General features: G+C 46.9%; 2 protein-coding genes across 2 annotated transcripts; one reads left to right on the forward strand and one right to left on the reverse strand.

Annotated features, from left to right (window-relative positions):
* Nucleotides 1–30,510: 30,510 nt before the first annotated feature.
* Nucleotides 30,511–36,055, forward strand: LOC136476535 (protein NAR1-like). The gene is made up of 11 exons (XM_066474414.1): nucleotides 30,511–31,004; nucleotides 31,936–32,018; nucleotides 32,116–32,269; nucleotides 32,433–32,619; nucleotides 32,801–32,927; nucleotides 33,460–33,610; nucleotides 33,702–33,751; nucleotides 34,018–34,189; nucleotides 34,291–34,417; nucleotides 34,521–34,612; nucleotides 35,408–36,055. Exons 1-11 carry the CDS (start codon nucleotides 30,885–30,887, stop codon nucleotides 35,558–35,560), a joined length of 1,416 nt encoding a protein of 471 aa, XP_066330511.1. The 5' UTR covers nucleotides 30,511–30,884; the 3' UTR covers nucleotides 35,561–36,055.
* A 4,147-nt stretch (nucleotides 36,056–40,202) lies between these two features.
* On the reverse strand, nucleotides 40,203–46,312 carry LOC136464905 (uncharacterized). Its single transcript, XM_066463878.1, has 6 exons — nucleotides 45,892–46,312; nucleotides 44,681–45,595; nucleotides 43,108–43,155; nucleotides 42,582–43,018; nucleotides 40,898–41,141; nucleotides 40,203–40,508 (listed from the first exon to the last, which is right to left on the reverse strand). The coding sequence occupies exons 1-6, from the start codon at nucleotides 46,168–46,170 to the stop codon at nucleotides 40,311–40,313; spliced, it is 2,121 nt and encodes a 706-aa protein (XP_066319975.1). The 5' UTR covers nucleotides 46,171–46,312; the 3' UTR covers nucleotides 40,203–40,310.
* Nucleotides 46,313–63,767: the final 17,455 nt, after the last annotated feature.

Genomic DNA, 63,767 nt, shown 5'->3' on the forward strand with positions numbered 1-63,767 from the left:
TTTTGTAGGTGTCCAAAAATAATGAAACTAGTTTTGTTGAGATCATAAAATCATGATCTACCTGTTAGTATATTTTGTTCACATAGTTTGATAATATTCTTGGAAGCTATATAATTAATTTAAGGTACTTAATATTGTAAGAATATAAACTTGTAGAAATTGTTGTGATAAATTGGTAATATGGTTGAATTTAAAATTTGTACAGTAGGCTCCGAGCAGTATTAGGTACTCACTGTAATTTTTGTAGCTCTAGAATAATTAGTTTGCTAGATAGATAATAATGCCCTATTTCGAATAATGATTAAATTTATAGAATAGAATAAAGAAACAACTTGGGTTGTATAACTAAAATATTTGTTGTGAAATAACACCTTATTCGACAACATGGATACGTAGGTAAGTACGGTTGTCGTTAGAACTAGCTCGTTAATTTGAGAGGCGTAAAACATATTTTATGAATTAGATTGCAGTTGATTAATTACTTCTTGCATTGCATCGCATTGCATACATATAGGTACGATGATGGATCAACAGATCAATTGAAGGATGATTGAGAATCCAAAGATGGTGTAATGGTATTCTCTCTAGGAGATAATGCAATGGGCTTTCTATCTAGTTGATGGTGGATGATCTGAAGATGCAAATACTAACTTTTAATATATATCTTATCCGGACAAGCCTCGGTGCATAACCCCTACTTTTCTGCAGTTTAAATTATATTTGTGCATTAAGTTTTAAGGATTTGAATAAAACCCACTTGCATATATATATATATATATATATATATATATATATATATATATATATATATATATATATATCTTTATCCTATGAGTCTTACTAATATGATAGGATCGTGTAGATTGCTATGCTACAGGACTCCGGTAGAAGTCGAGTAATGTCTATCACTCGCGAGAGATAGGAAATATATTTTGGATTATTATCAGTTGGAATATATAAAAATGGTGGAAAGGAAAAATGGTGACCGGATAGGGATATAGTTTGGGTATTGGTGGGTGTAAGAGGTTGTGTCACCGTGGACGCGGGGCATAGCTTGGTTACACTGCTTTCTCTGTCTGGTCGGTTAAGGACCGGCCATTGCAATGGACACGAGGCAAGTCATAGATCTATTGTCCTAAGCACATACTTGGGTATGGGCGCTTGGAAGACTTGTTGCTCTCTTGTTGTGGATCCGGTTCTTTCTGGACCGACTGTCTTGGTGGTTTTTGGGTTAGGAGGTCCTTGCACTGCACTGAGTCTAGGACTCAGGGACGGGGGCTTGGAGTCCTAGTTTGGATGGGGACCTAGACACCTAGGACAGGAGTGTGATGAGTTGGTCCTACTTATGCCTGGGGTACAAGCGGGGCATGTGTTTTCAGGGCACCCAGCTGGGCACATTGGTTCGCGAATCGCCGCCGAGTCGGTATGACTTGCCTTAACTCTAGCACCGTAGTAAGAACTGAAAGATGAAAGATGGAATGAAAAGGAAATCTGATTGCTTACCACCTGCTTGAAAGTAGCACATGTGCTTACATAGAATGGTTAGTTAATGAACCAATGCGGCTATTAATAAAAATTGAATATAAGGACGCATGCTTAGTAATGCTTCATGCAAATGCAATAAACCCACAAGCCAGATAGCCTTGCATATCCTTAGAGTCTTTTCTTTCCTCCTATCGGGCAAGTCTTGCTGAGTACAGTTGAGTACTTAGGGTTTTATTCCCCCTGTTGCAGGTGACAGGTGGATGCTAGAGCCGACCCTTGTGTCTGGATACCTCCTGGTGGGCTCAGCGATGATTCCTTTACGCTGCGATCATAGTTCTTATTTATAACTCTCACCAAATATTTTTATAAATGAAAGTTTCATAATCTATTATCGTAGTTTATATATCAATACTTCATCATGTCATGATTAGATATTTATTTCCGCTATAATTCTGATCACATGTTTATATTCCGTTGTTCCATTAAACTATTTATAACTCTGATAATATGATTACATTTCACTGTTATAATAATAAATATCATACTCTAATGTTGTATTAAAAGTGATATAAGAAATGGTTAAGAATGATGTAAGCTTTATTCTCTCATTTGTGATCCTAATGGAAAAATATGGATTTTTTGGATCTCCCCTAGGGTGTGCTCGATGGAACCGAGTAATTTAGTGTTCTCCCTTGGGTGCTTAGTGTCTAATAGAAGACGAGCACTCCTAGAAGGCATTAGATTAGGTGGTTCTGCCACAAAAGGGCAAGGAGGTAGCGGCCAAAAAAGGAGGCACGACGAGAAAGGATGGGGATGACTTTCCTGATCCTGAGGAATGCCTCATGATCTTTGGGGGGTCTGATGCCATCTACTCCAAGCGCCAGCACAAAGTGTGCTACAGAGAGGCATGCGTCGCCAAAATGGCCATCTCCTCCTTCCTTAGTTGATCGGAATCTCCGATCACTTTTGATCAGAGGGACCATTCCTCCCACGTCGCCAGACCGAGTCGCTACCCGTTCATCGTTGACCCCATTGTCCGCAAGATAAAAGTGCAGAATAATAGAGGTTATGCACCAAGGCTTGCCTAGGTTAGATATAACCAAAAGTTAGCATTCCATCATGGTGACACGATCATCAAGGCACCATCTTTTCCGCTACCTTGGTTGACTCTGTGATCCATCGTTGTTCCTATTATGATATACATGGATGCAACGTAGAGATGTAAATAATCAACGACAATTACAACTCTAAATACGATTATGCTCCACAAGCTAACGAGCTAGCTTTAATGACTAACATACTAGCCTACGTATCCATGTCGCCAAGTAGGGCGTTGTTTCCCAGAAAATGTTCTAGTTTTAAAATCCCAAGGTGTTTCGGCATTTTATTGCTTAAACATATATTTTCAAACTAGGGCTCATTTAGTTACCTTAGCAAACTAATTATTATGGAGCTACAAAAATTACAGTGAACACCTAATAATATTAGGAATTTACTATAATAGTTTCAGAGCCAACACTATCACCAATTTACCATAACAATTCCTACAAGTTTATATTTGGACAATATTATGTATCTCAATTTAATTATATAACTCCTAAGAATATTATAAAACTATGTGAAGAAAATATACTAGAAGATAGATCATGATTTTATGAACTTAACAAAATTAGTTTCACAATTTTTGGTTAACTACATAATTTTATACTGAATTTACAAGTTTACCTTAGAAACTAAATTAGAAAATGCATAGAAAAGGAAAAGGGCTAGTGGCGACCATTTTGGCCCGTAGCCCAACACGGTGCAGCTACGTGCGTGGCGCGGTGCCCCAACAACGGCCCAAGGCCAGGGGCGCCTGCGCACGCTCGTGTTTTGTAAAATAGGGCTCGGTCTTTTGGATAATCACGTAGAGCAGCGGAACACTATTATTACAAACTCACGCTTTGCATTAAAGACCCTAGAATGTGTCGCCTTTGTAACAGGGCGGTCTTCGGCGTACCCGCGCGTGTTGGTGTGGCACTCCAGCGACAACGACAGTTACACCAGCCAACCTAGGCTGACTATGACATCATTAAGGGGCCGACCACCATCGACAGCTAAATGCGTAAGGATAGGTGGCGGTTATGGACTCGGAGGTGCACTGTCACGGATTGCAGCGGTGAGCGGCTTTTCATGGTGGCGGTGCGACTGTTCTGGTGAGCCTACGCCCTCACGGCAAAGGAGAGATGGCGGAGAAGCATTCGTAGCTCACCGTGGTGCATGCCCTACTGGCGGTTGAAGCTGGGAAGCACTGTGGCAGTCTGGCCACGTGCAACCGAGCGAAGCAGCGATGCTCTGCAATGGACACCGTGAAAGCTCTAGTTTTGTTTTGGTGAATTGATGAAACTCTAAGTGCTAACCTAGTTTATCAAAGTGATCATAAGAAAGGTAGCACATTCTAAGTGGTGAAGAAAATGAAGATCATGACATGATGATGGTGATGCCATGGTGATGATCAAGTGCTTGGACTTAAAAAAGAAGAAAGATAAAAACAAAAGGCTCAAGGTAAAGGTATAAGTGGTAGAAGCCATTTTGTTTTAGTGATCAAGACACTTAGCGAGTGTGATCATGTTTAGGTTTGATAGCCGTACTATTAAGAGGGGTGAAACTTGTATCAAAATATGGTTATCAAAGTGCCACTAGATGCTCTAACTCATTGCATATGTATTTAGGATCTAGTGGAGTGCTAACACCCTTGAAAATATTTGTAAAAATATGCTAACACACATGCACAAAGGTGATACACATTGTGTTTAGCACTTGAGAACAAGGGTTCAAAATTTCACTGACAGAGTGTCCATCCGTAGAGTGCGGACAGTCTAACAGTGCCACCGACGCCCTATACAGAAATGATAGGGTTTCATAGAGTGCACCGGACGATGGTCACTCAGTGACCGGACACTGGGGTCCTATGTCTGGTCAGTGGCGTGTAGTGTAGGTCATCCTCGGTCTCTTGACCAGACATAGGCGACCAGACTCTAGCTGAACTCTATTCAACGCCTGGTCCTACTGATGTGGCGGCGCACAAAGAATTGATAGAGTGATCGAACGCTGGGCGAATCCGGTCAAGGATGACCGAACGTGTCCGGTCGCGAAAAATCATCTCTGGATGCTTACTAGATGTGACCAGACACTGGGCTCCTACGTCGAGTCATGATCAAACTGACACGTCCGGTCGTGAATGGAACCTCTCTAGAAACGACCAGACTCGGCAAAGGTGCGTCCAGTGTTGGCACTGTGGTGCGTCTGGTCGTGACTTAACCATTGAGATTGGGCGCTCAGTATTTGATGCTAAGGATGATGTGGTAGCCATCCATTGACCAGATGCTAGTAGGGTGCGTCCGGTCAAACTGACTGACACGTCTGGTCACCCTAACTTTTCAGGGTACAGAGAGCCAATGGCTCTATTCATGGGGGCTCTTTATTTAAGCCCCATTGCAAGCTCTAGCTCACACCTTTGGCCATTTACATTAACATAGCAACCTTGTGAGCTTAGCCAAAGCCCTCCCACTCATCTCCATCATTGATTCATCATCTTTGTGAGATTGGGAGAGAATCCAAGTACATTGCTTGAGTGTTTGCATCTAGAGGCACTTGGTGTTCATGTTTCGTTGCAGGATTCGCTTGTTACTCTTGGTGATTGCCGCCACCTAGATGGCTTGGAGCAACGAGGATCATCGAGCGGAGGTTGGTGATTGTATCTGGCTCCGATCGTGGTGACTGTGAGGGGTTCTTGACCTTCCCCCGATGGAGAGCCAAAAGATACTCTAGTAAATTGCTCGTGGCTTGTGTGATCCTCTTCTTATGTTGGTTGTGTGGCACCCTATTAAGGGCCTGATATGTGATGCCAATTAGCGCGTGAACCTCCAAATGAGTGAATTGCCACAACAAGGACTAGCTTGTCGGTAAGCAAGTGAACCTCGGTAAAAAATTATTGTGTCATCATTTGATTTCGAGGTGATTGGTATTCATTGTTATTCATTCTTGTGTTTGATTGGTTCATTCCTCGACTCGGTGGTATATTCATCTTGCTCTCTCTTTTTATATTACCACAAACTAGTTGTCAAGCTCTTTAGTATAGCTAGTCGTGAGAGCTTGTTAGTTTGGTTAGTGTGGCTCTTTAGTTAGCCTTTGAGAGCACACTAACTTATTGTAGTGACATAGCCATTGTGTGGATAGAGACTATATAAACTAGAATTATGGTAGGTGGCTTGCATTTTTAGTGAGCTAGCACAACACTCGCTTTGCCTCATATCCGTCTAACTAGTTTGCTAAGTGTTGTTGTAGAAAATTTTTAATAGGCTATTAACCCCCCTATAGCCATTTGGACCTTTCACACCGGCGCATCACCACGTCATCGATGAGTTCCTTGGCCAAAATAGTGCAAGCATCGGACAGAGGGAGTCAATGCGAATGCAGGGTTGCGAGCAATCGAACTGCTACCACTCCAACTTGCCTTACCTGCCAACCTACTGATTCGGCGGCGCCCATAGCCAGTGGCAAGCAAAACACCAAATTTCCTGTTGGAAGTGATCGGTCGGGCTTGAGGAGAACAAGGCACGTAGCTGACTACCCATGCCACCCGCTGGCGCGGGGAATTACACTGCGAAGCCTGAGCTAGTGAATTTGAAAGGAAGGAATGGTGTGTTGCCACTGCTATGTTGTGGACAGCGGCCTCGACTTAACGTGGACTGGCCAAGACACGACAAGGATGATAGCATGAGGACACAACCTCACAAGCGACAGTAGGGGTTGCATGTTTAATGCTTGGGTGGAGCCTTTAGGAGTGCCCATGCGATCATGTGTACGTGGCAGTGCGGTGTCGCGATGCGGTAGGGGGCAGTATGAGCCAGAGCAGGGTAGGTGAGGTGGCGGCTATGAACGCACGCTACAGGGCGATGCAAGGTGATAGAGAAGGTAGAGTGTAGTCCTATGCGTGACTTGGTAGTATGTGAACACGACGCGGAGTAGTGGTGGCCAAGCCTGGCCTAGCGCACAGCCGATGGCCACGCACTGGCTGCCGACATGACCCGCGCGCCACAGTGCCATAAATGGCAAGGTGACAGCGACATGGCCTCATGCGCGTGGCATCAAAGTGGGCAACCAAAACAGCATGGTGTAGCGGCAGCGGCGTCAAAGCGGCATGGGCGTAGAGGCAGCAGCAGCACCAGCGGCATGACCCCTAAGGCCATGGCATGGTAGCACAACAATGCATGAGGGAGGGAGGGAGAGAGAGAGGGAGATAGAGTAGCATTGTAGCACCATAGTGGCAACAACGGCAACGGCATAGAGCGTTGCAACGTGGCAGCGGCGGCGGCGGTCAGCCGGACCAGAGCTGACCAACGCCATGGCGCGAGCGACTAGGCTGGCCAAGCATGGCAGCGTGTGTGCGCACATAGAGCACGACAACACCGCTACGACATGCCCCCATGGCCTGGTGACCGCGCCCAGCCTAGAGGGCTAGCCCAAGAACATGTTGTGCACGAATTTTAAAGCAGCGACTACCACTAAAGCATTGCCTCTAAACCGAAACTGACTTCACCACGATCAAACTGATATATGAGGCTGCTCAGCCGAGCTAAAATACCGCATCACCCTCTAACCCAATCTCTCTAAATAAATTGCTAAACTTGGCAATGTCCAGCTATACACAAGCTTGAAATTTTCTAAGTTTTTTAAGTTGAACTCTATTTCAAATTATATTTCTAAGCTAATGAAAATATTACTAAGCAATATTATTTTTCAACAGCAAGTATTTCATTGTCATCTACAAAGTTTGCACTTCCAACTTTATTTAAGTATCACACACATGTTCTATAGTATTTTTGCTTAATAAAAATTGGTTTTAAACCCTACTTGATATACATGAGCTATTTCATCAACATTGATTTAATATTTTTATTGACTATTTTAGGCTACAAGAAATTTATCAACACCTTCTATCACATGCATTATTACACAAACATGATGTTCGTGACATGATTTATTAGTTGGTTTAGGGCGTAACACCGAGGGTGTTACAGTTGCCTCCACTCAGCCCTATTGCAGTATTTATCAATGTGATTAGCATATTGATACATACCATAGATAAGATCGCTGTCATCATCGTTAAGAAGCATTTTGAAGATATCCTCATCACTATCTCCATTATAATTGTCCTCGTCCCTCGCTGCATTAGCATCCTGACACATAAATGCATAACAATCTTAGTTATATATGGCAGTACAAAAAATTGATCATGCATGACAAGCTCACATCATAGTCATAGTGCAAATGACATGAATTGTTCAACTGACATAGTTCAAATAACATGAATTGTCTAATAGTCACAGTTCAACTAACATAGTTCAAGTACAACAACAGACATAGTTCAAGTATAATAATAGACATAAATTGTTCAAATGATAGACATAGATAAGAAAAGAGGATCTAATTGTTGACCCCATAGTTCTCAATGAAGCCCAGCCTTCCATGAGGTGTAGATGTTCCAATGAAGAACTCCATGTTGTCATCATCTTTGGTGATCTAGAATACCTTATACCACAACTGCTTGTTTCCTTCATCTACACCACACTCTCTAGCCAACTGCTGCATATACCTAATCTTTTCTACTTTGGCAGCCTCTTTTTGCTGGGCAAGTTGATAGGCAATCTGCTGTTTGTTTTCCAAATGCCTCTAAAACATCACATTCCTCTCTGCTTGAATCCTGGCATTCTCAAGCATGAACCTATCCATGCTCCTAACTGTTGGCCTCTTGGACTTCTTGCTAGGACTAGAGCCAGTGGTGCTTGTGCTACTTGCTCTCTTGTTGCTAGTGATGCTAACTAGGGTCTACACATCAAGGTCCTCAGGTGGCTCCTCCTCCTCTTCCTCATCCATAGTGACACTTTCTCTAGGAACAAATGAGGTGGAGCCATCAACAGTTACACCATGAAACATTTGGTCTAGTCCATTGTTGTAACCTAGCCACCCATTCTTGCATTTCTTCCTGTCTGGGTGGCCCTATAGAGCTTATTTTAGTGAGCAAGGAAAGAGATTTCTAGACATAAATAGGAAACAGGATATTAGCAATCACTTTAGTGTTGTCTTCCCATCATTTTCAGTGGCATCAACAGTTCCATCATATCTATGGCCTAAGCCAGTGTCATTGCACAGTCTTTGTATAAATTGCCAATATCCCTTCAATTGCCTAATCCTATTACCAATTTGGGTTCTATCATGAACCAAATTTATTGCAACATAGTACCTTGCTATGACCTCCTGAAAGGATCAAGATGCCCAAGAGGGGGGGTGAATTGGGCTAATTCTAAATTTCTTTGCAATAATTAAGTCCTATGGTTAGCCCAATTAACCCCTTGTGCCTAGAAAGTGTTTCTATTTATCTACAACACAAAAGTTTAGCCCAATGGATCTAAGGGTTTTTTAGGAGCTACCTAGTGCTAGATTTAATAAGTGTGCACCACACCTAACTTACTAGACTCACTTAGGTCAAGCTACCCATCCATACCCCCCTTAATAGTATGACCAAAGGAAAAACAAAGTCCTAAACTACTCTAAGTGTCTCTTCCACTCCAATTGACATTTAGAACTAGTCCATCCTTAACCATGTCATTCATCCTTTGAAAATCAAAACAATTTCCATCGTAGGAGCATGACCATAATGATAGCCCAATCGATCTCCATTACCATGACCTAACTTAATTACCTCTGCAAAACACACGTTAGTCATAGTAATCACGTATTGTCATTAATTACCAAAACCCAACTAGAGGCCTAGATGCTTTCAATCTCCCCCTTTTTGGTGATTGATAACAATACCACTTCGAGTATGTGAAAGAGTTGAGGTTTTTAACATGCTTGGTTCATATAAGTTTTTGACAATAAGAACAAAGGAGTTAGGCAAGCTTATATGACCCAAGCCAACATGATGTACTCGAAAAATATGAGATAAGCATGAGTATAAGTAATAAAGCTCATTTGCATCGGAGTAAAACATGGAAGCAACGCAAATGAGCATAACACTAGTGATACGACATATAAAAGATTCAAAGTAGAGAGCACACATGTCAAATATCATGATCACATAGATATCACTATCACATAAATATAGTTTGATGCATGAAGTAAACACACACGAATGCATAATAGTGTATCCCACATAAAAACCAAATATAATAGAATACTAAGCTCCCCCTAAGTCACTACCCCTTAGTCTAACATACTCGATCCCTCTTCCCATTTGGCGTCAAACACCAAAACCTAAGGGTCGGTCGGTGGGGCTGCAGTGGACGAGTCGGGCGCTGAGGTATGAGGAGCGAGCTAGAACTATGTGCTATCATCATCTGACCCTAAGCTCCAAGCTATTTGACCCTATGTAGCTAGAAGCGATGCTGAAGCGATCTGGGTCAGATCAGGGACTAGAGCGGTCGTAGACTGTGTAGGTATCACTGAAGCAGACGGCTCTAATGATGTAACAGAAGAAGGAAGTGTCTCTGTAGTCCTAGTAATAGGTGCAACTATAGAAGGACCTAGGACATGTAAATATGGTGGAGTAGGCTGCCCTATCAACTCATTAAAAGTCGCTCCAAGACTCCTAGAGACTGAGGTATCTGCACTAGCAGCGAAGAAGTCTTAGCCATTGTGAAGCCCGTCTAAAAAGGTGTGAACTACAGGGCTAGCATTGGTGAGGCAAACTACTGGGACACCTGCTCTATAGGTGAAGCAAACTGTGCTGGTGGCTATCCCTGACTCTAAAGCCCACTAGGCTATAATGCTAGAGTCATAGAAGTGGTGGCAGGCTGACCAAGCTAGGGTGAAGGCTGTGGCGGTGGAGCTCCAATAGCTATCACAACATGCTGCATAAACCCCAGTAGCTGCTGTTGCATGAGAAGCTGCTATTGATGCATGGCCTGCTGCTACTACTGTATAGCCTACTACTACTGCTGGATCACCTGCTGCTGTCACTGAAACTCATCCTGCCTAGTCTGAAACTATGCAAAAGTGGTAGCTGTCTCCTGATCCTAGTGAGCCTGATCCTGCCTCATCTGCTCAAGTATGTCAAGTAGAGCGAGGTCTGTCTGTGGTGCAGGTAAAGCTAAACTAGAGCTACCAGCCTTATGGTCATGTCGTCGTGGAGGCATCTGAGGAATATGCTGGTGGTCATCATCTGAGCTGTCACTAGGGTCGCTCACAACAATCCCCTCCTACTAAGCATCAAGCTGCTCCTCCTCTATAGCTGCTATGCCCCTGATGGTCTCATCCTGCTGAGCTACAGTCTCTCACACCTCTGGATGTCGGCTCGGCTGGCTAGGTGTCCTCACTACATTATGATGGATCATCTAAGTCATATTGTATGTAGGGAAGTAGCACCACTATATGCTGCCATCATCTCTGGTGGCCTCACAATAACTACCCTATGGATCAGGAATGTAATCCACTAAGTATATGGCAGCTGCCTGTGACCCTTGAACCCCTCTACAATAGTATCCTCCATCTCTAATAGAAGGAGATCCCAAATGTCAAACACTGTCTATTGCATCAGAGAGTTCAGTAACCATAACTATATGCGAGTCAAGCCCTCACAATACCCCATCCTCAGAAGCAGTGTCCTCCTCATAATAGCATCTAGCACTATAGTTGTAGGAGTGAGATCACTAGGTGTCCTGCTCGACCCCTCGCCGAATGGCTCTGTAAAGCAATGGCGTACTAGATCTGTAGGGGGCACAAGACCGCCGTGAGGGCATTTGGGAGGAGTTGTCTATCCATAGCAAACCTCATGTAACTGGATGGGCTACTCCTAAAGTCTGAGTATCTCTCTGACCCTAGTGCTCATCAGCCTGTAATCTCTGTCTCTAAAAGCAAAGTGAATGAATCTGTGTTGCGGGTCAATCCAAAGTGTAGCATAGAACTAACGGACCCAAGATGGAACATATAAGTCTATCCATCTAAGTAAATCTGTCAGCCCTGGTAGGTAAGATAGGTAAGGGCGAATATGCTCTCTAGCTGCTGCTACAATGGTCTCAATGTTGCACACTCTCTGAAATCTAAATACTGCCCCGCTATTAAGATATGCATTATAAAAATCTTCCTACAGAGGTGTATAGAAACCCTCTGAAGCATGCTCATCCCACCTTGGCGGGAACCACTGCTCAAAGTCTACAAATCTAAGCTACTAAACTTGCTTGGTCATGGCGGCCCTCAAATCCAAGTGAGTCACTAGAGGTGGACCCTGTGGTTTAGCAGTGTACGTGAACCCCTCCGTTGTGTCTCTGACCTCGGTGTGATAGGAGCACGGGTACGACTAGAGTGGTGAAGCTATAGCTGAGGTGCTTTCTCTGTCTCCTTGGCCTGCTCTCCCTCCTAAGTCTACTCTACTAGCTATGGCTGCTGCTGAGGCTCCCCCTGAGACTGACTCTCGTCAATAGCGACATGCCGTCCTTCAACCATGAGAGTCCCAGCTGGACCACCATGACAGTGCTCAACCTGCTCAAGTGCAGCCCTCGTAGATGGAGAAAGTTGATCTACAATAACAACACCACTCTGAGCACCTCCTCTCTCTACGTGCTCTATGGCTGCTCTTGTTGTATCTGCATCAGGGTACTTGCGCTTCCTCATTGCTAGCTTTTTCATTATCTTGCCTTTTGCATCTGTAGGCTGGCGAGGTGGGGCCTTGGATCCTCATCGCTGGGACCACCTTTGACATTCTTAACATGAGCCATATGACAAAGCTGAGAAGAACAACTGCTGCAGATAAGGATCAACTGTCACTTCTGAGGCTTGGCCTCGATCCGTACTCGCGAGCTTGGCCCCGAGTTAACTGACAACTACTAATGGGACCACAATGGCACCGACTCGCTGCATGATAGAATAGATAAGATATATAAATAAATACAATATATCTAGAGATACGAAACCCTAAGAAAGCAAGCAATGGATACGAATTTTGGAAACGAGGGCTTGCTATCATATGAACCAACGAATCGAGGAGAAGAGGAACGAATCAGGGAACCACCAGGTCTGCAATGCGAGGCTAGGGTTAGGGTTGCTATGAAGTTTGGCGGCCAAGCAATGCAATGAGGGCACTGGATGTGATGCTAAAGTAGGGCAGGGCCAAGGCAGTGCTAAGGCATGGCGTGGGCGGCGACGCAGGAGCACGACATGGGAGTAGAGAGCATGGTGGTAGCGCTGGTGCACGAGGAGGCATGACACTAGAGCTTACGGCACGATGGCACGAGAGGAGCGGTGGCGCATGGGCATGGGAAGAAGTGGTGCTGCTATGACGGCGTGGAGCTAGGGCGCAGGCAGGAGTGGCTATGCAGCGGGCGCTCGGTGCGAGCAGGGTGTGGGCGTCGATGGTGCCAGCACGATGGTGTAGAGGCGCGACGGCGTAGATGTGGTGGCGCGCGGCGAGCGGGTGGCGGCATAGCTAGGGCACATGGCATGGTAGCTCGGGTACAGCGAAGTCAGCGCGGCGGAATAGGTTGAACACGGCACGGTGCTGCGGTTATATGGGGTCCCCTGACGGAATAGATAAGGAAACAGAGAAGAAACTAGATCCTATATGATTTCTACTGGCCGAACGCTCCGGTGGCAGCGACTGGACGCTACCACCCAGCGTTCGGTCAATTCTAGAGAGGTCCAAAATCCCTTGAATCATGACCGGACACGTCCGATCACCACTAACCGGACGCATCCAAAGTCCGGTCGATCCAAACTTCGTCTTCTTCGCTTGATCGGACGCTAGATCACCATCTGACCAAACGCTAGGAAAGCACTGTTTTAGCGTCCGATCACTCCTTCTCCGTAGTAGTTCACCTTCTGTGAACTGACCGAACGCTAGACTTCAAAGTCCGATGCAGCGTCCGATCACTCCTTTTCCAGCAAATCTTCGAAGTCCTTCGTGCTACCTGTTCCCAATCAAGTCCCACCTTCAATAAGATCCAAATAAACACCAATTGGGACTAATATGAGTGACCTCTCTCAAACCCTCAATTTTTTTAAAATATTTTGCCTTAGGCTATAATTCTTTTTAAGAAAATAGGCAATAAGAGGGCAATTTAAGATAAACAACAAAGCAACATTCATGCACATGCAATGCAATACTTGAAAGTAAATCTAGTTGCTGGTCAAGTTTGATCCAAGGTTAAGCTTCTTCACTCGTTTTACGGTGGTTATCTTAACCATGTTAGACAAGTCCTATATGCATTACCAAAGATTAAACATGTTGTATATTACAATGCAATGCAAGGGACAACACAAGCTTATTTTTTAGTGAAATAACTAAGATCAAGAACATTGAGCTCATTCTACAATCGACAAAAAGCGCCCCATCTAGCGGTTTAGTGAAGATATCTGCCAATTGATCCCCGGTCCTTACACCTTCTAATGAAATATCATTCTTTGCAACATGATCTCTAAGAAAGTGATGACGGATATCTATGTGCTTGGTGTGAGAGTGTTGAACCAGATTATTTGTAAGTTTTACTGCACTTTCATTATCGCACAAAAGAGGTACTTTTTCTAGAACTACACCATAGTCTAGCAAAGTTTGTTTCATATAAAGTATTTGTGCACAACAAGCACCCGCGGCAATGTATTCCACTTCGGCGGTGGACAAAGCCACACTATTTTATTTCTTGGAGGACCAAGACATAAGTGATCTACCAAGCAAATGGCACCCCCTAAATGTGCTTTTTCTATCCACTTTGCAACTGGCATAATCTAAATTGGAATAGCTAACTAATTCAAATATAGCTCCTTTGGGATACCAAATGCCAATGCTTGGTGTGTGCTTAAGATACCTAAGGATTCTTTTAATGGCAATCAAATGAGTTTCCTTAGGATTAGCTTGAAATCTAGCACACATACACACACTAAATATGATGTTGGGCCTAGATGCGGTTAAATATAACAAGCTACCGATCATGGAGCGGTAGAGAGTTTGATCAACCATGTTACCTCCCTCATCTAGGTCAAGATGTCTATTAGTTGGCATTGGTGTCTTGATTGGCTTACATTCATCCATCTTGAATCTCTTGAGAAGATCATTTGTAATTTCTCTTGAGAGATGAAAATCCCTTCTCTCATTTGCTTGACTTGAAAACCAAGAAAGAATGTAAGCTCTCCAATCATTGACATCTCAAACTCTTTCGACATCAATTCACCAAACTCTTTGCAAGAATCTTCATTTGATGATCCAAAGATGATATCATCAACATACACTTGACAAATGAAGATATGTCCATCAAGCTTCTTGGTGAATAGTGTGGTATCGACATTTTCAATGGTGAAGCCCTTCTCAATGAGGAAGTCCCAAAGGCGCTCATACCAAGCTCTTGGGGCTTGCTTAAGCCCATATAACACCTTAGACAACCTATAAACATGATTAGGATACCTAGGGTCTTCAAACCTGGGAGGTTAATCAATATAGACTAGTTCATTAATAAAGCCATTTAAAAATGCACTTTTCATATCCATTTGATATAGTTTTATGTCATGATGTGATGCATATGCAAGGAGGATACAAATAGCTTCTAGTCTTGCAACCGATGCAAAGGTCTCTCCAAAATCCAAACCTTCAACTTGAGAGAACCCCTTTGCAACTAGTCTTGCCTTGTTCCTCACAACTACGCCTTGATCATCTTGCTTGTTGCGGAACACCCACTTTGTTCTAATGACTCTTGCACCTTTTGGCCGCTCTTCCAGAGTCCAAACTTCATTACGGGTGAAGTTGTTCAACTCTTCATGCATGACATTTATCCAATCCAGATCTTGAAGAGCTTCTTCTACCTTAGTAGGCTCAAACCAAGAGACAAACGAGTGATGTGCAATAAATGAAGCAAGTTTTTGTGAGTGAGTCATTACACCCTTTGATGGACTCCCTATGATGAGATCTTGTGGATGATCTTGTAGTAGAGGTGTGTTTCTTCTATTGACCACTTGAGGAGGCAGTTGTGGAGCATCAACATCTTGTGCATGTACCACCATTTGATCATGGGAAACATGAGTGTCTTCATTTTCTACTCTCCCATCTTTATCACCATCTTATGGCACATTTGATAAAGAAGGTGGATCAATCACTTGTACATCATCTTCATCATCTTTAGGCTTGATGTCTCCAACTGGAATGTTCTTTATAGCCTCCCTCAATGGTTCATCACCTACATCATCAAGATTCTCATGTGCTCCTTGGGAGCCGTTAGATTCATCAAATTCCATATCATATATTTCTTCAACCAAGCCAGTGGCATGAAAAAAACTCTATATACTTTGGACTTTAATGAGTAACCAACAAGAAAACCAATATCACAACGTCTTTGAAACTTACTTAGGTGTTGCCGCTTCTTGTAGATGTAGCATTTGCAACCAAACACCCTAAAGAAGGAGATGTTTGGCTTCTTCTCATTGAGTAACTCATAAGGTGTCTTGCCAAGAAACTTTTGAAGGAATAGGCGGTTTGATGCATAGCATGCGGTGTTGATAGCTTCCGCCCATAGAGCTTCGAGGGTGTTGTACTCATCTAGTATTGTTCTTACAAGTGTGATCAATGTCCAGTTCTTTCTCTCAACTACACCATTTTGTTGAGGAGTATATGTTGCGGAGACCTCATGCTTGATCCCAACTTCATCACAATAGGCTTCTATGTTTGTGTTGTCAAATTCCTTCCCATTGTCACTTCTTATCTTCTTGAGCTTCACTTCAAATTCATTTTGTGCTCTCTTGGCAAACTTCTTGAAACAAGATGCAACTTCAGATTTGTCATGAAGGAAGAATACCCATGTGTATCTTGAATAGTCATCAACAATCATAAGACAATAAAGATTTCCTCCCAAACTCTTATATGTTGTTGGTTCAAATAAGTCCATGTGAAGGAGTTCTAGCACTCTTGTGGTTAACATGAAAGCTTTTGTTGGATGAGTATTTGTAACTTGCTTGCCGGCTTGACATGCACTACAAAGCTTGTCCTTCTCAAACTTCACATCCTTCAACCCTCTCACCAAATCATTCTTCATTAACTTCTTGAGTGAGCTCATCCCAACATGAGAAAGTCTTCTGTGTCATAGCCATCTAAGTGTTGTTTTGGTGAATAAGCATATCTTCAAGTTGGCATCTTCAGAGGTGAAGTTCATTAGATATAGGTTGTTGTATCTAAATCCTTTGAATATCACTTGATCATCATCCTTCTTAGATACAATAACTTCCTTCTCGGTAAACAAGCATTGGAAGCCAAGATCACATAATTGTCCAATGGATAGCAAGTTGAAGCTCAATGAAGCAACATAGAGCATATTCGAGATAGAATGATCATTTGATATTGCCACTTTGCCTAATCCTTTAACCTTGCCCATTGAATTATCTCCAAATGTGATTTTTTCTTGTCCATCTACTTCTTCATCTAGTGAGGTGAACATACAAGGATCACCGATCATATGTTGTGTGCAACCACTATCAATAACCCAACGACTTCCACCGGTCTTGTAGTTCACCTACACACAAAAGATCAAGCTTTAGGAACCCAAACTTGTTGAGGGCCCTTCACCTTCACAACATGTGACTTTGCAACCCAAATTTTCTTAGGCCTATTCTTGTTTGGAGGTCCTAAGAACATGACTTTCATCTTTCCACTAGAATCCTTTCTAAGCATCTAATGAGCATTGAAGGCAAAAGGTCTAGCATGCTTGGGCAAGGGTTGTGGTGGTGGAGTTTGGCACTCATGGACAAAGTGGCCTTCTTGTCCACACTCAAAATATCTGTTTGGTTTTGGCTTTGACTTGTGTTGTTGTTGAGCTTGAGCCTTCTTCTCTTGGTTTGCCAAATATCCAATGCCACTTCTATTCATCTTCATGATGGTGTTCATTAGTAGCTCACTTTGAAGATGCTTGCCTCTTGTGAACTTGCTCAATCCAATCTTGAGATGCTCTTTCTCCAACTTGAGCTTCTTATTTTCTTCCTTGAGAGCATCCTTATTTTTCTCATCCTTGAGCTTCTTGTTCTCTTCTTTGAGCTTCTCATTCTCAAGAGTCAAATCACTATCATGATCAAGAGTTTCTAGCATAATAGTGTTGTGGCTTTTGATCTCTTCAAAATCTTTCTTGAGCTTTTTATTATCATTCTTGAGCTTGACAAACTCATCATAATCATCGGCCTCAACCACTTGCTTGCCCTTGCTACTAGAACTTTGCTCAATGCTCGCAATGATCAAATCATCACATGATGTAGCTATATCAATCTTAACAACATTGTTAGTAGCATCATGTGGCTCATTGGATAGAAATTCTTGAGCAATGACAAGATTATTATGATTAATCTTAAGAGTAGTATATTATTCTTTTAGCTTGTTATGGCTAGTGATGATCTCATTATGTATCCTCTCAAGTTTATCATGTTTATCTTTAAGTTCTTTCTGAGAAGATTTGAGCTCCTTGAGTTTGGATGATATAGCATCATTTGCTTCTCTAAGCTCAACACTAGCCTTTTTGGCTACATCACATTTAGCTAAAAGAGAATCATTCTTAGCTTCTAGTTTTTCATTTTTAGCTCTACTCTTTCTAATGATCTTAGTGTATTGATTTAGCAATTTAACAAGATCATCATAAGAAGGTGATTCATATTCATCATCATCACTATCGCTATCATCATTGCTAGCATGTTCATCACCACTACTATCATCATTTGATACCTTGTGATCATTGTTGGCCATAAGGCATAGGTGTGTAGAGGATGATGGTAGTCGTGGCGGTGAAGATGATAAAGAGTCAATAACAATGGTAGCCACCTTCTCATTATCACTATCATCATTGGACGAGCCACTAGATGAATCAATGTCTATGAGCCAATCACCGACGATGTATGCCTTTCCACTTTTCTTCTTCTTGTGGAAGTCCTTCTTCTTGCCATCTCTCTTCTTGTATGGCTTGTTTTTCTTCTTCTCATCTTCTTCTTCATTGCTTAAGTCATCTTTCTTGCCCTTGTACTTGTTCTTGTACTTGTGTTTCTTGGGCTTTGAGCATTGATATGCTAGATGACCAAGTTCTCTACAATTATAGCAATCCATCTCCAAGATTGGCTTTCTTCTAGAGCTTGTGAAGAACTTCTTCTTCTTGCCATCGAACTTGATGCCACTCTTGTTGAGCTTCTTTAGCATCTTGGTGGTTCTTTTCATCATGAGAGCAAGGCTTGCATCATCAACTTCATCATCACTTGAGCTCTCATACTCAAGCCTTGCTTTGCCCTTCTCTTGGCTAGCTTTGAATGCTAAGTCCTTTTCTTTCTTCTTAGTGAAGGATGAGCCATCTTGTGGTGTGATGTACATGTACATCTCATAAGCATTGATCTTTCCCAAGATTTATGTCGGTATAGCGGTGGAAAGATCACCTTGATAAAGCACGGTCACAATATGCCCATATTTGTCTATGGGGAGGACACTCAAGATCTTTCTTACAACATCGGATGGTTGCATTTGACTGAGTCCAAGCCCAATGACTTCCTCTATAAGAACATTCAAGTGTGAGTATATTTCATTAGCACATTCTTTAGAAGCATCTCAAAAGAGTTAAGCTTTTTCATGACAAGATGATAGTGTTCCTCACGCTCACTCTTTGTTCCCTCATGAAGCACACAAACATCCGACCATAGTGCATGGGTGTCTTTGTGGTTCCTCACCCGATTGAACACATCTTTGCAAATGCCTCTAAAGATGGTGTTTCGAGCCTTTGCATTCCATTTTTCGTAGTTCACCTCATCGCCTTGTAGGTGTGTAGCATCCTGAGGTTTTGGGAAGCCTTGTGAGGCGGCTTTAAGTATTCTAATATCTAGAGCTTCTAGATACGCCTCCATTCGGATTTTCTAATATGGAAAATCATCCTCCTCAAAGATAGGAGGAGGTCTATCCCCGTGAGACATCTTTCTCTAGGCGGTTAAGCCTAAATACGTGAGTACGAGGCTCTGATACCAATTGAAAGGATCAAGATGCCCAAGAGGGGGGTGAATTGGGCTAATTCTAATTTTTTTTGCAATAATTAAGTCATATGGTTAGCCCAATTAACCCCTTGTGCCTAGAAAGTGTTTCTATTGATCTACCACACAAAAGTTTAGCAACCTATATTCTAATCCTACTCTAGCATGGCAGTTCTATGAATGTAAATGATAAGAATTGAATTGCTCAAAGTAAATGCTCAAAGTAAAGAGAGAAGGAGGAATGCAGTGATGTTTTGCTGAGATATTGGAGAGTCGCCACTCTCCACTAGTCCTCGTTGGAGCACCTGCGCAAGGGTGTAGCTCCCCCTTGATCTGTGCAAGGATCAAGTGCTCTCTATGGGTTGATTCTTTGACACTCCATCGTAGTGAATCACCCATAACCACTCACAACTTGAGTTGGGTCATCCACAAGCTCCACCGGATGATCACCAAGCTCCCAATCACCACCAAGCCATCTAAGTGATGGCGATCACCAAAAGTAACAAGTACGAACTCTCACTTGACCATGACAAGCCTAATGAGAAGGGTGGATGCACACTTTGCTACTCTTGCTTTCACTAATGAGGGCCCTCTTTGGGATTCTCAAATCTCAATCACCTCACTAGGATCTTGCTCTTCTTAGCACTCTCAAAGGTATTTCTTAGCTGTTGGAATGAGCAAAAGTGCCCCACACATGAATGGAGGAAGTATTTATAACTATGGCTGAAAAATGAACCGTTATGTGCCTCTGTGGGGTGACCGGATGCTCCGGTCATGTTGATCGGATGCTCCGGTCAATTCTCCCCAAACTTCAGTGTTTAAGATGTGACCGGACACTGGACAGTGTCCAATCGACACTAACCGGACATATCTGGTCATGATTTTCCCTCTCTGGAACCTTACTGGAGTCGACCGAACACTAGGACTCAGCATCCGATCACTTCACCTCTCAGCGTCTAGTTGCACCAGATGATTTCACCTTGATCAAATGAACTAACTAGACTCTGCGCCAGCATCTGGTCACCCCGAAGTTAGCGTCCGGTCAGTATTTGACCCTCCATTCACTTCTAACTCTCGATCATATGTTAATGAAGTTTGCTCCAATGGATCTAAGAGCTTTTTAGGAGCTACCTAGTGCTAGATTTAGCAAGTGTGCACCACACCTAACTCACTAGACTCACTTAGGTCAAGCTACCCATCTATACTCCCCTTAATAGTACGGCCAAAGGAAAAACAAAGTCCTAAACTACTCTAAGTGTCTCTTCTACTCCAATCGACACTTAGAACTAGTCCATCCTTAACCTTGTTATTCATCCTTTGAAAACCGAAATGATTTCCATCGTAGGGGCATTACCATAATGATAGCCCAATCAATCTTCATTACCATGACCTAACTTAATTGCCTCTTCAAAACACACATTAGTCATAGTAATCGTGTATTGTCATTAATCACCGAAACCCAATTAGGGGCCTAGATGCTTTCACCTCCCTCCTCCCTGACTTGTTCATGACACCATTCACACAGTTACCTTTAGTGATTTGGTCAACCCAAATCTCACATAGTTTGCCTGTATTTTCTTCTGACCAATTTCCCCTGTCGACTCTATCCTAAACGATGCATAACAAGGATACGAACATATATTACAAAGATGGTAACAATCAAACTAAAACCAAACTGTGCAGGGTTCTAAAAAATTACCAAGATTGCAACATTCAGAAAGATCTCATCATCATCAGCATCAAAAGGGTTGTTGACATCGAAGTTGTCTTCCGCAACAGCTGTACTCATGGGTCGTCGACGTCCACCGCATCTCCTAGATCCAGCAGGCACGCCGGATGCAGATCTAGACGAAGTGCGCATGTCAGTGATCACATGAGGCAACGGAGGTCCACGACCACCATCGGAGGATGATAACAAGGCATGAGTGGCCGTGGCGCCTCCTTCGCCACCACTACGAGCCACGCGTAAGCTGAGAGTACGACTATCGCTGCGGACGTGAATGGGAGGGGAACCCATGCTGCCGTCGGTGCCTCCACCTTGTGGGCTAGAGCGAAAGAGGTCCTCATAGCCCGCCATTCTAGGCCACTATTGGCCATGGGAGTTGAGGTCGAGCGCCGCCATGCTCGCCTAAGGAGCATTGACGCTGCTCGAGCCCAAAAAGGGATAAGCCATGTCATTGATGTTCTCGTAGCCACCGACGGGGGAGAATGGATTAGGTTGGGAGAAGAAGTCCCTAGTGCGGTCGCCATCGCTGTTCCCATTGCCGTCAATGTTGTAGCGTCCATCAACGAGGTCGGGGAGGAGGACCTAGCTTAGGGCGGTGGCTTAGGAAGAGCTATATCTAGGGCCCGAGGAGGAGGAGCTAGATCTAGGGGCCATGGAGGAGGAGCTGGATCTGGTCGGCCATGGAGGCTCAAAGCGAGAGCGGCGGCAACCACTGAGGCGGCGTGCGAGAGCGAGAGCGGCGGGCGAAGCTAGGGTTCGTGTGGAGGGAGGGAGCGAGAGCGGTGGGGAGTGACTGTGGGGAATGGATAGGGTCTGAGCGGTGGGGTGGGTGGGTGCAGGGGTAGTGGGCATCCGGCTCTCCCCCATGCGTTTTTACAAGTTTTGGGCCTCTTAGGTCCCAAATGCCAAAAGCTTTGAAGCCCCACTTTTGTTGTTTTGGGTACATGGTGTTTAGATCATTTTATAAAAAGATAGGCTAAAACACTAAAACCTTTAGCAAAATTGGGGAACTAAACATCCCCTAAGGGGGGCTAGGGCTTAGGTTGGCCGACATTGAGCTCCGCCAATGCAAAAGAAGTCTACGATGGGGTTAGTTGGCTGCATATTTTATTTGAGTATAGGGTCCATATTGGTCTGGGGCTAGGCATTGATGCCTGGTGGAAAATTGAGTTGAAGCATTGTGTAGAAGTGGAGGTTGAAAGGACGTTTCAAACCTCGATATACTATGGGTGCTCTTAAGGGCGCGTTTGGTTGCTTTCTAGATGTGGCCTGGCTCGCTCCGATGAAGCAGGTAGCCACCGGCCAGGCTTTGCAGCTGCAATACCAACTTGTTTGGTTCATGTATACATGCAGCCAGGCCATGAAGGGAAGGCGTTTGGTTGCCCGTAGCCCACAACTCTTGCTCTCACACAGCAAGCCTACGTGCGCGCCCATTGGCACCAAGCGAGCCAGGCCCCGGAGGAAGGGGGATTTTTCCGGCACACCCCAAGCTTACCCAGTAGACTGCTTTTGCATCGCACGTGCCTAACTAGGGGGCTAAACCAAGCATCCAAACATGCGTCGGCTGCATCATTGGGTTTTGGTTGGGACGAAAAATTTGCAAAAATGACACTCGAAAGATTGACTCATTGATTATGATGACACTCGGGTGGATGACAAATGAGTCCATCTATGTCTATGGATGTGAGTTCAGTGTCAAATCTGTAAACGACCGATGTTTTGAGTCTTATTTTTACAAATCACCCGGTTGGGATATGATGCAGGCAACCAAACACCCCAAAATTAGTGGCCCGGTTAATCCCACGGAGGCAGCCAAATTAGACCGCACACGGCGGCAGTCCCCCACCCAACAACTTTGGAAGCTGATACCCACGAGCGCTGAGTGCGTTGCGTCATGCGTGAGACCCGGAGCCAGAGGTGCGTCTGTGAATTTTTTTAATTTTAACCCTTTTTTTAATATAATTTTAAATCTAACATTGTCAGATTTTTTTTAAAACTAACACTAGGTGTAGCCAAATGCATGTGTCGTGCCATGCATGGTGGCGTGGCACAGGGCTGACGTGGCGTGGGCCGGCCTGGGGGACCAATGATGTGGCAGGTCCTGCCGCGCCACCGACCTTGGTGCGGCAGTGCCACACCCTGATCCATGGCGCGGCTAGACCAGATATATACCGTGTGTGAGCCCGCCTGCCCGCCCGCACCCCTGCCCTACCCGCCCGCCCGAACGCCGCCGCCGCCGCTAGTGCCCTACCTATGGCCGCACATGCTTGCACGTGCCCGCCTGGCCTCACCTCACCCCGCCCACGCCCGCATGACCTGGCCTCGGCCACTCGCCCACGCCGCGCTCAGCCAGTCCCGTCGTGCAGTGCCCTAGCCGGCCCCGCCATGAACGTCGGCGTGTCAAGGCCACCCGCTCCTAAGGTACCTCCCTCTCGATTTCATATTTTTTATTATTATCTAGTATAGTTAGTATTTTTTTATGTCCCTATGGTACCCCCATGTGCCCTCGCAATCCTCAAGCGGCCGGCGCAGAAGCAAAAGAGTTGATGATGGTCTGCTAGTGCTAGCATTTCTAGGAGCATGTAGGGGCATTGAGGCTATTTTCATTGAGTATTAGTGTCTTTGCGATATCTTAGAACGACTATTGTTATGTGACGGAGGAAGTACCCCTTCCGTCCTAAATAAATGCACATCTTGCTTCCTGAAGTTAAATTTTTTTAAAAATTTGACCAAATTTATATAATAGCGTACTAATATTTATGATATATAATAGGTACTATTACATTAAGCATGAAGTATACTTTCATAATAAACTTATTAGGAGATACAAATATTGACACCGTGTTTTTTTAGTTTTGATCAAACTTAAACATATTTGACTACTCGAGAAGCAAGATGTGTATTTATTTTGAGACGGAGGGATTACTTGTAATTTTGAAACCAAAGTTTTATATGGATTGATTATGTATTTATTATCTAGTATAGTTAGGATTTTGGGTTTAGGGATTTAGGCTAGTTAGGTTAGTGAATTTGTTTGTGAACTTACTAATGTTAACTTGAATTTTGTTAATTTGAATACTCTAATGCTTTGTTTATCAATTTGTAACAGGATGGCCCCTCCCACGCAGCACCCGTTGTACCCCATTCTTGAGGTGGAGTACAACGACTAGCACCGAGCACACATCTTGAGTGACAACGACGTAGAGGTGTCATTACCTCCTTTGAGGCCTCGCACTCACACCAGGGCGCATCAGTGGGACGAGCGTTATACGCCGTACATACGGCGTGCCGGCTTCCTCGAGCTTATCCATGTTGTCAACCATGGTCTTCCACCCCTTGACCCAACACTACTTACTGCAGCTGTAGACAGGTGCGAGTGCATTCTTTGTACATAAACTTTCTTGTAACAAATTGGAGGCAACTAACAGTCATTCTATTCTTATAACAGGTGGAGGCCTGAGACCCACATGTTTCACCTACCTTGTGGCGAGATGACCTTGACGTTGCAGGATGTGAAGGCTATTTTAGGCCTTTGGTTGGGGGGACTTCCAGTGACAGGGATAGTTAACAATGATCACTGGAGAGAGCTGGTGGCTCAGTTTATTGGCTTTCTTCCACCGAACGACGATGCTTCCAAGAAAAATAAGTGAGTAATTCAAGCCTATTTAATACTTGCATTGCTTTATAGCTGGCATTGGGTCTTATTTTCTTTGATCAATTACAGGAAAAGTTCTAGTGTTTCGTTGTCCTAGATCACAGAGCGTTTTGAGTACTTGGACCCATAAGCTGAGGAGGCACAGATCGACGGGTTCGCTCGAGTGTGGCTCTAGCACTTTCTTGGTGCTTTCCTCTTCCTAGACGCCTCGGGCAATACCATCAGCTAGATCTTCCTTGACATACTTCACCAGCCATGGGAGAACATAGCGGGGTATAGCTGGGGCAGCGCAGTCCTGGCATGGACGTATCAACAGCTATGTGTTGCCTGCCGTCGCACCTCAGGACATGCGAACCTTGGGGGTTGCTCCTACCTACTCTAGGTTTGATGTTGGGAACGATTGCCTATTGGGAGGCCCCTTAATAATGGTTTACCGGTAAGTACTTCAGTTTATTATATTCTTCCAGGCAGTTAGATATAATGAGATTATTTGTTGCTAATTCATTATCATGTTCAATGCAGCGATGGAACGGGCATGATACACTCCCTACAGCTCTGTATATCTGGACAGAAGCATAGTTAGTTAGAGGGAATGCATGATGCAAGTACAGAGAGTATACGGACGGTCTCAATGTCCTAACACAGCACCAGGTTATGCTCTCTATACTATCATAGCAGTGTCTTCTTCGATGTACACTATATCACAACCTAACATAATTACGAAATTTTAGGTGTTTTGGTGTCCTTGGGATTCTCCAGAGTTCCAGGGCTATCTGAGTCCTGTCACTAGGGATGAGTCACACGAGTATCGCTGCGACGTCCCTCTTATTTTCTTCCATATGGTCGAGATTCACTTGCCCATCTGGATCTGCAGATAGTTTGGAAGAATGACAGGCTACCCACCACCGCTTTACTCCACCAATCAAGAATTATACGGGTGCATTATCAATTAATAACAATGCTATAATTCAGAGGTCTGTTTGGTACAACTAACATCGTTTTGTTGTAGGTTTGACCGCAGGAAGAGGTATAAGACCAAGGACTAGCATGTGACACATAGCTCGTACATCCATTTGTGGCAGACTAGGATACCATATGCGGTCCTTGTGGGTCCTCCACACGACCAGCACACCTTCGACGAGTACCTACGGTGGCTTCATAGGTCTACGAGGACACATATCAAGCCCCCATACACTGATGTGGCGATTGACGAGGACTCAGAGGAAGATGTCATCGAGGATGTGTATGATGTTACCACTAGGGAGGACACACAGCTATAGAGAGCCCCGCTTCAAAGATACGTGGTAAGATACTTGAATGGTACAATTTGTTATCCATTTGGTATTAAGTATGTGTACTAAAACTGTTCAACCGTGTTTCTGTACCCAGACGACACAATTATCAAGGTTGTCCAACGAAACAGCGTTCTGGCTTCATGAGTCTAGAGGGCAGGGGCTAGGCGTTCTTGCGGCTTTTGTGGAGGTGATGATCAAATGCTTGAACTTGGAAAAGAAGAAAGAGAAAAACAAAAGGCTCAAGACAAAGGTATAAATAGTAGGAACCATTTTGTTTCGGTGATCAAGACACTTAGCAAGTGTGATCACATTTAGGTTAGATAGCCATACTATTAAGAGGGGTAAAACTTGTATTGAAATGCGGTTATCAAAGTACCACTAGATGCTCTAACTCATTGCATATGCATTTAGGATCTAGTGAAGTGCTAACACCCTTGAGAATATTTGTGAAAATATGCTAACACATGTGCACAAGGTGATATACTTGATGGTTGGCATATTTGAGCAAGGGTAAGATACTTCATCGGTGCCCTAGACAGAAAAGTTGGAGGTCACTGTAAGTGACCAGACGCTGGCCTCGGTTGGACTGGCGCGTTCGGTCAGTGGCAACAGAGGGTGCATGTTTCGGTCTTATGATCAGATGCTGGCAGGGTGCGTCCGGTCAGTGCTGACGTACGCTGACGTGAGACGCACAGAGGAGACGTTGTGTGACCGGACGCTGGGTGAGTCCGGTCGGGCATCCGGTCATGAAATGTCGTGTTTGGAACCTTACTGGAAACGACCGGACGCTAAGATCCAGCGTCCGGTCACTTTCTAACTGACGCGTCCGGTCATTACTTGACCATTGAAATCGGGCGATCGGCGTTTGAAGCCGATGACACATGGCGCACATCGCATGACCGGACGCTAAGGTCCAGCGTCCGGTCAATATGACTGGAGCGTCCGGTCGACCCGTGTTCAGTGCAGTGAGGAGCCCAACGGCTCTATTTCATGGGGGCTTCTATTTAAACCCCATGGCCGGCTCAAGCTCACTTTCTTAGCTATTTGCATTGACATAGCAACCTTGTGAGCTTAGCTAAAGCCCTCCCACTCATCTCCATCATTGATTCATCATCTTTGTGAGATTAGGAGAGAATCTAAGTGCATTGCTTGAGTGATTGCATCTAGAGGCACTTGGTATTCGTGTTTTGCTGCGGATTTCGCTTGTTGCTCTTGGTGGTTGCCACCACCTAGATGGTTTGGTGCAGCGGTGGAGGATTGGTACGAGTTGGTGATTGTTCGTAGCCGTCTCCGGTGATTGTGAGGGGATTTGTACCTTCTCCGGTGGAGCGCTGAAAGGTAACTCTAGTGGATTGCTCGTGTCATTGAGTTACCTCACTTGTGGGTAGGTTCTTGCGGTGTTCAATCGTGTGGATGAGGTTTGTGCAACACCTCTTAGCCGCCGAACCACCAAGTGTTGGTCGATACAACGGGGACGTAGCGTGTTGACAAGCATGTGAACCTCGGGAGAAAATTGGTTCTCTTGCCCTTTGAAATTCTCCCGGTGATTGATTTCATCTTCATCTTGTGATTGGTTCATCCCTCTACACGACGGTATAATCACCCTACTCACTTTTCTATATTCTTGCAAACTAGTTGTGCCAAACTCTTTAATGTAATTAGAATTGAGAGCTTGTTTTATTATTTAAGTTCATCTAGTGGAGCTCTTTAGTGTAGCAAGATTAAGAGCTCTTAGTGAGTAGTATCATAGCAAGTTGTATGTCTAGTAATCATTGCAACTAGCATTGTTGGATAGGTGGCTTGCAACCCTCGTAGAGCTAGAGCAAGTTTGCATTTCGCTATTTGTCTTATTAATCAAATTGCTCTAGTTGATTTGTAGAATTTTAAATAGGTTATTCACCCCCCCCTCTAGCCATATTAGGACCTTTCACCGCAGCACGAGATCGGCATGTCTCAGCTAGGTGGTGCCCCGCTTGGTACCCAAGAAGCCTCACAGATACTATCAAAGATAGTTTATTTAAATACGTAGGCTCTATGAACTAACGATCATAAAGAATTATAAGTAATCATGCGTATCATATACCTGCAGGGTACGAGCCGTACGCACCGTTGACGCGACCATACCGACGTTGGCTACACTCCCAATGTGTTGCCAACAAATTCGAAGAGACAGAGACGTCCAAGGAATCCTTACACTCCTGGGTCTTAGTTTGTTAGGTCAAACGAATATTGACATCCAAAACTTGCGGGATTATTTGGTTATGTTATCTCAAACTTATGTCAAAACAATGAATATGTTATGTGGCAGCTTGTCAACTTGCTTCTTATTCGTTTCTTTGAGTCGTGGCAGCACTGCCGGCGAGATTAAGTACCCTGCGTTCGGGAACCGACAGTCCCGACGTATTTGGACGCCGGTGGTAATTTTTCGTAATTGATTAGTTAAAATAGTGCATAACCGTAATATGAAAGACGAAAACTAATCATTGGCTTATCAAATTCTCTATTCGGCTGTGAAAAAAACTCAACAAAATACGGGCGCGACGCGTTTCGATTCAACCATCCAGGTAGCTCGGGCGGACGGCAGGCGCAGCGGCCAGGTGGTGTGGCTGCTCGTGCGGTATATCTGGTTCAGCCGTGCCACACAACAGGGTGCGGCACTGCCGCGCCAAGGTCGGTGGCGCGACAGGACCTGCCACGTCATCGGTCCCCCGGGCCGGCCCACGCCACGTCAGCCCTCTGTCGTGCCACCATACATGGCGCGGCATAGGTATTTAGCCGCGTCAGGATAATAGACGTGGCCAAAGATGTTAGTTTTAAAAAAACTGCTAGATTTAAAATTATATTAAAAAAAGTTAAAATTAAAAAAAAATCGCGTCTGCGGCGTCGCCACGCCATGCGCGAGACTCGTGTATGCTGTGTTTTTGTTTGTCCCTGAGATCGCTCGATCTGAGAGGCCCCGAGTCTCTGATGGGTCGCTTTCTCAGCTCCAATTTGTAGGGAGACAATTTGTTTTCTAGTAATTGAGAATCTAATAATTGAACAGTTGCTTGGAGGCTGTGGCGCTATTTGTATCTGGCACGTACTAGTACGCTTTTTAAAATTTCTGCTGGCAACGTCACAGGACGACACGACGACCACCGTAGCCAATACTTATGTATATAATAATATACAGGAGGAATCAATATCTATCTTGTCCTCCACATTCTATCTTAGGGCAGTTCCAATAATGTATTGATGATGGTTTCTATCAATATTAAATGACTACCACGTAGGCAAAACGTTGATATAGCAACGTAATTAATGAAGAAAGAGAGCAAAAATCTTAGAAATGGTTTCCTCATAAAGAAATCAGGTCTTCTCTTGACCCAATGCACCAAGAAACCATGAAATCGTTATTGGGGAGAAACCACCAGTTTATAGGGGGCTCGTGCCGCACTCCCATTAGAGGAAGAAGATAGAGTTGGAAGAGAGAAAGAGAAAATAATTATTACTCATAGAAACAATGAGTTGGAAAGCAGTACTTTTTTGATACGGTATTCTATGTTATAGAAACCACTAGTTTTTTTTATTGGGACTGTCCTTATCTAGTTTGTTTATGTTTATTATTATTCTATATGAATGACACTTTTGCTTCCAGTTCCAACGAAGATAATGCTACCCTTCTAGAATCTAAGAGGGATACCTGAAAATTTCGAGATGTGTGAACGACAGCATGTCAGGCAGGGAGATATACTAGTCGATAAAAGAAATATTATATGCTTCTTATGTCCGGGATATACCTCAATATTTTTCAAACTTGATCTCAGCTAAAGAAAAACAGAGTCTTCATTTTGCTACATTTGTCTAAAGCGCGAAGATATTCTCAAAATGTTAGGCCACTAATAAAAATGTCCAGAGCGTGGCTATTATAATATTTCCATTTTCTAATATTGTTTTTTATATTGAACTCATACAATCCTTTTTTTCAAAAAAGAATGCCGATCCATACTTTTATCCGTAAAAGAATATAATTATGGATTACGTGCCACTTTGAGTACCTCACGTTTGACTAAGCTTCTAATAAATAATATTTATATTTATAATTCTAAATTAATTTATTATAAAAATATATTTTATAATTAATTTAATAATATTTATTTTATATTATAAATATTTATTTTTTTATCTATAACTGGTTAAAGGTGTGAATTGTATTATTTTAAAGACGAAGGGAGGACTATATTATTTTATTGTTTTTTTCTTAGCAACTTTTAAGCTCTCTCTAGGATTGGTACCCTTTGAACCGACGTTTCCATTTTGCCCCTTGCCACGTTCCTGAGTCGTGTCAGCGTGTGGCCTGTTTGACCTACCAGCTCGATTGCTCGAACAAGTCCAGAAGCCCAACACAACACGAAGAAGCCCTCTCTCCCCTCCGCCTGCCCTGAAACCAATCCACCGCCGCTCCTCGCCGCCACGCCGGAGCTATCTGTGTGGCCGCGCCGAACTGCCCGCTTCCCGCTCTCCTCATTCATCACCTTCGTCTCGCGGTCCCGCGCTTATCAGCGAGGCAACAGCCGCCGCCTCCTGCCCCGTCGTCGCGGAGCTATACGGCGAGGCCGGCATCCCCGCCGCCGGCCGCCGCCCGTTCCCAAGCTACCCAGCGCGGATTGATTTCTGTAATCTCTGAGGCGGAGAAGACCACCCCAAGTAGTCCGGGAACCGATTGGGGGTGCCGCCCGGCCGGCCGACGATGTCGTCGAGCAGGTTCTCGCCGGTGCTGCAGGCGTCCGATCTCAACGACTTCATCGCGCCTTCGCAGGACTGCGTCATCTCCCTCAATAAGAACACCTCCTCCTCCCGCCGCCTCCAGGTACTGACACAGCTCTCTCCGCCAGGTCTCGTTGTTTACCCTAGTATTTGTGTCCGGGGCGAGCCATGCCCCCATGCGCTGGCTGAGTGCAGTTTGAGTTCACCAGCCATACTTGTTTCGAACCCTGAGATGGTGATGTGTGGGATCATATGGCGAATGACAAAGAAGTAGGAAATGAAATTATTTTGCCTTCAGGTTTCTCATGTTGGTTTCTGTGCGATAAATAGGAAGGGAAAATCTGTGTTAGCTACAGTCGAGCTCTTATTACATTTGTTTTTTTCCCGGAAAAAATGTATTTTGATTCATAATTATAGCATCAAATGTTATTTTCTCCAATGATGTCTTACATGTTGCTCCAATTGGTAGGAACCAAATTATGACATGTCATGAGTGGACATAGCATCTTCAGATCATCAGAAATCTCATGCCCATCTTCTCTCACGCCCGCGCACACACACTAAACATCATGTTCATTTTGTAATGCCAAAGGTGGTTCTCTGTAGGCATTAAGAATACCAAATACCTTGATCTCAAAGTTTTACGATGAAAGGATAGCCTAATACTATTTCCCCCTCTTGTACCAAACTTGAGCAGAATAACACCCCTACCTGTTAGGCTGTTACAGAATAGACTCCTGGCAGCATAGCTTCGCCATAATTTGTATCTATGCAAAAACGACTGTTTGTGTGATTCAGGAAAGAAATTTATAGCTTTATTTACTTTTATCAGAACAATTAGTATAAGTGTCACAGCCTACTGAATGGAATCTGCTGCATTAACCTACAACTTTGAAAGTGCTAAGGATATACCCATGTTCATTTATGCTAACAATTAGCTTCACATCTGCATTGTTGGAACTTCATAAGTCAATTCATCATCCACAGCCTTTCAGCAAACCCTTGCCCATATTCCTGACGCAGAAATTTTACAGAACAAACAGAAAGAAACTACAGTGAGCTCAAAACCTCCAGAGGACGCAGTCAAAATTTCACTAAAAGACTGTCTGGCATGCAGGTTTTTTTCTTTTCTTTTCTTTTCTTTTTTACTCTTCAGATCAAATAAGTAACCTGATCATTTTCAATCAATGCTGACTGTTTCGTCTTTATCTTAGTGGTTGTATAACATCCGCAGAGACGGTTATGCTGGAGAAGCAAAGCTTGGGTGACTTCATTGATCGCATAAACTCTGATAAAGCTGTTATTGTATCTGTGTCTCCCCAGTCAAGAGCATCACTAGCTGCATTCTTCGGTCTTTCTCAGTCACAGGTAATTACATTGGCTTGCCATATCCATTCCCCTGTCAGAATCATCACCCTGGCAGATATGCTCTTACAAATGTTTCCCACGAGTTATTTATTTTCAAAAAACTAATGCAAGGTTGCCCTTCAATTATGAGAACTAAAGCAGAATGTAACTCCTTTAAATTCAGGTTCTCAGAAAACTGACTGCTTTGTTGAAGTCGATTGGCGTAAAGGCCGTTTTTGACACAAGCTCAAGTCGAGATCTATCTCTTATTGAAGCATGCAATGAATTTGTTTCACGTTATCAGAAAAATCAATCATCTAGTGGCCAAGAAGCTGGAGCCAATCTTCCAATGATTTCATCTGCATGCCCGGGTAAAATATTTGCTGGGAACATGACATATGGATACTTACATAACGCAGTTTGGGTTTTAAAAATGCTGTAACCTTGCATGTATAATACTAATGGTTTATCACTACCTTTTTATGCATTTGCTTTAGAAACAAGTACATGATTTGTTCACAAAATATGTGTCACAGCCTCTTCTACTTGCAGGTTGGATATGCTATGCTGAAAAGACTCTTGGTTCATACATCCTACCTTACATCTCATCTGTAAAGAGCCCACAACAGGCAATTGGTGCAGCCATTAAGCACCATGTGGTTGAGAAACTTGGTCTAAAGTTAGTATTTGTCTCTGCTGTAGATAGTGTTATCTTGAAATGAATTTTCATACAGACACCAAAATTGTTTGCCTTCTAAGGTGCCGGCGATGCAACTTGGCAGTACTGTCATATGTTTGCAAAAGTTATAATGCCATAAATGATGTTTTATTTTTAATATGAATTAATACACATGATTTATTGTATGAGTAATTCAAACTTCCCTAATAGGAAACCTGCATGCTCCCACCAACTATCCTATTTTTTTGGTTTAAGAAACCTGTCATCAGGAAATGATTTGTAAAATATAGCAGTGGCTCGCTGATGTAGGTCATCCTTCCCTTTCATACACTTAGTTAGAGCCAGCGACTGAGTCCACTTCAGTTTACCCAACAACCTGTATAGATGTTCCACAAGCCCTCAACAATCATGGAAGTTTGTATTAATGATGTATTCTAATTTGCTGAAGGCTAAACAATTACCAGTCTTTATAATACTGTTGCTTTCTAGTATTTGACTTTTAGTTGTAACCTCCTTTTTTTGGGGTATGTAGGCCGTATGATGTATATCATGTCACTGTGATGCCCTGCTACGACAAGAAGCTAGAGGCCGTCCGGGATGATTTCACTTTCTCAGTAGACGGTAAAGAAGTCACAGAGGTGGATTCAGTACTGACAACTGGTGAAGTGTTAGACTTGATACAGGTTGCTACTTGGTTCTTTTTCTTGCTTGTACTATGGTTGATGGATTTGAAAAACAAGGGAGACACTTATTATGATTTGCATATTTCTGCAGTCCAAATCTATCGATTTCAAGACAGTAGAGGAATCTTCATTGGACAGATTGTAAGGCCATGTGCTTGGTGTTTCATTCTGCGCCTATACTCATTCATCTTCTCAAGTACAGGACTATTAATTAGTTATAATCTGTTTGACTGCTACTTCTGTCTACAAATTTTAGCTAATTTTATTCCAACCACCTGTTGTGAAAAAGAAATCCATGTAATGATCATTTACTGTCTGTATATTATCCAAATATACCATAGTTCGTTTTATCTGTTTGATTAATTTATCTCAGAGCTGACATGTATTTTTTCGTTATTATAACCCAGGTTAACAAATGTTGATGAGGAAGGCCATCTATATGGGGTTTCTGGAGGTTCTGGGGGCTATGCAGAAACGGTCTTTCGCTATGCAGCACATGTAATTTACAAGAGAGAAATAGAGGGTCCTCTTGACTTTAGAATCTTGCGAAATTCAGATTTTCGTGAAATTACATTGGAGGTAAACTCATCCCCTTGATGATCGTGGAAAACCAGTAATTATTTTACCTAGCTGGAGTGAATGTGTGTATAACAATTAGCAAATGCTGCATGTGCTAGCAGGTGGAGGGCAAACCTGTTTTGAAGTTTGCACTTTGTTATGGATTCAGGAACCTGCAGAATATTGTTAGGAAGATTAAGATGGGAAAATGTGAATACCACTTTATTGAAGTTATGGCATGTCCTTCAGGTACTTCGTTATGACATGTCTTTGCATGATAGTTCTAAGTTTCAATAAACAAGTTCTAAAATGTAGGATGTGGCTCTATGATGCATTTATTACTGTTCTGCAGGTTGTCTGAACGGGGGAGGTCAGTTAAAGCCTGTTCAAGGCCAATCTGCCAAGGAACTTATCCAGCAATTGGAGAGTGTGTACACACAAGATGTAAGCTTCTAACTGAAATCCAACATTTCTTGTACCACCCTCTGTCCTTAATTGTAGGTCGTTTTGGCTTTTCTTGGTACATAGCTTTTGCTATGCACCTAGATATATGTTATGTCTAGATACATAATAAAAGTTATGTAGCTAGAAAAGCCAAAACGGCCTATAAATTTGAATGGAGGGAGTAGTTTAGAACGCAACTTGCTTATCACTGTGGTGCATCTTCATCCTGACCTCGCTTTGAGTTATCCACATTCATGTAGGGCATAGAGTTATAGATATTTTAGTTGATGCACCGTAGTCATCGCTTGAAATGTTACCATATTTATTAGGTATAGATCTTCTTGTTATTCTATTATATTCTCTTCTATGCTTGTAGCTTAGTATACTTTTGTTTGCTTTGGTTGCTTCTTTGTATAATGTTGCTAGCTTGCTACTACCATGCTATAACATCACTTGCTTGCTACCCAGATTTTACTTGTACTGTAATTTTGCCTCTTCCAATAGAGGAAAAGTAAAACCGTGGTTCAATTGTCAGAGCTGCTATTCCATCTCTAGTAGCTTTGCTGAGCTGAACAATATATGATATTCCATGTTATTTAGCCTTCAAATTTTTCTTTTGATGGGATGCTATTTATCCTCTAATTTGTTTCCATAGTTTTATCCTCAAGTGGGAAATATCAAATGTGCTATAACTGCAGAGTGTTTTCTTCCCTGTAATTTGGTAAAGAGTCCTACATGAATTGTGTACCTTATGCGAGTTATGTTCTTCCACTAATTATGTATCTTGTGTACCAGATATCAATATCCGATCCTTTCAGTAACCCTATCGCGAAAAAACTATATGACGAATGGCTGGGGCAACCTGGTTCAGAGAATGCAAAGAAGTATTTGCACACAGAATATCACCCAGTGGTGAAGAGTGTGGCCTCACAGTTACAGAACTGGTGATAGAGGTTTCTTGTTGCACCAGGAATTCCTATGTTCTTCAAGAGCCAAGAGGGACTTGCAAACAGAGCAAACATGGCGACCTGTCCATGCTAAGAAAATACTGATCACATAGGAATGAAAACTTGCTCAAGTTTTTTTTTTTTTTTGGCATTATAGCAAACAAGTTTTGTTAAGCTCTAGATTGTCAGCTACTTTCTAGTTAATGTTTTACGCCGCCAAAGGGAAACGAGAGCTAAATTGCAATGTGTAAAATGAACGAAGTAGGTCTTGACGACCTTTTCATTGTTTGGTAGGCATCCTTTGGCGCAATTCTTCTTTTTTTTTTTGGTAAGGAAGAATATGCGCGCTTCGTTGGTTACCCGTATCTGTTTATAAATGCTCGCGCATAGCAAGGGAATGAAAAACATACTCCCTCTGTTTTGTAATATAGTATATTTTTTGAGATTTTAAGACAGATTAAAAGGCAACACAAAAGATGCATGTGCTTTTACTTTACTATTTAATCAGACATATCATTATATGATTAATGATGATTAGTTGATAAATGATAAATATTTAATTAAGACTGTTTTCTGTCTCCTAGATCTTACATTTGTGATACAATTTTTGAATGCTTGTATGCGCTATATTAGACAAAGGTAGTAGGAATAGAAAAAAAATAGGAAAAATAAAAGTGTAAATATTTAATGTAAAACTATTTTCTGTCCCTAGAATCATTTATATTTATATATAATCTTTGAATGCTTGTATGGGCTATATTAGATAGAGGTAGTAGGAATAGAAAAAAGGACGTAGTCAAGATATGCGTAGTGGCAAAACTAAGGAAAGGAAAAGCGCATGGAAGGAATAGTAGATGTTTGGAACATAGGCATTTATAATATGATGATAAGAGGCACTCAACACATAATGCCGTGGTTGTGTTGTTTTAGGACCTGCTATGCACGAGCTATAACTTGGAGTGATATGGGTGTATGGCAGCATATGGTTGGCGTGAGCAAGCTCGCATTGCATATTGGCTTGGCGCCTTGGCTTATCATTCGTTCTCCAAGTGTGTTAGCGGCAACATGCCTCGGACTTCCACGAAGACGAGAGTGAGTTTTTCCATTCCTGTGAAATTGCGAAGAGTCTACAGCATTTCATGTTTCGTAGAAAAGGGAAGAGTGTTTCCTGTGTTCCAAATAATATGCATGATTCCCTTTCCTCTGTTTCAGTTTTCTTTGAATTTTCTGTGAAAACCCTTGATCCAAACGGCCCTCAATTCATTTGGAAAGATCTATAGCATGAGACCTGTCTGGGCCGGACGCCTTTAAAGGCCCTATCTTGAATAAGGCATCTCCAATTTTTCTCCTCTGGGAAGGGCCGATTTGTGGCTTAATGGGCTAGGTACCTGATCACCTGACCGATCCACAATTGAACGGACCACATCGCTTGCTCGTTCGATCTGATGGATAGCAGGCGACGTGGTGCTACTGCTATCGGATACTCCATTTTAGTTTAAGATTCAATGTATTCAATATATAGAAGATTCCTTGTAGCATACTCAGAACACACATGGTTGAAGATGAAGCCGGACTCCACTTCCTTTTTTTTTTGGATAACTGACTTCATTAAATTTCAAGAGCATCTTACACTCAGGAGGCTAAAAGGCTCCTTGATTACAGAAATGCATGCATCCCGAGCAGGGCATGAATCTTTAAGTGCTGTGTCGAGTAGAAGTGCAACTGAAACCAGCAGCAGTGGACCTGTAAGCCTGATGTGCTAAGGAGTGTGCTGTGGTATTTAGGCTTCTCTGAATTTTGTGAACTCTGAACTGATTTCCCTCCAAGGTTTTCAGGACGCCTGCTGTGAGGCTTTTAATCTTCCAATGTGGCAATGTGGAGGGTTGGAGAAGCTTGAGGAGTTATAGAAGTTCGCCATTGATTGGTTGTCTGTGAAGAATGTTGCATTGGTGAATCCAAGTTGCTGAACTATTGAGGCTGCTAGTAGTAGTGCAGCAGCTTCTGCCATGAGGACTGAGTCGACTGTAATGTGTGCCTGAACAAACGCCAGCAAAGTTTGTGGGCGTTTGTGGGCCGCTTGTATTGATTATGAAGACGCCAAGTCCTGCTTTCCTTGGGTAGTTGTTGCTGTCAGGCATCAAGGATGCATCACAGTAACATCGTACGCCAGGAATGTTTGCCTGTAAGTAGATAGGAGCAGTGGTAGTTGTCTGCTTTGTGTTGGTGAAGGTGTCTCTGTCCTTGTTGCTCTGCTGTTGGAGTCCCGGTGGCCGGTGAGGGATGGAGTTTGGCGTTGACCTGCATTGGAAGAGGCCATACTAAGGTATATGGAAGAGACCATACCTTAGTAATGATGCACCAAGCTCTGATCTCCTAATGCCAGATGCACGAACGAAAATCCCCTTCCTTACTTCCTACCTAGGCATTGGCAAACAACAGAAGACGTGTGATAGAAAAGGCCCCTAGCTAACCTGCATGATGCATCCTCTTCAATTCCCACCTAAAACCAAACAAGAACACACCAACTTTGTTTAACTTATAGTCAAGAATACATTTGAACGGCCGGAGTCGTCAGCCTTTATATGGTTCCTATTGCTGTAGACCGAGAGCATTCCACACAGGCTAAAAAAAGAGCATTCCAACACTATGGCCAATACCAACTGTTACAAGCTCTTTTTACTAGCCTTAGCACTAGTAGCCCTTAAACCCATTCCAGTTTCTACACAGAGGGTGATCAACCTCTACGACATGCTGAAGGTGGCCCTTTGGGAAGGTCAACCTCAAGCTTTTCAATTGGGCGTGGAGGGGCACCTTGTACTCGCCCCACAACGCCGAAACAAGAAATCGCCGTCCGACCCCATGATTCATTTCCAACTTACCGGCGAGTACGAAGATGAGGCGACCATCTTCATAACCGTGGACGACCTCTCCATATGTGGATTTGCAAATAAAACAGGTGACAAGTTGATTTTAGAAGGACAAAACAATTTCTTTCCCCATGGCGAACATGTACTCAGTTTTGGTAGGGAGTACTCTGAGCTGATCCGTGGTGGCATTGGTCGGCTACACACCGTACCTCGGGGAAGGCGATCAATGCTCCACCGGTTGCATGCCCTGTCCTGGCACAACCGGAGGTGGGAGATCTGGAGATTGTCAACAGCCAGGCAAAGCTTGGAGTCTGCAGGTTTGCAATGATGGTGAGTGAGTCACTCAGGCTCACCCCCATCCGAGACTCCTTCGCTCCATTGTTTGATCTAGAGAACTTTGCCTCTCCCGAGGACTGCGAACTCGTGCAAAGTTGGGGTGACATTTCGAAAGAGCTGCTGAAATGGAAGGCTTTTCATTCCTGGGATGCTGTGAACAAAAAAGCTGAGAAAGATCAACATCTGTGATGCCACGACTGCGCTCCAGAAGGTCGACGTGATTCTTCGCAAATTCTGAACAATACAACTTATGTATCACACCTTTCATAAAAGTTTAGCATCCAAGGGGATATGCCATGCAGTTTTTATATGGCATTGTATTTTTCTTTTTCAAAGTTAACATGTACCGGATCGGATAACATTATAGTAATACAATCCAACTTATATTATGTGTCATCTTTCACCCAAGTTTAGAATACCGTGTGTTTAATGCCGGCCGCGACACTGTATCTTTTTGTTTCAAAAATACAATATGTACTGCTGCCTGTGTTTGCTATACATACAGTAAGTAAATGTTTTATGTGTCCTTAGCTGATCTAGAAGTTGTATTATTGCAGATATTAGTGACATGCTATTTCCATACCTTCAATTGGCCTTGACTATTTATATTTGTAGGGTGAGGAGGTCTTACCCCGAGTACAAGTTTGAATCCTTAAAAAATCATGTGGACTTGCCCAAATTCCAGCTTAGTGTAGTTTGAAAGTTTGTTTGGCCAGTTCTCACAAGTAAGGGTTTTCCAAAAACTCATAACTCTCTCGGTCTGCACTGTAAAATGGATGTTCTGTACCTGTGTCTGTGTTTTGAACATCTCTATGAGAGCTACACAATGATGAACTTTATTTAATTTGTCGTTATCACTAAAGATGGGGTTAAAAACCGGCTAAGCATGTTTTCGTAGACATCCGATTTGGTTGTCTATATTATGAAATAATTAAGGAAAAGAAAAACAAAGGCTACAGTACAGTATAGTCTAAATATTGTGGGTACCGTGGTTATCTCATTACAAAGTCGGTGTGACACTGCACATGTAACCTTTCTCCAGTTGGTTAGTTCTTTGTGACGGAAGTTGCTCATCCGGATTCAAGTTCTTATCTTAAAATTAAAACGAGTGCTCGTATTTTGCTATATTTATTTCATAATTTAATAGTCTGGTCCAACTCAGTTCTTCGGAGATGTTTACAGAGGTAAGGTGAGCATATGTGTGTGTTTATAGTGGTGAGTGTACGCTCGTATATAAACGTCTAAGTCAGTAGTAGGTCTTAAAAAAAAACACTACAACTTGCTTTGTTTATTTTCCGAACTCGCCAAGCTGCGTGGACCTCATATTTCTAAGTGCTACCAAGCACTCAAGCAAACCTTGCCCAATGCCTAGAAAGTAGACCTAATAGTGAGCAGCGGATCCAAACAGACTAGTACTATAACAAAGACGATGAATTATCATGAGTTGCAGTGACACGAATTAAAATTGACCAAGTTACAATGCGGCACACAATGTCATATAATGTTAATGAAATGATATATGCGTCATACATTTTCACTCAGCGGGTTCTACAAAAATTCAGATAATTCAAGCGCCGATGCAGTCTGCAGCATATCAGGGATCACCTCCAGCAGGTACGTGAGCAATCCACCTAGCAGGAAGAGAAACACAAACGCGAGCACGATCTTGGCGACATAGATGTAAGTGCCCCTTATTGCCTCCGTATCAACGGCATCTTCTTTGGATAGCTGCCTGTTACCCTGTTTCTGCAATTGACAATCCACACAAAATGATCCCTGTTTCTGCAATTAACAATCCACACAAAATGATCCCTCAAAGAAAAAGGATTATCTAGTCTGTATTCGTTTGTTTTGGAGCCGGCCAAAACAACCAAAGTGAAATGGAGAGAAAAAGCGAACCGGCCAAAATTGGTATGGTGTTGCGATCTCAAATTGATATGGACACCATCAACTGAAACAGAACATCCTACGGTGACTAATTTGCGTGTCAGAGGCGTCTAAAACAACCGGAAGTGATTTAGCTTTTCCTAAATTAATGCCTAGTTCTTGATTCTTGAAGAAAAATCGAACTTTCATTCGTGACAGCTTATTCAACACAGATGCAGGTGAGCAGGTGAGAACTAGCCATGGCATACCGTGTCCGCGTGCGGCGCGTGATGGATCCCGGACGCGTCCTGCGCAGTGACGGTCTGCAGCCTCCAGCCCCGGCCGTAGTCGGCGAGGGCCGCGCTGGGGCCGAAGCTGACGGGCTCTTCGCCGTCCCTGACGGCCTCGACGTGCAGCGCCGGCGGGGCCCCGGGTTCGAGCTTGCGGTTGATGGCGTGCAGCGCGTAGCGGGCCGTCGTCCCTGCCGCGAACCGCCGGACCTTGCCGGAGCTCCTGCACGTCACCTCCAAGAACTGCCAAGCGGCAAGCAGACAGCAAGCGCGTCAGCTCGACGCTTTTGAGTTGCTCGGTCGGAGATTTGCTATTCTGATACAAGAAGGTTCGTGGGGCTCTGTGCAGCAGGAGGAGAGCGGGTCTTACCGGTGGCGGTGGAGGAGAGTCGCCGCCGCCGTCCTTGCCTGGCTGTTGCGCATCGCCGGGCTGCTGCGCCCGCCGCTCCATCGCCGCGCGCGCTGACTCGCGCCCCGCTGGGTGAGCTGCGCACCCTCGGATTTGTGACGGAAGGGGTGGGGCCGTGCGGCCTTTGGTTGACTTCCCTTTTGGGTGGTGTGCTGTCTGCTGTGCGGCCGCCCTGACCAATGGATTGCGGATTCGCGCTCGGTAGACCGTGCTCGCGGCCGGACAACACGACAGGCTGTTGGCTGGTTCGCTCCAAATTTTATTTTCTCACGGTAAGTATAATAGCAGAATGTTGAGGTGGAGGAGAGAGAGGAGAAGCGAGCTGTAAGCTTACAGTCGATTTGGACACAAGAACCAAGAAAGTCTGTGAGAGAGACAAGTGGGCCATGTATTAACCGTAAAGAGCCAACTACTATATGAGTGGGCTGAGAGAAAGCTACAATAAACCTCTGTATTATTAATCTTGCTCTAAATCAGCACCGATCGGATCTACCAGAAACCCACAAGCCAACAAACCAGCACACAGAGATTCTGGTCCGCGCCGCAATTCGGTCAGGTCCGGTCCGTCGGAGCAGAGCACGAACCACGACCCAAACCCACGCCATGCACCGGCAGCTCGTTACGCTCGAGCTGGTGCTTTGTACGACCCAAGTGCCCGACCACCTGACACAACCCAACTCGTTTCAGGTTTCACCTGATCGTAACTATAATCAACTCTTTCATCTGATTGCAACTACTCCACTGGCTCACTGGCCCTCTTCCCTGGTCGGTAACGAGATAAACCAAACCGGTAACGAGATAAACCAAACATAAATCACTCCTACTTTCCTGTGTAGCTGAAATGCATATATACCAGGTAAAATATGTAAATCATTACAGTGATCAAAGGCGTCGCATCCTGTTTCCACATGGTTACCAGCAGAAAATCTCAGGTCAGACCCATTGAGAACTAGGTAAAACTGATCTCGGGTTCCCAGTTGTTCACTGCTAACCTTAAAAAAATTGCAGATGCAGATTCTAATTGTACAAAAGAATATGTTCTCAAAGAAAAAGGAATAGGGTTACTGCAACCCCAACGAATCTAGTCTTGTCCATCCAACCACATACACCAAATATTTGGCCTACTCTTCTTTTCCCTCGGTTGCTATCCTAACATATTTCAAACCTAAAAAAACATCTGTTTCCCACTCATGGAACAATTCTCGACTGAAAACAAGTTTTACAGCTTAACTCATGAAATCAAATGAAGCTCACTTCTTAGAAGGGGTAGCGGTTGTTTTATTTGTGCTTGCTTGAGGGTCATTTGCCATCCTGGATGAAGCAGCACCATCTATGGCAATGTTCCCCAACTCTAAAGCCATTGCGTCTCTTTCTTCATTCTCCTTCTTTTGCTTCTCTGAAACACCATCACCTGAACTCTGTGCTGAGTCTAGCAGTGTTTTAGGTTGCTGTCGGAGGGGACCAACATCAAGCCATGGATGCTGAAGCAACTGAGCAGCGGTTGGGCGCTTCTCAGGAACAAAATCAAGTATTGGAACAAGAAAATCCGCCATCCCAATAGCATTTACTTCAGTGAACTCGTACTTCTCCATCAGCACCTTGTTGAGAGGCCAGAACCGCAAGCGTCGGATGTGCCTCAAATCCCCATACCGATTGAAGAAGTCACGTGAATACCGACCACCCAACGCAATCTGGGAAACATTATTTGTATGCCAAAATTAAGAACACTATGAACTTTTGCTTACGAACTATGGCAAGTTAAAATTGAAACCTTGCTAACCTTTCGAGGCATCATTCCTAGCAGTTCCATCATCAGCGCAAGGTGATCCTGCATTATGAAGAATTTCTCAGAATATAACTCCATCTTGGGAAGGGAGCAAGCCAAATCATTTTCCCAAAAAAAAATTGCAAAGCTGCAGTCTAGAGGCACATGCAAAAATACTATTAAAATGAAGAAACCTTGATGCAGAAATTTTACATAGTTCAAGGACTAATTTGTAGAGTAATCAGCAGTTCATCCCCAACAAAATGCAGAGGCCAATCAACTAGAAAACCCAAATGATAAATACTTCAAACTTGCTCAATACATGCAAATAAAATTTTCCATGTGGTTCAAGACCATATGCCATATGCAAGTAAAAAATGATTTACTATCAACATCGTTTCTTATTACCAGGATACAGAAAATAGCAAACAAAAACTCATTCTGCCCAGTCAGGGTGCAGCAAGCCACGAGCCAAAAGGGAGTAACAAGGCACAGCAACGTTGGTAGAAGTTGAAAAAAAACAGTTTCTAGCTCTACCACTTAGCCTTCGTGTTCTTCTTCTGTAATATATTTTTTAGACATCAACTTGCTTCTCTTACAAGAAAGCAATTTAGATAAACCATAACTGTAAAGTGGCTAAGCCAAACACAACAGAGCATGTAAAGTTGGCAGAAGGTCAACATCAGCAGTTCAAATTGTTGAAAAATATTATGTAAAAGTGGGTAATAACTTATGTGGTTATGCATGCCATCCCAATATCGACAAACTAAATAGTTACTGTACTTTTCAGTTTTTTTTTAAAAGAAGAACCTCCATTCTATTTTATTTTCCATTTTAGATTTGTGAACACATGGTATGGAAAAGTAAAGATCAACCACTAAAGTTGTATCCTTCTCTAACTGGCTAAATTCATTGTCTCCTATTGTCACCAACTAGCAAAGCAAAGTACCTTTGCATTGGGTAGTTCACAGATGTTCAGTGTCAGTGATGCGAAGTTAAAAAAAAAATGTGTCATTACACATATGACCAAGGATATGTACATGAAAGATGTATGCAAAATAACATGGCAAATACAGGGACAAAATTGAAAACATCATGGATTTACTACTAAGGAAAAAAAAGAAATAGAACCAGCTGATTTCGTAGTTAAAGACAACACAAGATGCACACTGCATTTATTTCAAGATTCATGTTTGATTGTCATAGTTTAAACAGGTTCACGTTCCTTTTTTGTTTGTTATTCTTTGCTGGGTAAGGATGAGGATCCTACCAAACCAAAAAAGAGTTAGCTGAAACCAAAGCAAAGTTGTATAATAATAAAACGAGTTCTTCAGAACAGACTTAGTCACTTCTAGCTCAATGACTGGTTATGCGATTTCAGAATAACTACACATAAAATAATTAGATTAGAGGGAAAATTACATTGTGTTCATTGCAAGTCAGTATGGAAGGTTTTTTTTGGGTTATGAAGACCACCTTTTGTTCAGGTACACTTGTAATTGGGTGATTCTCTTTCTTTTTTTCTTGGATATGATTCCATGAAAAGTACAGTAGATGAACTCAGGGCAATGGGAAAAAATAGACATACCTCATCTCTGTCAAAATTATCACCACTATGTGGATCAAATAGCACATCCCCAGTGGCAAGCTCAAAGCAAATGCATGCAAAGGACCACAGGTCAGCAGATGTAGAATACTTGGAACCAAGTATAACCTCAGGACATCTGTACTGCCTTGTTTGAATGTCGCTTGTGAACTGCTTGTATGTCCAACATGCATTTCCAAAGTCCACCAGCTTGCATTTTAGATCAGCCTCCATTGCCATCTTCTTCTTGGCCCCTTTGCTACCCCGTCTATCTCGTGTTGCCCGCTTCTTAGCTCCATCCTGGCTAGGACTACCCTCATTTGTTGTACCCAGATCTCCTCGGTCATCTGACCCATATGTGTCAGCAGATGCCACAGCACTACTTTCTTCTGAAGTTGCAGCAGCTGCACGTTTGGCTTTCTTCCGGATCTTCTTCTTCTGGTTCTTGGTGAGGCCACCATTTCCTGATTGTGCAGGCACCTTTGGAGGTGGCTCGTCTGTCCTCGCTGAAGGTAGAACCAGGGGTAAACCTGATTTCCGAGGGTCCTTCGAGGGGTCAATGGTAGACACAAGCAATATATTCTCCGGCTTAAGGTCAGTGTGAATAATAGAAAGTGTGCGGTGGAGGTAGTCAAGGCCAATGAGCACATGGCAGCATATCTCCTTAACCATCGGAAGAGGAATTCCTCGATAGTCCGTGTACTTTATCAGGGTCAACAGGTTATCACCGAGAAACTCAAAAACCATGCACACATGGTTACCGTTAGGACCCGAGTGCTTGAAGTGGTCAAGAAGCTTCACAACACATTTTGAGTCGTCAGGATCACCATCAGCAATCTGCTTCAAGATCTTGATCTCATCCATGGCTGCTTCTGTGTAGTGTTGAGCGCTCTTCTGCACCTTCAGCGCCACATATCTCTGTACAGAGCATCAACAAATCCAGAAACGTTAAGACAGATGCTCCCTGAATCTCTAGATAGCAGGGGATAAAGAAATCGGAATTTTCGTGAATAATGGGAATCCCAAATGGAACAGTAGTTATCATTTTATCGGCAGAGAATATATGCATTAGTATCCTCTCAGGGAAAGTAACGAACAGTTGGTGGGCAGAGGCAAACAGCAGAAGCAAACTGGACAAACCGCATCCAGATCGACAACACGAATCATTGGAATTGGACACGAAGAGATCTCGAGAAAAGGGTTAGGGCACGCACGGAGTGGGCTGTGTCCCAGGCAAGCCAGACGGTGGAGAAGTGGCCCCATCCGAGCTTGGACTGCACAACGTAGGTGCCCTGCTTGAAGGAGTCTCCGACGTGGACGGCGTGGTATCCGCCACGGCGGTAGTCCTCGGTGCCCTCGTCCTCCGACGTGTAGTCGCTGCTCTCGACCTCCTCATCCTCCGCCTCGCCCCTCCCCCTGTGCCCCGCATCCGCCCCCTCCTCGCCCTCCATCCGCCGCCTCGACAACGACCCCGCCGCTTCCGCCTCCGCCATCGCGCGGGAGGCCCGGATCTGCGCGGTGGCGCGCGGGGGCTAGGGTTTTGGGCAGCCTTTTCTAGCGGCGGTGGTGCTCGTCTCGTCTGTCTCACTGTCTGGCGCTCCCGCTGCGCTTCCTTCCTCTTTGCCTCCTCTGCGCCCCGAGCAGCACCGCTTTAGGCTCTCTCGAACGACAATACAACACTCATTCTTTTTTTTTTTCCAGATAAAAGGTTGAATACCTATTCGACATCTCCTCCAACGACTAGACCAAAAAGAGAATATTTTCTGCAAATAGATTTATAGGAGAGAGAATACTTATATTTGGGTTGTGCCTCTCAGACAACTAAAATAAGTCTCTCGTATAGGTACTCTGTTGAAGACTGATTTTAGGTCTCTTACTACCTATTTTAGATTTGGACGCCCATATAAGTTTATCGTTGGAGACAGTCTTGTTACGGATTTTTTTATCCTGCCATTACAATTCTAGAAGGAGATATATCGTTATAATCCACATTTCAAAAACTTGTCATTATAATTCTTCTTCTAAACGATTCTTGCTATTTTCTACGTCTTTTAAATGTCTAGGTCTACTGTTACTTCTCTGTACCTCCACTCGCTGACGTCAGCTTCTCCTTCTCCTTCATCTGTTTCCGGACCCTTCTAGAAGCGGCCATGGATGGAGCACGGGTAGACGCGATCTCGGGCTACGGACCATGAGAAGACGAGCAGGGCGGCTCTACGGCACCACAGCGACGACAGCATTGGGGACAAGCCTGTCTGGAGCTCCCAAGCGGCGCAGGCGACTGCGTTCGTGGCAGTCTGGCCGGAGCGGACGACCTCACCCGGGACACCTGCCGTCCGCCACCTCGTGCGCGACGTAGTAGGGCGTTCCCATGGGTCTATTGTCCGCGAACCAGGCGGCGAAGCCGAAGTCCCCGAGCCTGAGCGCGCCGCCGCTGCCACCGTCGAAGAGGAGGTTGTCGGGCTTGACGTCGTGGTGCGTAACCCCGTGGCGGCACTTGAAAAAGGCTAGGTTGGTTTTGAATACCGGATGAAATCTTACTGTGCTAACTTTTTGCTTAAGCGGAATGCGAGATATGTTCTTACGCTCCAAGTGGTGGACCTAGATGATGACACTCATGGTGATGGAGGTGGCTAAAAGATGAGATCAAGTGCTTCAACTTGGAAAAGAAAAAAAAGAAAAATAGGTTCAAGTCAAATGTATACCTGATAGGGCCATATTTGTTTTGCCAATCAAGACACTACAAAGAGTGATTGTATTTAGGATAGATACCGTACCATGAAGAGGAGAAAATCATAGTTAAAGTGGTTATCAAGTGCCACTATATGCTGTCATTCATGTATATGTATTAGGACCTAGTGTGGACTAACTTTAACCCTTGAAAAGTGCTTTGGAAAATGCTAACACACGTGCACGGGTGGTGGAACACTTTTGTGTTGGCACATGGGAACAAGGGTTGAAGATAGAAGTTAAAAAGGAGAAAAACAGGGACTCCAGACCTAGGGGTATTAGCGGTCCGGACCATGGTTCATGGGTCTGGTACCCAACTCTAGCCTGGCACAGTGCTCAGGCAGGCTCCAGACCCTGGTGGCGTAGGCGGCAGGACCATGGCGCCTCGGTCCGGTTGGTGACCCCAGGCCATGTGGCGCATCGAGGGTGCTCCGGACCCTGGTGAAGCATAGTCCGGAGGGGTCCGAACCCTGACGCAGAGTCCGAAGAATTATTTCGAGCAAACATAGATTGACCAAAAACTCTAGACCGGGTGACGATTGGTCCGGACCCTGGGTCCGGACTCCGATCCAGAGGCATTTGAGAGTTCTAGAAGCTTACAGGAGTGATCTGAGGGTCCGGACTCGATCCAGAGGCATTTGAGAGTTCTAGAAGCTTACAGGAGTGATCCGGACTGTTGTAGCGATTGGTCCGGAGCTCTGACAACAGAGCCGTTGGCGAGCCAACGGTCAAGGGGGACATGTGGCGGCCTAAGATTCAAAGCGGGGAGGAACCGAACTGGGAGCGCATGGTCTGGACCCCTTGGAGGTCCAGGTCCAGAGGCTCTTCGTGGGCATAACGGCTAGTGAGCCCTTGGGCTCTATAAATAGATGTTGGTCGGCTCTAGCTCACCCTCTTGGACATTTTGGTCATTGATACATCCTTGTGAGCTAAGCCAAACCTCTTCCACTCAATCTCTTGCTTGATTGTGCATCCAAGTGAGTTGGGATTGATCCAAAGTGCATTTGCTTGAGTGGTTGCATCTAGTGGCACTTTGGGATCATTCTTGCTGTGGTTTTCTTGTTACTCTTGGTGATTGTCGCCACCTAGATGACTTGGAGCAGCGGAGGAGTGTTGGCACAAGTTGGTGATTGTTCATGGCCACACCCAGCATCGATTGTGAGGGGTTCTTAGGCTTATTCCCCAGCGGAGCGCCAAAAGCCACTCTAGTAAATTGCTCGTGTCATTGAATACCCTCGTTTGTGTAGGTTCTTTGTGGCGTCCTTGTGTAGGGCTAGCCTTGTGTATGCCAATTAACTTGCAAACCATGAAGTGAACGGTTGGCACCACAACCAAACTCCATTGATTTGGTCCAAATGGACCCTGTTTACTTTTAGTGATGGCAAATTATAGCAGGTTCGAACTTTGAATTGGGAAAGAATTCATAGTTGGCAACAAGCTCTACATTGTATTAGCGGGACTAGCTTGCCGGTCAGAAAGTGAATCTCGGAGAAAAAATTGTGTGTCAATAGGTTCATTGACCTTCTTGGTATTCATTGTGATTGATAGATCTCTTTGTCGGCCTTGGTATATATTTCTATCACTTGTACATTCCTTATACTCGTGTAGTGGTAGAAATAGCTAGTCTTACTAGTTGAGTAGAATAGCAAATAGTTGTAATTAGTTTTCTTGTTAGCTAGCTCACTAGATTAGAAGTAGTGAGAGATTATAATTCACCAGTATTCGGTAGGTGGCATGCAACCTTTTATAGAGTTAGAGCAAAACACTTTTACCATCATCTTGTTATCTAACAAGATGCTCTAGTTATTCTGAAAAACAAATTATTAGCCTATGACCTTTCAGTACTGCTCCGGGATCTTGGCTCCCCTGCCCGCGCGGATGCAGGACTGCAGCGGGATCTTCAGCCTGTTCGGGAGGCCGTATCGTATCGTGGATTATTTACTGCTGGCTGGTTTGGTATGAGAGAAAAACACTGTTCCCGACTGGAAATTTACGATCGTTTACAAGCAAGCGAACAGGCTGGCGTGGACGGCAGGTGGACTTGGTTTTTTTAACACTTATTTTGGTCAACGGTTTTTTTCTTAAAAAAAAGAATAGCCTACTTCTACGTATCTTGCATGGGTTTAAAAAAACTATACATAGGAATTAATTCCATAAGCAACATTGAACTAAATGGAGCTATTTCACAATTATTATTATCCCATTCCCATGGCTGTGCACGACTACACGTAGAGCGAGAGCGTGGGTCACCCAGCTGGGCCAGCTCGATTGCTCGTGGATGTGCACGAGCACGTCGTTGCCAAGGCCGCTGGCGTGGTCAGCAGGTGGGCTTGGTTTTCGGTGTTGCTTTGCCTCGTCTACGTTCGCCGGCTGCCAGATCTATTGATCCGTGCTATGCTCTGGGAAGTCTCGAAGCAAAATATATGGCATATATGCACTTGGATGGAACTGGCGGAGCTGCATGTCCGCAACATGAATCGAACGAGACAGTCCGCTTCGAGACAGCTGAATTGGGCCTGGTAAAGGCACCGTCAGCGTCCAAAAGAAATCAAACCAAAGAGTCCATCAGTTTCATATTCAAAATGTCCCTAAGAATAAAGCCATAAAAACTGACCAGATACCGGCGGCGAGCTAAGCATCGCCGAACCTATCACAAACATTTTGAGCCACACTAAGGGCACTGCTACAGTGCCACTGCCAGCAATACTTGGTAAGCGCAAACAGCATCAACTAGAAGTCTAGAACAAACTTAGTAGTTGGTACTAATCTCTAATGAATTACAGTACAATATTACTATTACATCACCGCTGCATGCTACACCTGGAGGCTGATTACTAGCATCCAAAGACTCTAAGCCGGCGAGGTGGAGAGCAGGAACGCCGGCATCGACCTCTGCAGCAGGATGCCGCAGAAGGGGCAGAGTGCGACGAAGGCTGCTGACAGATCGAGCGATCCTTCATCATGGACGGTGGACGCCTGCATGGTGAAGAACGACTCCGGCAACAGCTTGTCTACCGTGCCTCTGCAGCACACGCAGTGCCACACTGGCTGCACAACGGAGCACAGGATCATCGATGCCCCTGCACCGCGATAGGGTGTGCCTTTCTCCGCAGATGGCTACATCAGACGACTTGAAATGGACTGGCGAAGAGCAGTAGGGGCAGCTTTCTATATCAGAGTATCCGTCGATCCTGCAGGAGGAAACAGTTAGGTTCCGTGCCCAATATTTTACAGTCTACAATCACAAACACAGTAATGTTAAATAGAAAACACAAAACAGTCATGTACTATGCTACGAAACACCTTTAGCATGATACTCCCTCCATTTTTAAACACATGATACCATTTAATTTTTTTTCTCAGCCTTTGACCGGCAATATTTATTCAATTACTTAGTAGCTAAGGAAAGTGAAAAAAGTGTCACTAGATCTGTCATCCAAATCACTTTAAGCATGCCTTGTATGTTTGTCCATCTGCACAAATATTTAAAAGGACGCCGCGATGACTGCGCCAGCCGCCTCGTCGTCGAGCGCCGCCGATCCGTAAGCGCCCGTCAGGCCAAAGCACCCCAACCCCAGCTTGGACACCGGGGTATGCCTGAGGGGATGGAGTTCGGTTCTCCCTCTCGCCGTTCCTGGGCCGATGAGGTCGAGGAGGCCGACTCGCTGGCTCCCTATTCGTCGCCACCCCTCAACGCCAACGCAGAGCCTTTCGTCCCGGGCTCGTCGCCGGCTGTTTCGTGGTTCAGTCGGGGGAGAGACTCTGCTTCTCCGACTCTGAGGCCTCTCTTGGTTCTGCGGCCCCCTCGCCGGCCAACGTCGCTAAGGATGGGGAGATCCGGGAGCGTCGCAGGCGACCACGGCGCCGGCGTCGTCATCGACGCCGCGCTACGCAGGATGCCTCCGCTCACCAGGCTGCCACGGCCTCTCCTCCGCCCATGGCCAGGCTGCGCTCGGTCGCGGTCCACCCAGCCAGGCTTTCCGCTGAGCCGGACGCCGACGGCTTCCGTGAGGTTCACAGCCGCCGGCGTTGGCGCCGCAGGCCATCGCCTACCCTTGCAAGGCCAGTTCCGCCGGATCTGGTTGGCCTTTGCTTCAACTGCCTACGTGATGACCACATCCGGGCGAACTGTCGTTTCCCTCCGCGCTGCCGTACCTGTCGCCAAGAGGGCCATCGTGCGCGCTTCTGCTCGAAGGCCACCTTTGTCACCGGGGCCAAGCGAGGTCGCTCGCCAGGCATTGCTCGTCGTGCCCTCGCTCGGAGGCGCCGTTCCCCTGAGCGCTGGAGGCCGCCTCGAGATGACACGGTCTCGGCCCGCTCTGTGTCCACTGGCCGCTCGCCGTCGGTACCCCGTTGCTGTGCGCCTCCTAGCCCTAAAGCTGTGGATCGGCCGGCCTCTACTGTTGCTACCGTTGCAACGGCGCCCGCCACGGTGGCTTCTGGGGGCCTCGGCTCTGACCACACTGAGCGACCGGCAGCGCCGCAGGTCCAGGCGCCGCCGGATGGGGGCCAGTCGTCGCGACCGCGTCTGCAGCTCCGGCATGGCAGCCGCCGGCGCCTTTATCCTGTTCAACGCCCGGCGGTTGAGTTGGTCATTGTCCCGCGCACTGCGGAGATTCAAGCCGCGGAGGACGCCTTGTCGCTCGCTCTGGTGGCCTTGGTTGGTGGTACCAGGCCGCCGGTGACCCCCGCTTTGGTGCGCGAGCACCTTCGTGACCAGTTCAACATCGAGGACGACGCGATGTCGGTTCTGCGGCATGCCCCAGAGGACTTCATCGTTCGTTTCCACAGCCGGGATGACCTCGAGCGCGTCCTTAACTCCAGGCACCACCGGTGGCAGCTTCGCTGTTCATGTTGCTCTGGCGACGCTAGTCTCGCCTTTCATCGGCGATGGCCGGTGCATTCACCTACAAGGTCCTGGTTGGGATTAAGGGCGTTCCTGCCCATGCCCTCAGCGAGGATGTGGCTGCGCACCTCCTTGGGTCTTCCTGCACCCAGGTCGAGATCGCCACGGCCGGTGCTGACGGGGTCGACGACGACGATGTGCGTGAACTATTTGTCGTTGCCTGGTGCCTTCACTCGGTCTTGGTGCCGGAGCAGAAGCTCCTTGTCATCCCGGAACCGCGGGAGCCGCATGACCCGGGCATTCTGTTTCTCCGGGAACACGAGATCATTCACTCCGAGCTGCCCATCCTACATTACCTCGCTCGGATGCGTGTCGTCGAATATCAGGATTGGGACCCTTCAAGCTCCTCTGATGATGGTGGCTTCTCGGGCGCTGACGACTCCGACGAATGCGGTGACAGTAATTACAATGGATATCACCCTGGTCTGGAGGATGGCCCGTCGCGTACTCGGCCGTTTGGCCCAGCCACCTTCCGCCCGGGTGGGAGGGATGGCCTGTTGCTAGGGCGTAGCTCCAGTCCGGCGTTCTGGCCGTGATGCCATGTCGCCGGAATTGCGGACGACGTACTATCGGGTACCATAAAATGGGGTACCCCGAGCGTACACCAAAAGAGGCACTAAAATCTCATCAACGGCAAAGTTAGAGGGTAAGCCATGGGCTCATAACCAGCTCAGTCCGAGCTCACCTGGCTCTCCGTATCGCCTCAGGCCTCTCATGGGAGGTCTCGGCATCCTAACACAATTTCCGCCTTGCGCGAGGCCTCTCATGGAAGGCCTCGGCAAGGAGCCCAATCTCCATCTCACGTGAGGCCTCATTCTTTGTATCGCTCGAGGCCGGCTTGTCCATAGCCCGTCGCCCCCGCCTCGACCGATCTTCCCGACAGCACGTCATGTCCCATTAATACGTCAACCACTCCCGCAATCTCAGTCGGACGACGGCTCGACACCGTGGAATGGCCGACGGGACATGAGGTCGCATCAGCGCCATACCAGCTAAGACAGGGCACGGCGGGGATTACCGGTCAATGTATTCTGACGCTGTGCCCATGATCAGCGCCCGCACTACACTGTGCCCCGCGATCCCCGCCTCGAAAACAACACGACATGGACAGCCTGGCCTGGGTCATCACCGCCTCTGAGCCAGCACACCAGATCAACCGCTCTCTCCGGGCCTCGGCACTATGCACTAGGGTCTCGGCTATCTCAGGATTCGTGTCTGCCGACACCCCCCACTACGGTACAGCCTCGGCACCGACCGAGCCTCGGCCTCGCGCATAGTTAGTCCACAGCGACTCGTACGCTGACCGCCGCGCCCACTCCAAGGCAGCCCTAGAGCTCCCATGACGCACAGGATCAGATGTGGCCAGCACGCCACCCTAGTGCTCCAAGGATGGACCACTCCGACGACTACGCCACCACAGGAACAGGCCATAGGGCTTGGACATGCCGCCTCTGTTTGCACGACACCGTATAGTTAGCTCATGTACCACTCTTGTCCTCCCTTCAAACTATAAAAGGAAAGGACTTGGGCTATTTCTGGAGGGACAGGCACTCATGAAGAACAACGCCCTGTAACACACACATTTCCCTACCGCCTGAGAGCAACATCTCAAGCAGCCCACATCACACCTCGCTAAGACTTGGGACCGGCTCCTTCTCTCACCTAGCTTGTAACCCCCTACTATGAGCATTTCGGTGCAAGGAATACAAGATCGATCTCCTAGACTGGACGTAGGGCTCGAATTGCCCGAACTAGTATAAACCTTGTGTCTCTTTGCATCACCATCTGGAATCAAGAACATGCAGGATAAATTCACTAGTTGGTTGAGGACATCCTGGTCCAAAACACCGACAGTTGGCGCGCCAGGTAGGGGAATCTGTGTGTCAGCTTCATCATCCCAACAGGTTTCGGATGGCAGACCCCGTACGACCGCTGCATCTTGGCACGGTGGTGTGGTTTGGGAGCCTAGAGTTCATGTCCCTAGGGCATGAGTACGACATGGTACTTCTCACGCCCCGAGCCCCACCTGTCGATGACGACATCACGCATCGGCAGCCTAGGCGCAGGCGGTGCCCGGGCGGCCGTTCTCGCCGCGCTCGCTAGGCACGACGCGAGCAAGATCATCCCGATGCCACGCAAACCCAGGGTGACTCATCGCTCTCCGCCGGCACCCCAAGACCAGCTGTTGGTGCAGGGTCCCTGGTTGGGGATCTATCTAGCCTGAGCATGGACAAGGGAAAAACACCGGTGGCACCCGGCGATGCCCCGACATCAAGCTCCGCTCCACCAATCCTTGAGGAGCCATCTCTGGCAGAACAGAGCCCGGCGGTGGCACTATCTCCATACCCCTTCGGGTTGAGAAATGCCACCGCATCTTATGCTTACGCCTACGCTTCCGCTCACGTGGATCTCTCGGAGCACCGCCAGCGCTTCGCTCTCAACTTCGATACCACCGTGTCGACCCACACCCACGCCGACTCCTCGGAGGAGGACGAGGCATGGGTTGGAGCAGATTTCTCCGACCTCCATGACCGTGAGACCATGCGCCGCTTCTTGACCGCTAGCGACTATTGCTTTGGCTACTCCGATTCCGACGGTGAAAGTACTTACGATCCCACTCGTGAGTGCTTCCACGTTTGGCTTGGGATGCCAAGCATGGGCGATGAGGATGAGAGGGCAGATAACCGCACTCCGCTTCATTAGGGAATGGGCGATGCTACGCCTTCACGTATTGTCCCACCGGTGGCACGGAATGAGAACCTTGCCCTCGGACAAGTCCGGCGCCCGAACCTGGAACAACTCCACGAGCTTCAAGCCAAGGTCGAGCAAGATCGACTCCTTCTGCAACAGCTCCGAAGCACTCTCGAGTAGGAGCAGCAAGGCTGCGGTGACGGCGAAGGAGCCCAGTGACGGGCTCATGACGTGCACCATCGCATCAATGACGACGAGGGGGACAATCGTCCCCCAATCTTCAATTGCACTAGCCAGAATGTCGCGGCTACGGCAATGCTAGTGCGCGCGATGCCCGAGCCCTCCACCACGGAAGGACGGCAGGTTCGCGGTGAGCTTTGGGATCTCCTCAAGACCGCCGCGGTGTAGCAGGCCAAGAGTTCTGCCTCCCGGTGGCGCGATGCCGTCTTGGACCTCCCCTCAGCACCGCATCGGCAGGATAGGGAGGCCTCGGTTTGTCCCAAACCTGTTTAGGTGCCGGCAATCGGTAGGGTCCCCCCGGTCCACGACCGCCTCGATAATCGACGTGAGGCGCAGGGTGACCACAAGGTGGTTGGCCGACGATGACGCCACGAAAGTGAGGGGCCCACCCAAGGCTACCATCCACATCGGGGCACCCGCTACGACAGTGGAGAGGACCATAGTCCTTCTCCTGAACCACCTGGCCCTCGAGTCTTTAGTAGAGCCATCCGCAATGCTCAGTTTCCAGCCTAGTTTCGCCAGCCAGCCAACCTCACCAAGTATAGCGGTGAGACCAACCCTGAGCTCTGGCTCGCCGATTACAGCCTGGCTTGTCAGCTAGGCGGCACCGACGATGACTGGCTCATCATTCGCAACCTTCCATTGCTCTTATCAGACTCAGCATGAGCCTGGCTCAAGCACCTTCCTCCCTCTCAGATCCACAATTAGCGCGACTTGGTTCGGATCTTCGTTTGGAATTTCTAGGGCACATACGTGCACCCTAGAAACTCCTAGGACCTCAAGAGTTGTCGCTAGAAACCAGACGAGTCTCTCTGAGACTTCATCTGGCGCTTCTTGAAACAATGCACCGAGTTGCCCAGCGTCGGCGACTCAAAGATTGTCTAGGATTTTCTCTCTGGCACCACCTGCCGAGACTTGGTCCGAGAATTAGGCTGGAACATGCCGCGTTCAGCCGTCGTGCTCCACCCAGAGTGGTTGGCTAACCCCGTGTTGGTTAGGAAGAAAAATGGGAAATGGAGGATGTGTGTAGACTACACCGGTTTGAACAAAGCCTGTCCAAAAGTCCCCTTCCCCTTACCCCGAATCGATCAGATCGTTGACTCCACTGCTAGGTGCGAGACCCTGTCTTTCCTTGATGCGTATTTTGGTTACCATCAAATCAAGATGAAAGAGTCCGACCAGCTTGCGACTTCTTTCATCACCCCATTCGGCATGTACTGCTACGTGACTATGCCTTTTGGCCTCAAAAACGCAGGGGCCACATACCAGCGGTGCATGACCCAAGTCTTTGGCGACCACATTGGGTGGACCATCGAGGCCTATGTGGACGACATCGTGGTCAAGACTAGAAAGGCTAGGGATCTCGTCGATGACTTAAGGATAGCCTTGAAATGCCTTAGAGAGAAGGGCATCAAGCTCAATCCCGAGAAGTGTGTGTTCAGGGTCCCCCGAGGCATGCTCTTGGGATTTATAGTCTCAGAGCATGGCATCGAAGCCAACCCAGAGAAGGTCTTGGCCATAACCAGCATAGGATCAATCAGAGACCTCAAGGGAGTACAGAGGGTCATGGGATGCCTTGCGGCCCTAAGCGCTTCATCTCGCGCCTCGGTGAAAAAGGCTTGCCTCTGTACCGACTCTTGAGAAAATCCGAGCATTTTTCTTGGACCCCCGAGGCCGAAGAAGCCCTCGACAGACTCAAAGCGCTGCTCACAAATCCTCCCGTCCTAGTACCCCTGGCCAGGGACGAGGCCCTCTTACTCTATGTCGCCGTAATGACCCAAGTGGTTAGCGCTGCCATAGTAGTAGAAAGGCCGGAAGAGGGGCATGCTCTACCCACCCAACGACCTATTTACTTCATCAGAGTGCTCTCCGAGACCAAAACGTGTTACCCCCACATCCAGAAGCTGGTCTACGCCATAGTCCTGGCCTGGCGCAAGCTACATCACTACTTCGAGTCTCACCCAGTGACCGTGGTATCGTCTTTCCCCTTGGGAGAGATAGTCCATAACCGGGAGGCCTCAGGCAGGATAGCCAAGTGGGCCATCGAGCTTATGGGGGAAACCTTGACTTTTGCGCCTCGAAAAACGATTAAGTCTCAGGTCTTGGCCAATTTTATGGCTGAGTGGACCGACACCCAATTACCACCTGCCCAAGTCCAGATAGAATGCTGGACCATGTACTTCGATGGGTCTCTGATGAAGACCGGGGCAGGCGTGGGACTCCTCTTCGTCTCGCCCCTCGGAGTACACATGCGCTACATGGTGTGGCTCCACTTCGCCGCCTCCAACAACATGGCCGAGTACGAGGCCCTCGTCAATGGCTTGCAAGTTGCCATCGAACTTGGGGTACGACGTCTCGATGTCTAGGGCGACTCGTAGCTCATCGTCGATCAAGTCATGAAGGAGTCAAATTGCCTTGACCCCAAAATAGAGGCTTACTGCAAGTTGGTTCGTCGCCTAGAAGACAAGTTCGACAGTCTCGAACTAAACCACATCGTGCGGAAGTACAATGAAGCCACCGACGAACTGGCAAAGATGGCCTTGGCATGGGCTCCGGTCCCCCTGAACGTATTTGCCAGGGACCTTCACAAACCTTCCATTGACTACACCTTGGTAACGGAGGAGGGCCCACCTGTGGAAACCATGGCGGGGCTCAACACCCCCTCTACTACTGAGACCCCCTTGACTGAGCCCGAGGTCATGGAAGTCAACACTGAGCCTCCGTAGACCAACTAGGACGCGGATTGGTGAATCCTGTTCCTCGATTGGCTTGATCGGGGGGAGCTTCCTAGCGACAGGACCGAAGCCTGATGGCTTATGCACCGAGCCAAGACTTATGTCCTCTACAATGACAAATTGTACAGGTGAAGTCCCTCCGGTGTCCTCCAACGATGTATCACTGCCAAGGTGGGCCGAGCCCTGCTTTGGGACTTGCACGCAGGCACCTGTGGGCTCCATGCGGCGCCTCGGATGCTCGTAGGAAATGCTTTCCGCCAAGGGTTTTACTGGCCGACGGCGGTCGCCGATGCCACCAAGCTAGTACGCTCCTGTGAAGGATGTTAGTACTATGCTCGACAAACACATCTCCCGGCCCTGGCCCTCCAAACCATCCCCATCACATGGCCGTTTACTGTATGGGGCTCGACATGGTCGGGCCTCTACAAAAGGCCCCCGGAGGCTACACCCATCTACTGGTATCAATCGACAAGTTCTCCAAATGGATCAAGACTCGTCTGATCAATCGAATCAAATTCGAGTAGGGAGTGCTATTCTTCATTGACATTATCCATAGGTTTAGGGTTCCTAACACCATCATCACCGACAACGGGACATAGTTCACCGGCAAAAAGTTCCTGATGTTTTGCGACGACCACCACATCTGTGTGGCCTGGTTGGTCGTAGGACACCCAAGGACCAACAATCAAGTAGAACATGCCAACGACATGATCCTACAAGGCCTCAAGCCAAGAATTTACATCCGGTTGAAAAAGTTTGGCAAGAAATGGCTCATCGAACTCCCATCGGTCGTCTGGAGCCTAAGGAACACTCTGAGCCGAGCCACGGGGTTCACGCCATTCTTCCTGGTCTATGGGGCCAAGGCCATCCTCCCCACTGACTTGGAATATGGTTCCCCAAGGCTACAAGCCTATAATGAACAAAGTAACTGCACCACCCGAGAGGACACCCTCGATCAACTGGAGGAAGCCTGAGACGTCGCGCTACTACACTCGGCTAAATACCAGTAGACCCTACGGCGCTATTAGGCCCGGCGCGTCCGAGGCTGAGACTTGAAGGTAGGCGACCTGGTGTTGAGGCTAGCATAGAGCAACAAGGGCTGCCACAAGCTGACCCCGCCATGGGAAGGACCATACATCATCGCCCAAGTACTGAAGCTCGGGACCGACAAGTTGGCCAACGAGAAGGGTGAAATCTTCACCAACGCTTGGAACATAGAACAGCTACATCGCTTTTATCCTTAAATTTCCAAGTATTGTATATATTGTTTCTCATAATACAATTAAAAAGCATTCTTTAGTTGGTCTAATTTTTTGAGAACCCCCCCCCCCGAGCCCATCGTGGGTCTCGGCAATACGATAACACGGTAAAGGAGACTCGGCTCTGCCTCAGCAGAACCAAGCCTCCCTCGGGGGCTAGATGGGGGACTCCCCCTAAGTCCCACGCACCATTCTTCAGTCATTTTTTGAAAAAATTCCTACGCCAAGTCTCTAGCACGCTCTGATGAATCGGTTGTAAAAACCCCTCGGACCAAAGTCTGTTTCCTAAGCAAGAGGCTGGTAGAGTCACGAGACGGCCTATGCCTCTGGGCTACGGCACTCCCTCACTACCTCTCGCCCAAGGGACAGCTTAGGCTCCAAGGAGGCATTTTGCAAAAGAAATCTGATCAGAAGCAATAGAGGGCGGAGGCTCAGAAACACGAGAAAACCAATTAAGAAACACAAATACTTTAAAAAGAAAGGCCTCGACGGCCACAAGCGTTACGATACAAAGATAATTCCTACTCTATTTTTATATGGCCCCTTGGGCCCAGGTCAAGGCTCAGGGCCTCCAGTATCAGCAGATGGTAGGGGAGGGACCACCTCCTCTTTGAAGAGCGTCGCCAGCGCTGTGCCAGGGCCTTCCGCTACCTCCATCAGCTTCGTGACCGCCGCGTTGGCCTCCTCATCATCATCATCAGGAAAGACATAGCCATCACTAATGGCTGGGAGGTCGACGCCAACATAGTGAGGGGAGATGACGGCCAACACGCACTTGACACCCGTGTGCAGCGCTCCTCGGAGCCGCTCACGCATCTAGCTCCTCAGTGCGATCAAACGGCTCCCAAGGGAGCTGCCTGACTGAACCCCTTCGACCTCCAAGGCCTCATAGGCGGAAAGGGCGGCATGTTTCAGCGCCTCGTGCTTCTCGATCTTGGTCTCGAGCACCGTCTGCACCGCACTGGAAGCCTCGGCTGCCCGAGTAACCTCCGCCTCTAACTCTGCACCATGGAAAACAGAATGAGGTTGAGCGAGGGAAAAAATAACCTAAATTAGGGGCGGAAGCCCACGGAACTCATCCTTGGCCTTCTGCTCCCAGCGTCGGGTCTCGACCTGACAGGCCTCGGCTTTCTCCTTCCAGCGCAGGGCCTCGGCCCAGGAAGCATCGGCCTTCTCCTTTAAGCGCTGGGCCTCGACCTGAGAAGCCTCGGCCGCCCTAGAAGCTTCACTCCCCAGCTCTGCGTCACACAAGGAAGTTAGGGAGCGAACATAAGGAAAAGAAAATAAAACGAGGCGACTAAAACTCACCCTCGATCGTCCCCCTCCAAACCACAGCCTCGGTTTGCGAGGCCTCAGCTACAGCAAGGGCCTCATCCAAGGCACCTTTCGCCAGCTGGTGCGCATTCTGTTCCGCCCCTAGCTACCCCGCAAGAGCGGTGGCTGAGGCCATAGCTTCAACAGCTCGAGCCCTGAAGGCATCCCAATCACTGGCCGTGCGGGCGAGCTCCTCCTCCAACTCCTTGACCTGCGCCACCAGAGGGGCGAGCTGCTCCTGGGTCGTGGCCGCCTCAACCTTCGTGTTGGCACAATGAAGGCAGAGGTCCTCCACCTCCGCGCTCTGCGTCGCCAGAAGCTCGTTGGCACCCGTAAGCAGGCCCTTTTGCCACTGGAGCTGGTCCTAGACGTCCCTCTCCCACCAGAGAAAGACCGACTTCCTAAGGGACCGGGTCTTGAGCTCCTGGGGAAGCAGAACAGGAGTCATTGATTGCAACAAAACTCAGAAAAAGACAACGTCACGTGAGAAAAGAAAACACGAACCTGGGTGACTCCAGGCAGTTCATCGGCCACCACGAATAGCGCCGTCCATAGCGACTGCTCCGCCAGCTGGCAGTATTGCTCGAAGGTGCCCAGCGCCCGCCCTCGGCTACGTCCTCGAGGGCGAACAGAGGCTCCCCCTCAGGGTCATCCTGGCTCCGCTACAGTACCCATGGGTGATCCCACCCACAAGGCTTGGGTCGTACCCGCTGAGGGCCAAGCTTCCCTCGCCCAAGATCGAAGTCGGTTGTTCTACGGCGCCGGTCTCCTCGGCATCGACCACCTCCCACGCCTAGGAAGTATCGTCGGAGGAGATCGGATAGACCTCCGCCTCCTAGGCGCTCTCTCGTAACAACGGTGGCCCTGAACCAAGGGCGCCACCAAGGCCTCCGCCGCCTTCATCTTCGCCTCCTGGACAGATGGCCTCGCCACCATCACATTGGCCTTAGCGATCTCGGGGGCTCTGGCCTCCACAATTATGGCCTCGATGGTCTCGGGGGCTCCGGCCTCCGCCATCGTGGCCTCGATGGTCGCAGAAACACCGACCGCCGCCTCTGCGGTCTCAGCGGTCTTGGGTGCCCTGGCCTCCGTCGCCTCAGCCTCGAAGACCCCTAGGGCCTCGACAACCAAGGGCACCCTGGCCCCATCCGACTCATGAGCCTCGCCCTCGCGGGGTAGAAGCACTCCCTCCCCCGTCTATGTCGGGGTCGCCTCGGCAGCCCCTCCTTGGGTGGCCGGCTCCTTCGGGTCGACCCTCACCGACGCCGCACCACGTTGTATAGCGGCTTGTGCCTCCACCACCCAGTGGGCGGAGGAGACGGGGATCGCCTTGAGCGCCTTAAGGGGCGCCAAGGGAAGCTCGTCCACAGGCCACTTCCGACTAAGGAAAAATCACCTACAGGGTCAGCACGAGACCAAAGAGCGAACGGAAGGCACTGTGACCCCACCAAAAATACACCTACCTCGAACCGGGTGGCAACTGCTTTGCCACGGCGACCCTCATCCGCAAAGGCGATGGCGGCGGCAGAGGCATCACCTCCGTGTCCATCGGCGCCGGCCGGTCCTCAAAGGACCCTGGCGCCCCATTGGTCCTCTACAGGGGCGGTTGCGTCACCTTCGCCGCCACTTGTTCCACCACCGCCGTTGAGCCCACTGGGCTAATGGCGCGTTTGCCCAACGCCCGCACCCTGGGCGTATCGGCCTCGGCCCCGGAGCGGGCAATCGCCGACCCCGGGTCCGCTTCTCCTCCTCCTCCTAGGAGTGCCAGGCTGCTTGCCAACGCCCCAGGCACCACCTCCACTACGTCAGGGAGATGGTCCAGGGGACCTCACCCCACCTCACCCTCATCATCCCCGTCCAAGGCCTCCGTCGACAGTGACGGCAATGGTGATTCCTCCAATGGGAGGCCATGCTTCCTTTGTTGGCAGCGGCGCTTGTCTAGCTCCTCGCGCATGAGGATCTTCTTTGTGCGCTTCGCCGCCTTGGCATCTTTCCATTTTTTCTGCGCGTCGGTGTGCGCCTAGTTGATCACCCGCCACCTCGCGTCCTCGAGAATGGGCGGCGGAGAGGAGCGCACGTCCCTCATCCCCTGTAGGAATGACAAACACACATAAGGGAGCAAGAAGTGAGGGGAAACAGAGGAGGCTCAGGGGCTACAGCGGCACATGACTTACCAGCAAGAGGAACCCCCGCGATGGTTGCATCATGATGGGGGTCAAGTTGCCGCCCCTCAGCTTTGCCTCTACCGTCTCCCCCACCCAACGAATAATTTCCTCATTGGAAAGGGTGGAAGAGGACATCTAGATGCCCTCAATGGGCTCACCTAGCTTCATCTTGAACAGCCACCACCGCCGAGCCATCAGCGGCAGCACCCTCCGGCGGTGGAAGGCAGCCACGACCATAGCCACGATAAGGCCATGGCCCCGTAGCCTCTCTAGCCCCTCCAGAAGCGGCTGCAGCTTGGGCTGGTCGTCCTTCGGGACGCCGTACTTCCATCTCTCTAGGCAGCTCCCCACAATCCACCCAGTGTAGGGGGGAAGTCCTCCGTCGTCATTACGAAGGTAGAACCAGCTCGTGTACCACCGATGATTGGATGACGCGAGCTGGGCCAGAATGTAGAGGTGCTGGTGGTCCTAGCGCACTTGGAGAGTGCAGCCACCGGCCCTCGTCGCTTTCCTCATACCCGACGTGCCCATCGGCTTAGTGGTGTGCCCCGCCCGGAGTAGATGGAGCCACAACTCCCAATGGAGAGCAATCCCCAAGTACCCCTTGTAGACGGCAACGAAGATGGCCGCCTATGCGATGGAGTTGGGGTTGAAGTTGTGGAGCTCCACACCATAGTAGTGTGGGAGCGCCCGCATGAACTGATCCACCGGGACACCGAGGCCATGCTCGTGAAAGGAGACAAAGCTCACGACGTAGCCGTCGTGAGGCCTCGGCTCTGGCTTGCTGTACGGAGCGATCCACTTTGGTCTGTTGGGGTCCGTCACCGGATGAAGGAGTCCACCGTCGACGAGCGACTGGAGCGTCTCCATGGTGACATCGGAAGGATCCCAGGGGTCCGCCTTGACAACAACGATGTCACCGGCCATGAGTGCGATGGAGGGATCGAATGCGGCGGTGAGTTTTTCTCTCTCTCCCACACTCTTGCTTTTTCTCGGTTTCTCCCTGGCTCGCTCTTCTCCCTTCTTCTTCCCGGCACCCGCTGCTCTAGC

Source organism: Miscanthus floridulus, chromosome 1, assembly GCF_019320115.1.
Source record: "Miscanthus floridulus cultivar M001 chromosome 1, ASM1932011v1, whole genome shotgun sequence".
Classification (NCBI taxonomy): domain Eukaryota; kingdom Viridiplantae; phylum Streptophyta; class Magnoliopsida; order Poales; family Poaceae; genus Miscanthus; species Miscanthus floridulus.

Coding starts and splice junctions, on each gene's coding strand:
- LOC136476535 (XM_066474414.1), top strand. CDS start 30,885: ATGTCGTCGAGCAGGTTCTCGCCGGTGCTGCAGGCGTCCGATCTCAAC. Junction 32,928..33,459: donor GTTGAGAAACTTGGTCTAAA/GTTAGTATTTGT, acceptor TGGGGTATGTAG/GCCGTATGATGTATATCATG. Junction 34,190..34,290: donor TTCGTGAAATTACATTGGAG/GTAAACTCATCC, acceptor ATGTGCTAGCAG/GTGGAGGGCAAACCTGTTTT.
- LOC136464905 (XM_066463878.1), bottom strand. CDS start 46,170: ATGGCGGAGGCGGAAGCGGCGGGGTCGTTGTCGAGGCGGCGGATGGAG. Junction 45,596..45,891: donor CCTGGGACACAGCCCACTCC/GTGCGTGCCCTA, acceptor TGCTCTGTACAG/AGATATGTGGCGCTGAAGGT. Junction 40,509..40,897: donor ACGCGCCGCACGCGGACACG/GTATGCCATGGC, acceptor TGTCAATTGCAG/AAACAGGGTAACAGGCAGCT.